Source organism: Sceloporus occidentalis, unplaced genomic scaffold (assembly GCF_023333645.1).
Source record: "Sceloporus occidentalis isolate IW3139 unplaced genomic scaffold, rSceOcc1.0.p SCAF_260, whole genome shotgun sequence".
Classification (NCBI taxonomy): Eukaryota; Metazoa; Chordata; class Lepidosauria; order Squamata; family Phrynosomatidae; genus Sceloporus; species Sceloporus occidentalis.
Genome location: NW_028317240.1, coordinates 900,900 through 972,988, shown reverse-complemented (window position 1 = coordinate 972,988; position 72,089 = coordinate 900,900). Strand labels below are relative to the sequence as shown.

The window sequence follows — 72,089 nt, the reverse complement described above, 5'->3', positions numbered from 1 at the left end:
AAGCAGCATCTTCCCCATCCACGAGCAGCATGCAAGGTACCAAGCAGAGCCAAATTAGCAGCAAGACTCAGAGGGGTCCCAAACCAAAGCGATCTCATTCCTTTGTAGGGAAAACCACCACCACCACCCCCACCTCTACCGCCTCTACCACCACTAGTGCTGCGCCTACTGTTCCCACCGGTACCGCCATGCCATGTCCTCCTAGTACCTCTAGCAAGCCACCAAGTCCTTACAATATTTTTGTGAAGACAGCGAGAGGGCTACACATAGTGGAACTCCAGCTAGCGAGGAAGAAGAGGAGATGAGTGGTCAGGAATCAGATTCCTCAGGGAGCAGTGTCCAAATGACTAGTGCACAATTTTCCCCTGAGCCTCCACCTTCTCCGCTACGATCATCACCATCACCAGCAAAACCTAGCAAATCTAAAGTTAAAGCAATTAGCAGTCCCACTATGGCCAGTACTGTTACCACAAGTCCCACCACCACTAGTTCTGCCTCTGTTCATCCACCCCGAGCAGTAGGAGCAGCACCCAAGGCACACTCCAAGGCTATGCACACCCCAATTTGGGAGCACTTTGAAAATGTTGAAGAAGGGCGCTATGGAAAGTACAAACATTGTGGGAAGCTAATAAGCAGAGGGAAAGTGTCTGTCCATTTAACCAGTGCTAGCACGAAGCATCACCTCAGCACTCAACACAATGCTGTGCTATTGGGGAAAGATGCAGAAGTAAAACTTAGTGCAGGCAGCATAGCTGGTGGCCGTGGAAAAACCCCAAGAGCTGCTTCTGAGCCAATAGCAGCAGCAGCAGCTAGTGCTGGCAGCCAGAGACCAAGGCAGGTTGGAGCACTGCATGTCCAGCCCACCCTGGAACAATTTGTGGCATTCCAATCCAAAACGTCAATGCCCAAACAGCAGGCCAATAAAGTAACGCGACTTATTGGTCAGTTCATTGCTGTTGGAGGGGCATCCTTCTCTATGATCGAAGGGGAGCCTTTCAAACAATTGATGGCGGCTGTGGCTCCACAATATACAGTTCCGTCACGTTCCACTTTCAGCAGGAACATTGTCCCCTCATTGTATCGGTCCTGTGTTGCAGCAGTGAAAGAGGAGCTTTCCAAGGCTGCTGGTCAGTGTGTTCATTTCACTACAGATTTGTGGAGTGCGCCTAGCGGCCAGCATGCCTTTCTTTCTTTGACAGGACACTGGTGGCAGCCCGGTGTGCCCAAGGAAGCTGCTGCAGCAGGTTACCGAACATTCCATGGATGAAAAGCACACTTCCCAAAATATTATGCATGCGATGAGGAAAATGTTTAGCCTTTGAGTGGGAGCAGAGGCGGGCACCAATGTTGAAGTTGGTTTTGTGGTAACTGACGGAGGTGCCAATATGGTGAAAGCGCTGCGAGATGGTCATATTGTTGGTGTGCGCTGTGCAGCCCACATCATCCATCTTGTAGTAAAGGCAGCAATGTCAGAAGGAACTAACGTGGCAGCAGTAGTTCTGTCCCGCTGCAGAAAGATCGCTGGGCACTTTCACCATAGTGTTAAGGCTAGCCAACTTTTGAGGGAAGAGCAAGAGAGGTCAGGTCTTCCCGTACACTGCCTACGTCAGGATGTCAGTACACGGTGGAACTCTACATTAGACATGCTGGAGAGGATTTTGGAGCAGCAGATGGCAATCCATAATCTTGCCTCCGAGCACAATATTGGGATTATATCTCCATTGAATAGGGAGGATTGGACAGTGATCGCCCAGCTAGTGGCAGTCCTTAAACCATTCAGGGATGCCACAGAAAATTTAAGCTCAAACACTGCCAGTCTGGCCCAGGTAATCCCGGTGTTCTCCCATCTAGGCAGCAAGATGGATGTGTTTTTTGGAAACCGTGAGGCTGTTCAAGGTGGCACTCTACATCCTGACGTAGCAGCCATAGTCAGGAAGCTGAAGGATCTGCTAAAAGTACACCTTCGCAAATGCATGGAAGAGAGTCCCGAAATGATGCTAGCGTGCCTTTGCGATCCAAGAATTAATGGAAAGCTAGCTTTGAAATTCAATGTTCTCAGTAGCTACCGGGAGCAATTGGTCAACAAGGTGCGTGACTGGCAGCGTAAAATGGGAATGCTTATTATGAGATTATGTGGTCTGCTACTCCTAGCAGCAGCAGCAGCAGCAGCAGCAGTGCCACAAGCATCACAACACAGCTGAGTGGAGGAGCTGCGTTTTGGGAAGAGGCACTTGGGAGTATAGTTGGGAGTATAGCAGCAGAAAGGAGAGTAGTGCTGCTGAAATAGTCAAACTTTACCTCTGTGAAGTTCCTTCTGCACCTAATGTTGATCCTCTTAGCTACTGGGATGAAAAGAAGAGTGTGTGGCCTGCACTCTCATGGGTTGCGCAGCAGCTTCTATCATGTCCGCCAACCACTGTTCAAAGTGAGCGCGTGTTATCTATGACTGGAAACATACTGAGTCCACAGCGCTCACGCATGGCACCTCATCTGATGGAGTAGATTGCCTTTCTTAAATTCAATCTGCCCAAGTTGGGTTACCCAGCTCTTAGCTTGGAAAGTTAATTTTTTTTCCCTCTAATGTTTAAGGTAGTTTCTCCTCCTGGTTGCACGTGTTTGTGGTGTGGCAACGTCTGCTACCTCCGCCGGTGTAGCCAATTTACGCTAGGGCCTAGTGTCTGAGTTCTGGAAGTCCGCTCCCAAACGCCATGGACTGACAGACTTTCATGCTTTGCCCTGGGGTGAAACAGGTGAGTGGGTCGTCAATTGCCCACTCATTCGCCTTTCCAAATGCTGCTGCTGCTGGTTGTGGTGCCAGCGTCTCTTCTCTGCCAGTTCGCTTCCTGGCTAGTGTCATGCCTCAAATGTCCAAAATGTTTAAGGTAGTTTCTTCCCCTGGTTGCACGTGTTTGCAGTGTGGCAACGTCTGCTACCTCCGCCGGTGTAGCCAATTTACGCTAGGGCCTAGTGTCTGAGTTCTGGAAGTCCGCTCCCAAACGCCATGGACTGACAGACTTTCATGCTTTGCCCTGGGGTGAAACAGGTGAGTGGGTCGTCAATTGCCCACTCATTCGCCTTTCCCAATGCTGCTGCTGCTGGTTGTGGTGCCAGCGTCTCTTCTCTGCCAGTTCGCTTCCTGGCTAGTGTCATGCCTCAAATGTCCAAAATGTTTAAGGTAGTTTCTTCCCCTGGTTGCACGTGTTTGCAGTGTGGCAAAGTCTGCTACCTCCGCCGGTGTAGCCAATTTACGCTAGGGCCTAGTGTCTGAGTTCTGGAAGTCCGCTCCCAAACGCCATGGACTGACAGACTTTCATGCTTTGCCCTGGGGTGAAACAGGTGAGTGGGTCGTCAATTGCCCACTCATTCGCCTTTCCCAATGCTGCTGCTGCTGGTGGTGGTGGTGCCAGCGTCTCTTCTCTGCCAGTTCGCTTCCTGGCTAGTGTCATGCCTCTAATGTCCCTAATGGTAAGGGCAGTTTCTCCCCCCTGGCTGCGTCTGTTTGCGGTGTGGCAACGCCAGCTACCTCCGCCGGTGTAGCCAGCTTACGCTAGGGCCTTGTGTCTGAGCTCTGGAAGTCCGCTGCCAAACGTCTAGGACTGACAGTTGTTTGGATGCTTTGCCCTGGGGTGAAACAGGTGAGTGGGTCGCCAATTGCCCACTCATTCGCCTTTTCCATTTCCTTTTCCATTTCATTTTTTTCCGTCTGATACACAACCTACCAAACATAACACACACAATAACACATATAACACAGTGACATAACACACATAACACATATAACACAGTGACATAACACATAACACACATAACACATATAACACAGTGACATAACACATAACACACATGTACAATTCACAAATCACAAGGACCTTTCCTCCTGTTATTTGCCCTGGCCTTATTTGCACTTCTACACTCACTAGCATTAACGCTATAACTCACACTTCACCCTATAACAGTTTTTCATCCACATAGCTGCCAACAGACCCAACTTTTTCAGGGACAGTCCTGCTTTTTTCCTGTAGCATCAAATTTAGCTAAACTAGGTATGCTAGTGCACATAGGTATAGCTGGGTAGGGTAGCCCTACAACATTAAATAAATATAATAAAGTAAATAATAAATATAACTTTAAAATAAAATTCAATAAACCCATTAAAATTAAAATTAAATTATTATTTAGACATAATACATCTTTAACCAAAACTATAAAAAAAAAAAAATATTACCGTACATTAACCCTAAGCTATTTTTTAGTTCTTGTCCAACATTTTTCCATTCGCATACCTGCCAACACACCCAACATTTTTGTGGACAGTCCTGCTTTTTTCCAGTCCTGTCCAGTAAAAGTTGGGTTGTTGCAAAGTATGCCATTATAAATAGGTAGCAAATGTTAGGCATGTATTTCAATTTAAAAATGTAAAATAATCCCTATTCTTTTATTAAACATCTATGGATGTGTGATTGTGTATGATAAAAACAAAGGAGGCCAAGTTCCTTGGAGCATTTGTCTAGGTCATTTTGTGTACAGTACACCTCGGTACGTGTGTGCAACTCTATTGGTCGTTTCGGCAGGGGGCTCGCCTGCCATCAACGAATGAGGTGCATTCTGCAGTAGACCAATAGAGTCGCACACACGTACCTTAGTAACATAGTTCATAAGGTTGAAAAAAGACCAAAGTCCATCAAGTTCAACCTATATACATATTGTGTCCCTACTGTGTTGATCCAGAGGAAGGCAAAAAAAAACCCTTATGAAGCAGATGCCAATTGCCCCATACCAGGGGGAAAATTCCTTCCCGACTCCAAATATGGCAATCAGAATAAATCCCTGGATCAACGTTCTGTCCCTATTAATCTAATATCCATAACTTGTAATATTATTGCTTTCAAGAAACACGTCCAGGCTCCTTTTGAACTCTTTTATTGAGTTTACCATCACCACTTCCTCTGGCAGAGAGTTCCATAATCTCACCGCTCTTACTGTAAAGAACCCCCGTCTGTGCTGGGTTAGAAACCGTCTTTCCTCCAACCGTAGAGGATGTCCCCTTGTTATAGATACAGTCCTGGGTATAAATAGGTCCTGGGAGTGATCTCTGTACTGTCCCCTTATATATTTATACATAGTTATTAAATCCCCCCTAAGCCGTCTTTTTTCCAAACTAAATAACCCTAATTCTGATAATCTTTCTGGGTACTGTAGTTCTCCCATTCCCCTTATTACTCTGGTTGCCCGTCTTTGAACCCTCTCCAGCTCCACTATATCTTTCTTGTACACTGGTGCCCAGTACTGTACACAGTATTCCATGTGTGGTCTGACTAGTGACTTGTACAGTGGTAGAATTATTTCCTTGTCGTGGGCATCTATGCCCCTTTTGATGCACCCCATGATTTTATTTGCCTTAGCAGCAGCTGCCTGACACTGATCGCTACAGGTAAATTTACTGTTAACTAAAACTCCTAAGTCCTTTTCCATGTCAGTCGTCCCCAGTGTTTTCCCATTTAATACATATTCCCAGCCTGGATTTTTCTTCCCCATGTGCATAACCTTACATTTATCTGTGTTGAACCTCATCTGCCACATCCCAGCCCAAGCCTCCAACCTATGCAGATCCATTTGTAATCGTGCTCTGTCCTCTATTGTGTTAACCACGTTACAGAGCTTAGTATCGTCTGCAAAGATTGATACTTTACTATACAATCCCTCTACAAGGTCATTAATAAATATATTAAAAAGAATAGGACCCAAAACTGACCCCTGTGGTACCCCACTAGCAACAGTAACCCACTCAGAGTATGTACCATTAATAACCACCCTCTGTTTCCTATCACTGAGCCAGTTACTTACCCACATACACACATTCTCCCCCAGCCCAAGCATTCTCATTTTATGTACGAGCCTTTTATGTGGCACCGTATCAAATGCTTTGGAAAAATCAAGATATACGACATCCAGCGATTCACCCCGATCCAGTCTTGAGCTCACCTCCTCATAAAAGCTGATCAGGTTAGTTTGACAGGACCGATCCCTTGTAAACCCATGCTGATATGGAGTCATACACTTATTTTCATTGAGATACTCCAAAATAGCATCTCTTAGGAAACCCTCAAACAGTTTACACACAACAGAAGTTAAACTAACAGGCCTATAATTCCCCGGGTCACTTTTTGTCCCCTTTTTGAATATTGGCACAACATTTGCTATGCGCCAGTCCTGGGGAACAGACCCTGTCACTATAGAGTCCTTGAATATTAGAAATAGGGGTCTGTCTATTACATTACTTAACTCCCTTAGAACGCGGGGGTGAATGCCATCTGGACCTGGTGATTTGTCTATTTTGATTTTTTTTAGGCGGCACTGCACTTCTTCCTGGGTTAGACAGGCGACATGTACTGGGGCATTTATCTCATCCTGCTGTATATTACCTGGCATTTCATTTTCCTCTGTGAATACAGCAGAGAAGAATATATTTAATAGATTAGCTTTTTCCGGATCCCCGTCTATAACTTCTCCCTCATTACTTTTTAAGGGGCCAACGCTTTCATTTTTAACCTTTTTACTATTTATATAGTTAAAGAACATTTTGGGGTTTGTCTTACTCTCTTTGGCAATGAGTCTTTCTGTCTCCACTTTTGCTGCTTTTATCTGATTTTTACATATTTTATTTTTTTCCCGATAGCTTTTTAGTGCTTCCTCACTGCCTTCCTGTTTTAGTAGCTTAAATGCCTTTTTTTGCCATTTATTACCCCCTTTACATTTTTATTTATCCACATTGGTTTTCACGGCGCGAACGCATCTGCTGCTGCTGCTCCGATGTGTTCTTAACCCCATATTAACCCCTGCTACGCAGCCGGGAGAAAACGAAGATGAAACGAGCACGAAGAATGGCCACGAATATTCGCCCGAAAAGAAGACAGGAACGGGCGAATATTCGCGGAATACGAAGGTTTTTTCTCCGAAGACGAGTACAAAGACGAACACGAAGAGCCCCCTGGTGCCCAAGTCTAGTTTTAATAAATGAAGTTAGTTCTACTAAAGGATGAGACGTTAAACATTCCCCGGCCTGGGGTGACCAGATCGTCTCTTTAAAATGTGGGAAAGGGTTGTAATGGAAAAAGGGTTCTACAGTGCATTAAAATTCATAGGGTGTTATAACCCCTCCTCAGTTCAAAGAAAGGTCTGGTCACTGGACTGAAATTCCTAGTCTTGTCCTAAATGATGATGAATCCGTGGTACCTTTCCTGGTACTCCCACATCAAGCCGGCTTTATTCCCTTGTGATGTTTCTTGTTGTTCTTCCCATGACAAAGTCCCTTTGTGATTAAGCGTTAAGAACAATTAGAATATCACACAGCGCTCGGCTGAATATTTTGTGTCTTTGCACGTCTAATTAGTTCCCCTGTATTCGGCTCGCTAGATACATGCCAAATTATGTAAGCTTCAAAAAATATTTACAAAACCCAGGAGGCCCCCATCCGTGTCTGGCACCAGACAATATAGTTCTGACACTCGGTGCAGCAAGCGAATCCTCTGAGCAATGCATTTCATCACCTTTTTAAAATGATAAAACACAGAACTGCGTGATGTTCTCAGTGATCCGTACAAATCATCAAAAACAGACTCAGACCATCAACTGGCGGCTTGTAGCATTCTAAAAGCTACATATGTACAAGAACCCCTGTAAAACGCTGGCATTTTCCCCCAATTGCAAGCCCCCGACATGTAAAAGTAAAGTCATGTCCTCTCTGTACAAATCTGATGAGAAATAATCTTTAAAAAAGAGATCCTAACATTTCAGTGGTTATAGACAGTACTGGGGTCTTCAGTTTGCTTTTAAAAAAAAAAGAAGTTAACTAAAAACATACAAAATGACGTTAGTTAATAAAATATGTAGAAGAGAGCATGGCCCTGGCACTTTAAGGCCAGTGGCCGTCTGATGAAGTAGGTGCAGGCTTATCCAGCTGCACGCTGCAGCACCTGCTCTCCCACTAGAGTATCAGTGGTTGATGGCCACTCATCAACCATGTATGTATATATATATATATATATATATATATATTATAGGGGACAGCAATGACAGTTTCACACAGGTTTCCAACGTAAATGCGAGTTTATTTAGATGTTGTAATCACAGAGCACCTTGTAAACAAAACAAACTATAAGCCTGTCCGGCTCTAACTAAACAGCAGGATACCTCTCTAGCAGCCTAAGGTCTGACGCAAAGCAACGTAACCAGTTTTGTATGGGGTAAAGCTTCATACCTGGTGGGCTGCAGCGCTGGCTGTAGCTGCTCCTTCATTCAGTGTCTCCCTCCCTCTGAAAACCTAACAGCCCTTTCTTTTAAGGCCTCCTCCCCAGTAACGAGCTTAGGAAGCCTCACCTGAGAGCACCTGGGTTTGCTACCAGGCCTGGCTGAGGTAACCAGGTGAGACATATATCCCATCAACCACTCTCCCATACACTTTACCACAATATATATATATATATATATATATATATATATATATATATATATATATATATATATATATATATATATATATATATATAAGAGCCATGGTACTCATGGTTATTAGGACAGGGTCATATATTTTAATTACATTTTGATTGAGAGAAGAATAGAACATACAAACAATGTATGCTTTAGCATATCTCCCAAGTGCCCATGTGTATGAGGGGCAGTCCCTCTTTGGGACCAAAATCTTCTATTAGCGTATATAAACAACAGAAAATGTGTTTATGTATTAAATTGCAGAAATAAAATGTGTATATATATATATATATATATATATATATATATATATATATATATACTGATGCTAATTACTGAATGGAATTGTAATGACATAATTGTAATATCCACAACAAATGGTATTTTAAATCCCCCCGGTGCAGCTCTGGACAATATGTTGACACACAAACTGTTTTTCAGAGAATAACAGAACTATATATATTAGAACACAGTGCCTGCCTGAAATACAAATCAAGGAACATTTTCTGGAAGGCTATAGGACAAAAAAAACAACAAAATAATTAGAGCTTGATGGACTCTACATTGAAAGCTGGTCGCCGTATTTTATTATCTGCCTTTACACTGAGCACTTCTCATAAATAAGGGATATGGCAGCCAGGCAGAAGGTGTAGAAAATGGGTCATTTATATTTTATGTTTGATTCCAGGCTTCCCGCTGGCAGCAATACACGCACACTGGAAAGATAGTCTCCGTCAGCTGTGGTCACTTGTGTTAGGTAGCATAGTTTTTTAGTTGGAGACAGGAGAAGAAAAAAAACCCACTCATCCCAGAAACTCATTCATTGTGATTACAATTAGATATAAGTGAATTAAGTGAATGGTCTGAGTATTTCAGAAACTGCTTTTGGTGACATAACAAGCATTATTGTCAATGTTTTTGGCAGTTGAACTCTTCCTGCATCACATGTGTCTTTAGATACACCTCCAGTGATCTCGCAAGTAATTAAATATGTTGAATGCAAAATCTTAGTTCTCTCTCTCTGCCCACCATCCTGCATGGATGAGGCAATCTGTGGTGTGCTGGGTTATGTTGGGCCTTTTGGTTGCAGGTTAGTCTTGGAAAGTGTTGCATTGTTTGTTGGGCTGTCACTCTATTGTAGGTTACTGTGTTTTTGTCTCTTATTAAATATCCGTTAAAGTAGACAAACCTTGGTGATATATTTTTATATTTGGTTTAACACCACATTTGGCGACACTGCTGATCTACTGGGATTTTCACGCACAACCATCTCTAGGGTTTACAGAGAATGATCCGAAAAACAGAGAAATTATCCAGTGAGCGGCAGTTGTGTGACGAAAATGCCTTGTTGATGTCAGAGGTCAGAGGAGAATGGGCAGACTGGTTCGAGATGACAGAAAGGCAACGGTTACTCAAATAACCACTCGTTATAATCAATACAGCAGCAGAAGACTACACCGGGTGCCGCTCCTGTCAGCTAAGAATAGGAAACTGAGGCTACAATTCGCACAGGCTCCCCAAAATTGGACAATGGAAGACTGGAAGAACATTGCCTGGTCTGATGAGTCTCGATTCCAGCTGCGTCATTCAGATAGCAGGGTCAGACTTTGGCGTAAACAGCATGAAAGCATGGATCCATCCTCCCTTGTATCAACGGTTCACGCTGGTGGTGGGGTAATGGTGTGGGGGACTTTTTTCTTGGCACACTTTGGGCCCATTAGTACCAATTGAGCATTGTTTAAACGCAGCAGCCTACCTGAGTATTGTTGCTGACCATGTCCATCCCTTTATGACCACAGTGTACCCATCTTCTGATGGGTCATGTCATAAAGCTCACATCATCTCAAGAAAGCTCATATCATCTTTCTTAAACATGACAATGAGTTCACTGCACTCCAATGGCCTCCACAGTCACCAGATATGAATCCAATAGAGCACCTTTGGGATGTGGTGGAACAGGAGATTTGCATCATGGATGTGCAGCCAACAAATCTGCAGCAACTGCGTGACGCCATCATGTCCATATGGACCAAAATCTCTGAGGAATGTTTCCGGCACCTTGTAGAAAGAATGCCACGAAGAATGAAGGCAGTTCTGAAGGCAAAAGGGGGTCCAACCCGGTACCTAATAAAGTGACCAGTAAGTGTAAATGACATGTCAGAATAAGAACTCTGACACTATAAAGCAAAAAAAATAGTAAGTCCTGAGTTTAATTCATATCCCCCCAGCATTCAGGTGTCTACATCAGGATACCTGTGTTTGGGTTTGTGGCAAGAGGTGCGGAGGGGTAGAGCAGCCTCAGGGGATGGGGAGGGTCAGCCTGAGAAGTGGATGAGTTGGACATGTGGCCACCCCCCTGCCCTTTACGCTTGTACTGCAAGGTAGCCACATGGGAGGGAACAGCATTCATTTATTTGGCACCTCTATGCCATCACCACACACAATATGGAGCACAAGTGCAGCTGCAGATGGCGTTCCCAACCCTAAACATAAATAAATTATAATGAATGTATGAAACAGCACACCTTGTGCAATAATGCAAACAATCAGCAAAAGGAAATCCATAAAATCTTCAATCTTTATTTCTATGTTTAAGCCATGTACGAAACGCACGAGACTGTGGTCTCTCTATGCTATGCTCCTGTTCAAATGAAATAAAGATTCAGTAGATTTTCTTTGTGGGGTAGCTACCCAGGACGGTGGGGGCGGTAGCTGAAAATCAGGACTGTCCTGTGGACTGTTGGCAAGTATGTAAATTGGCTGCTCCCTTGATATACACATCATTTGGAAGATGTCAGTCCTCTTTATATACATACACATGTATTCTGGTTGTTTAAAGCTGCTGCGTATCCCATTGACTCTTTTTTTTGGAAATTGTGTTTGTTCCAATATAATTGAGTTTTTTAATTAATTATAATATGTAATTATTAAAATAATTGTTTTTTTTTAATGAAATTGTGCTGTTTCAAGTTAAACACTAACTTTCTTTTAAGATGAATTAATTAACAGGGCTTTGTTAGAGACTTGTTATTATGCAGTACAGAGGTTTCCTCTTACATAAAAATCCAATTTATTTTAACGTTATTTTTTTCTATTTAATTTAAAGAAGTCTTTCTTCTGGTTTTATTTGTGCAGAAATTGTTAATCTCCTTAGATTATTATTATTTATTTCAATAATATTAATATTATTTTACTGTTATTATTATTATTGAACACAAACTGCATATTTTATAGTAAAGATGTAATCTAAGGAAAGTTGTAATAATGTCACTTCCTTTATACATTAGGGAGCACCTTTTAACAGATAACGAAAGTAGGAATACGTAGTGGGAACAGTGCAGGACAGTGCTGTTTTGGGACATTTACCCCCTACTTCTCTGAAACACCAAATAAAAATTATGAAAAATAGTGCCTTGTGTATTTGTGAGCACCATGAATTGAATTTTGCATAGAGTTGCTCGTACGGACCTTTAACTCCTGGCACAGGAGCTCCCAGCTGGCGACCAATAGAGTCGCTCGCACATACCTTTAACTCCTGATTGCGAAACTCCGCCTCTCTCTGCTCCAGGAGTTTAAAGTCAGTACGAGCGACTCTTTAACTCCTGACGGCAAAACTCTGTCTGAGGAGACCATTGATCTCCGCCCGAAAGTTAAAGGTTGGTGCGAGCGTCTCTATTGGTCGCCGGCAGGGAGGTCCTTTGGCAGAGGAGCTCCCTGCTGGCGACCAATAGAGTCGCTCGTACGGACCTTTAACTCCTGACGGCGAAACTCCACCTGGGGAGACCATTGGTTTCCCTGCTCCAGGAGTTAAAGGTCCGTAGGAGCGACTCTATTGGTCGCCAGCAGGGACCTCCTTCATTGGTTGATGTCAGAGAAGCTCCCTGCCGGCGACCAATAGAGACGCTCGCACCAACCTTTAACTCCTGACACCGAAACTTGGCGTGTTCGTTTTCATGTTCCCCCGAATACGAATGCACAAGTCTAGTCAGAACACACAGTGCATCACAGTTTGTTGTGTATGGGGCTGCGTAGTCGCAGACCAGTCAGGGTGCATCCATGGAGTCCCCACCTTGCAACAGGACTTAAAGGATCTGTTGCTAAAGTTATGGTGCCAGATACCATAGCACACCTTCAGAGGTCTAGTGGAGTCCATGCCTCGACAGGTCAGGGCTGTTTTGGTGGCAAAAGGGGAACCTAAACAATATTAGCCAGGTGTTCATAATGTTATAGATGATTGGGGTATATACTTGAGATACTTTTTTTGGTTTGATTGAGCTCTTTCGCATACTTGCATGCACTGAAATTGCCACAGGGAAGCCAGGTCCCTGATGACTCAGCTTTTGGTGAGGGTGTGGGTTGACTTTTTGGCGCTCCCATCCACTTAAAAAAATTCAGTGGTCTCTCGCCATTGCAGGAGAGAGACCTAGAAGATCCAACCCTCCTTTATTTTTTTACCAAGGAGGGAAGAAAGAAGCTACTGTACATATCCTCTAGAGGCAGTGTAGCCTCAGAAGAGAAAACTTGGGACCTGCTGTCCTCCGGGGCCTTACAAACACTGGTAAACCTCTTCAAGTGGCAGCTTAGGCTTTAAAGTTTAAATCACATGTATGATGCCAGTCTGTGTGTTATTTTTTGTGTGTGTTAGTATTAGAGGGGTGTAGAAATGTGGAGGACGCTTTACTTGAACCCCCTGACTAGAAGATGCTAACTGTCCCCTGGACATTTCCTATTTAAGGCTGCAACACTGGATAACCATACCTGGGAACTTCTCGGCTCCGGCTACCCGGAGCCTTCCCTTGCGGGACTTGGCCAGGACTGCACACTGACTTTGGTGGGCGGTCCCGCTGACATTGGGGGAGTTCCCGTTGACGTCGGGGGCATTCCTGCTGACATCGGAGGCGTTCCCGCTGACGTCGGAGGCGTTCCCACTGTGGTTGGGAGGAACCCCCCCATGTAAAGGAGAAAATGGGCGGGGAGCGGGGCGTGTCAAGACGCTGCTCCCGTGACCCGGAGGATTCGGGTCTTGACCCGGAGAACCGGAGGAGCAGTGCTCACCCGGCAACCTCCGGGTCAAACCCGGAGAGTTCCCAGGTATGCCCATAACATAATCTAAAGCAATATGGGATGGTCATACAGTGCTTTACTGCCCGTGGAATCTCTGAGGATCTACCATCGGGGATTGCTTTTGATCTGCTGCCCATTGGGATAGGGAATAATTCTTCTTGACAGTAATTCATTATGTTGGGAGTAAATGTATTTTGTCATACTTAGCTGCCAGATATATAGTAAGAGTCTGATGTTTCAGACCAATAAGAAAAGACAGAGAGCTAAATTTAATGCTCGTCATGTAATTTTCTGCTAATTGCCAATGCCCTTGTATCCTGTAGCTGTGGCTGATCCTATCTGTTCAGGCAGCCCAGTTAATCAGCTAACTCATCTTCTTTAGATGGGTCACAGCTTTGCTTTGCTAATAAGGTTGTTCCCCAGAGCAGGAAACGCCATCCAGAATCGTAGTACAAAGTGAGCTCTGCAGATTCCCTTGGCGGTGAAATTAGGAAATATAAAAGAGTGAGAGGTTTTCAGTTTACTGTTAACGGGCTAATTAAAAGGATAATCCAATGTGTTTCCATACTTTTGTAAGAGACAAAAGGCAATCTATCACAATTTTATAATCTTTTTAAACACCTTTCTTTCAGCCTACCCACCTGGCTGGAGTAATCTTTGGAATCAGATCTTATTTACCCGAAACAAAGGCGTCTACGTCGAAACATTGGATAAAATCTCACAGGTACAGCCTATTCACATGGTACATTTATGCTGGTATGCTAATATATTGTGCTTATTTACCAGTAGTATCATATAATATAGTATAATAAGAATAGTTATATACAGAAGTAAGTGTCGGAGATGGTTTATGACGGATATTTCTATAGTTGCTGGTCTCAGCAAAGGATGCTATTTTCAATCTAAAGCAATACTTAATAGTGCCCATGGGTTCAAATGTGTTAAATCATTCTATACCCTTTAGGACCACAAACAGTAACAGCAATGGATAGACTGCCAAAATACACTCATAAATACTACCCTTACCAATGCTTGCTCATAAACACACAAGCCTGCCCATACACACGCACATTCATGCTTTCCCCTACACATAAACATCCTGGCTTACACTTGCTCTTGCTACTACACACTTGTTTGCCCTTACTTACTCTTTTATCCCCCCCCCCTTTTCTTTGATCCCAACTTTCTCATTATCTCTCCTCTTTTTCTTTATCTCATCTCTCCCATTTCTCGAATGATCATATACTTTATAAAATGTTATCTTATGGTCCCTGAAGACATACAAAGCCATAATGTTTTTTGAGGAGCAATATTGGATTTTCCCCTTTGAATTTACACATATTCTGCTGATTCTAGTGCAGGCAATCCCAGAATTGATAACTGGAATCCTGGTTGAGCGTCATGGAAGATACATTTGAACAAGAGATAGCCACTCTTCTACCTGTCCCCTTGACCCCATCCCTTCACACCTCACAAAGTCTCTATGTCCATCCCTTGGTCCATCACTTACCCACCTATTTAATCTTTCTCTATCATCTGGAACTGTACCATCTGCCTTCAAGCATGCGTTAATCACACCAATTCTAAAGAATCCTTCCTCAGATCCCGTCTGTTTCACTAACTACCGCCCTATATGTCTGCTTCCTTTTACCTCTAAGCTGCTTGAACGGATTGTGTACAATCGCCTCACTAACTTCCTCTCCTCTAATTCCCTCCTTGACCCTCTACAGTCTGGTTTCAAACCCCTTCACTCTACTGAAACAGCTCTAATAAAAGTCTCCAATGACTTGCTGTCTGCCAAAGCAAAAGGTCACTACTCTATTCTAATTCTACTGGATCTCTCTGCTGCTTTCGATACTGTTGATCACCACCTTCTTCTAGACTCACTTGTTTCTGTAGGCATTCGAGATACAGCTCTCTCCTGGATCTCCTCATAGCTGTCTAACCGTTCCTTCTCTGTCAACTTCTCTGGCAAGACATCATCGCCCCTTCCACTTTCGGTTGGTGTCCCCCAAGGTTCGGTCCTTGGCCCTCTGCTGTTCTCTCTTTATACTTCCTCTCTTGGCAAACTAATCAACTCATTTGGCCTCCAGTATCATCTATATGCATATGATACCCAAATCTACCTGTCTTCTCCTGATCTCTCTCCATCTCTCATGTCCCGTATTACCAATTGCTTGTCTGCTCCTTCTTCATGGATGTCACAACACTACCTGAAACTTAATCTTTCTAAAACTGAACTCATTATCTTCCCTCCCTCCCTCTCCACTCCACTCCCTGAATTCTCTATCACTATTAACAACACGACTATCTCTCCTACTAACCAGGCCCGATGCCTTGGGGTCATCCTTGACTCAAACCTCTCCTTCATCCCTCACATTCAGTCCCTCACCAGATCCTGCCGCTTGCACCTAAAAAACATGTCTCGTATCCGCCCATTCCTCACCCAAGAATCCACAAAAACTCTGGTTCATTCACTCATCATTTCCCGTCTTGACTACTGCAACACTCTTCTGGTTGGCATTCCACTGTCTCGACTCTCTCCTCTACAGTCTATCCTAAATGCCGCTGCTAGGCTCATCTTCCTTGCACGTCGCTCCTCTTCTGCTTCCTCCCTCTGTGAAACCCTCCACTGGCTCCCAATTACCTTTAGAATTAAATTAAAGATCCTGGTACTGACATATAAGGCCTCTCCTCCATACATTTCTGACCTCATTAGCAAATACTCTCCTACTCGATCCCTACGTTCTTCCCATGGGCTAAGGCTCTCCTCCTCACTTATCACCTCTTCCTTTTCCCGTCTACAAGATTTCACTCGAGCTGCCCCATATCTCTGGAATCTACTCCCACCGAGCCTTCAGCTTTCACCCTCCCTCCCAACATTCAAGAAACATCTAAAAACCCACTTCTTCAGAGAAGCCGCACCATCTTAGCTGCTAGAACTTCCTTGTCATCGATACAACCACCACACTATCTCTCACCCTTTCTCTGTGCCTTATGTTTGTCACCCCATTTCCCTCTAGATTGTAAGCTTGCGAGCCAGGCTCTCTCCACCAAATTATTATTATTATTTGTCACGGAGCTGGCTAGTCCGACCGACTGCCTCCGCTGTCCTGTGCTCCCTTAGCCTGGGACAACACACTTTCCCCGGTTCCCCAGTCACTAGCCGAGACTCAGTGTAGGGTAAAACCAAACGAAGACTGATTTATTTTAGACACACAGAGCTGGATATATCCAGCAAAACACACATTAACATAAAACAAGATATTGGGACACAAACCGCCCCCTTAATCTGCCTCTCAGAGACAACAGGGGCAGTAACGGGATTAACAATACAATAGGTGGGGGGAGACTGATTTATACAACATTAAACATCAAAGAATGGTGGTCACTCCCTGGTTGCAGATCCTGGCTGTCTGCTGGAGATAATCCCCTCAGCCAGTGATGAGATGATACTGCTGGGGGTAGCCACAGAAGCCTTTACAAACCCAGGGCCCATAGTCAATAGGGAGGAGGCTGGCAGTCAGGCTTCTCCAGTGGTCCCAGTGATGGAGGCTTCCGTCACATTATTATTATTATCCTTTATTTATATAGCGCCAACAGTTTACGCAGCGCTTAATACAATACATAAATTCATGATTATAACCAAATGTATCGGTTTGTCTTAGTCTGTCAATTCTCGTCTTGTCATACCCCTTGAATATATTTATTGTATTAAGAGCTGCGTAAACTGTTGGCGCTATATAAATAAAAGATAATAATAATAATAATAATAACAACATCCTTTCCAGCCCTCATAAGTATTCCTTACATGCAAAAGAGGTTACGCCTAGGCAATCTTCTTCACTTCAAGAAATGAATCTATAAATCATCACTCACTGTTTATGCGGTTGCACATAAAACCACCTAACTACCTAAATTGGTTACAAATCAGAGGATGATAGATGCATAATTCCTATCTGTATCTGTTGGGAAGATTTAACAACTGTCAGTGTCAAGGAACCCAGGATAAAGTCAGCTCTGTGAGACATTCACTAACTTTATATGAAGTCATTAGACAATCACTTGTCTTCTTCCAATGTAGACATTTGAAGATAAATAGAAATATGGCTGCTCCATGACTGGTAACGAGGATTTGTACTCTGCTGAGTTGCTTTTCCAATGCAAGGAAGTTGGAACCAGGAAACGTCCAAAGATCTGGGGAATATAAAGATAAATATGAAGCAATACTGGTGCAAAAGTTTTAAAAGACAATGTACTGCCATATAAACCAATAGATCTAAAATAACGAGGAACGATCTATTGGTTGTTATGGTGACAAGATATTTTGAAAAATGGTAGAAATATTGTTTAATGCACAACCTATTTGGGAACTAATGGTAGATCAGAGCCATACGGTATCTTTCTGCTTACTGTATGACGCTTGGCTCGTTTATTTGCAGTATAGTCTTATGCTTAACCTGTGAATGCTTATCAGTCTAACGGCCCAGGCAGCATCCTCAACAATTAATTCATATAATATACTTACTTTGTAAGTACTTTAATATGCATTCTTGGAAATTTTGAAAATGAAAACCTTAAAGAGAAGCTGCAGTGTAACACATCCTCCATGATTGCTTTCATGCTACTGTTATAAGACCCTCTTTCCCACCACTGCCTTATTCTGAATTCTTTAGGATGCTCCCCATGAGGGATCAGGGTACGATCACCCCCAGAGTTCCTTGGTTATCGCTGTAGGTCACATCAAGTGTCTCCAATTTTCAATCACTGAAATGGCATCAATGTTTCTGCATTATTCTATAACAAGAAGCCTGCACTCCTATTACTGGACAATACCTATAGGAATAAGTCATAAACTGAAATAATGAGATCATCATGTGGAGTTAGTTCACTAGTATCACACTAAGTGTCCTTTCCTTGTCTGACACTCAGGGGGAGCTTTCTGTATAGAGAAAGAGTGACCAACAATGAAGAGAGGAACATACAAAACCACATGCCACACACTGTGAGATGCAAACAGGTTCAGGTACTCATTCTGAGGCAACAGGATTTCAGTTGCTACATAAGTATTAAAAAGTGTAACCAAATGCAGCTTTAGGAACATCATTCCCAGTACAGAAAGCCCTTGAAGTCAGTTCACCACTGTTAATGTTACTCATTTTATACTAACATTGTTTGGATTGTTATGTTGGACATACAGCAGAAGATCCATCAGAGCAGGAATTCCTTTTTGGCAACTCTACAAATGTTGATTATGACTGGTAATTTATAGTTATTATATATATATTCCCTAGTAAACGTCGGCCAGTTTGTGGGTGACACCACTGGCAGCACATAAAAAAGTAAATAATGGTTGATACTTACCATTCTACAAAACTGTTCATACGTCAGTGGAGTGTTACCGTGTTGCTGCCTCGGGTGTGTGTGTGCACAGTGGTATTTGAATGTTTATAATGGCGGATTTAAATCACGTGTTGGTTCTGAGACATTATAGTGTAATACAACAACCATTTGTTTCATTGTAATGGAAATATCCACTCAGGTTCCACTTTGAAGCTGTAGTTTAATGTAATTTTCTTCATGGAAAGAAAAAATACTGTTAAGTGTAGTTTGGTCATAGGTTTGCTACAATGAAATATATGTTTCTTGGTGGGGTAGGAGTCCATTGTAGGTTTCCAATGGCCTACTTGTGGAGTTAGGTCCTTGCCAGAAAATGGGAAGAAGATTAGTGTAGCAGTTCAAGAAGGGAGACTTTCCATTGTGACAGGATGGATATTTAGTAACACAAATGTTATAGGGATGGTTTAATGTCCCTGGCACCCCCAACTATAGAAACACTGGCTTAGGGAGCGCTGTGGGCAGGAGTCTGTTTACCCCACGGTGAGCATGTGTGGAAAGTGCTTCTATTGATTTAAATTGAAGCAATTTCCTGCCACTGATTGGCTCCTTCAAGAATGGTCGGACCATAGAAGGGGGGGGGGTGCAACTGCGGCAGTAGAACTGCTACTGCTGTCAGGTAAAGTCCTTATTATTTTTTAGTTCTCTAAAAAAATGCATTGTGAGCCCGTACGGGCTTTGTCATGAAGGGGTTACATTTCTTTTTGCAAAGGACTTAAAAATGTGGAAGTTCTCATAGTTTTTTTTTACTTTGGTACAGTATAGTTTTCTGTGTTTATTCTCTGTATTTTTATACTGTTTTGTATGTCTTCTTTTACAATTGTTTTTGTGTAAAGCATTATGACCATTTTACTCAGATTAAATATAAATTAATTTGTTCTGTCTTTGTGCTGTAATTTTGAATTCATGGCTTTTGGAGGTTATCTCGTTACCATTTACATTAACAGTATACATTTTGGCTACATTCGGTTTTCCTACAATTGGACTAATGCAGGGGGCTACTGAAGCCTCCTTATGTATTTGTAAAACCTTATATAGTACTTGGTGGTGGCAGTAAGTAGTTCTTGAGGCTGTGAGGTGAACAGGTCTGGCTTAAGGTATAGATATTTGTAATAAGTGAGCCTAAGTCAGCCCTTCTTTGGCTGATGGCAGAGGAGGCCCCTGTCGGCAACCAATAGAGTTGCTCTTATGGACCTTTAACTCCTGGAACGACCAATGGTCTCCTCAGGCCAAGTTTCGGCGTAAGGAGTTAAAGGTCTGTATGAGCGGCTCTATTGGTCGCCGGCAGGGAGCTCCTCTGGCATCAATCAAAGAAGGGCAGCTGTGACAGACCCCCATCTTAAGTACAATTTATGAACATAGACCATTATACATAAAGGAATATAATGTACGATCACAGTATTGTTAAGGAACATTATAGTGGTATAAATGTAAGTTTAATTGATGCCTCACTACTACCACATCATCCAAGGTCTTCTTAGTCAACATTAGCCCTAAGAAGCTGCCTAATATTTTTATATTGTAGTTTTACCCTTGATCATTTTGGTGGAAGTCAGATCCATGTTATTTGATCTAAAATAAACAACCCTCTCCTGTATGCTACCTCCTAGTTACAAATGTATAGACACCAGCACATTTCCTGCTATAAGGACATAAAGCAGGTAGCTGGCAAAAAAAGAGATCATTTCTAATTGCAATATGTTAAGAACAAGCTAATGATTGTCCGGAGGTAATGTTATAAAATGAATCCTGTAAGTATATAGCGTAACTATTGGGATAATTAGTAAAGGTCAAGCATTCTAGAAAATGAATTTTCCATAATACCGTTGCCTGTGGTTACCAGCAGGGATCAGAACTGAATCGAGGGACCATTCAAGTCCAAGTGGCCTAAATAAGCGCGCCTGGAATTTACTGGTAGTTAAAAATATCACTTTTACAAACAGCAGATGAATTTATAAAAATTATTAAATTTATTTTTAATAATATTTATATTATTATTATACACCATGAAAAAAATAAATTCTTGTTAACCTGTTGCTTAAAATTCTCTATGACTCAAGCAAGAAGTTAGTTCTAACAACCTTCCGGGTCACTTTCCTCCTTGTTCTCCTCTACTTTTTGCCCGCTTACCCTCCTACTCCCAGCCCACTTTAAATTGTGTTGCTGGCTCCACATAATATGTACAGATAGTCCCCTCTCCGCATGTTAACCCCAACCTCTTACAACCCCACTTTCCCAGGTATAGTGAAACGCCATCCGAATTAGAGAAAGGGATAAATCACAATAATCATAAGGTGTATGAAATCAGCTCTCTACATGTCAAAGCTAGTGAGCTACAAGGCAGGACACACAACTTTGGTCGTCAGAAGGTTAAATGGGTAACAGCCCGACGTGACATCTGTTCTCTCATTATAAAAATTAACTTCACAGGTGTGGGATCCAAACAGGAGCTCGGCTGACCTCTGGTTATTCAAGCTGGAGCTCCATAATAGCTACTTGCAAATCAAGCAATGCTAATGGTTCATGCTAATGTATTCCAAGCATTAGCGCTCGCTCTGAATTAGCATTCTGACATCTAAGCAGAAACACCTGATGAGAGTCATTTTTCATGACATAATTTACATATTGCAAATGTGTCTAATGTGATACGCTATTTTGTTCAAAAGGTAGATTTGCATTTTTATATGGCTTTTTTTTATTATTATTCTAATTATCTGCCTTTGGTGCAATAATTTAAATTAGCCGAACCATTTATGAGTTGACGTTGCTGTTTAAAATAATTTATGTTTTAAGGAATAGCACCACAATAGGACTTGCATTGTGCTCATTAAATGAGAAGATACTTTAAATTAGTTTTTAGCTAGTTTTAATATATTTAAAGCAACCTCCTTGGGAGTGAACCCAGTCGCTGGCAAAAGCCACTGGAAATGCTTGATGTACAACCAGTGCTGGCAGATAAGCCTTGCCTGGGAACTATTCAGGTAACCCTGAGACTCTTGAGAAGCCAATCCATAAACAAGCCCAATTATAAGATTGGCTGACCACTTTGTTATACTCTCCCTAGCATTTCAGGTGTCCAAATTGGGGGGAAGGTGGTAACGGGCAGAGCTGCCCCCCAGAAGTGGGCAGGATAAGAGGTGGGGACATAACCACCTTACAATGCTAGGAGACAACAGCTTTGACCTCCATTGATTTCAAAGGTTCCTTGGACCAGTCAGGGGAAATCAGAGAATTTCTCCAACTAGCCCATGCTCCCAATTGCCCACAAAAGTAGTAAGGCAGCTGTCTATCAAAAACCAACACTGTTGGCAGGGAGGGCTGGCATCTTCTAGCCCTAGAGGCAAGTAAAGCCCATACACACTAGCACACATTTATTTACACACACTAACACGCACTCCTTCTCACACACATATATACTCACACACTTACACAAACACAGTCATGCTAACACACATACAGATTCATGCTCACATACACATACATACATACATACATCATCCCTCACTCCCTCTGCTTAACCCTTCACCTCATGCAAAGCTTTTACAGCAGGGTCCCATAACAATGCGTTACTTGATCCTGCTGCATGAAATTAAATAAAGATTACTCAGGAATATTTTGTGAAGTATTTGTTAATTCTCTGTTTGATCATTGACATGGTAAATTATCGGTTTGCAGAATATTCTCATTGGCATGCAGAATGGATCCTGTACACGCACCAGCGGGTACCATAAAGTCAGCTACATCTGTGCCCATTTGATTGAAAATTATAGTTTTTACTACACATTCACTCTACCGCCATAATTACACTTAAAAAATTAGCTTTTTGGTATTTAATGTTCCAACACAGAGCAGCAATAAATGCCAGACATGGTTTTGTTCTGATTTTCACCATGGCTTTGTCGTTCTGTGTACAACTAAATGTAATGGTCTAGGGCTGCAACAACTAATCGATAAAATCGATAATAATCGATAATGAAAATCGTTGCCAACGAATTTCATTATCGATTAGTTGAATCGATTTTTATCGATTATTAAATGAGGGTTTTTTCAGAGCAAACGCTCTGAAAAATACCCCTCATTATATAATCCGTTTCAGTGACTCACAGCAGCAGCTCCTACTTACCAGTCCCTCCCTGTAATCACTGTGACAACTGGCCCCGCCCCCTTCCTTCTCCCAGAAGGCCAGAACCACATGGCTGTGACACTCATCTAACTGTAAGTATAACATTAATATTTGGGCTACTGAAAGTTAGGGGAGGTGGGGTTTAATTTAGGGACAGTTATGGTTAATGGGGTGTTTAGGGTTAATTTAGGGGCAGTTATGGTTAATGGGGTGTTTAGGGTTAATTTAGGGGCAGCTATGGTTAATAGGGTGTTTAGGGTTAATTTAGGGGCAGCTATGGTTAATGGTGTGTTTAGGGTTAATTTAGGAGCAGCTGTGGTTAATGGGGTGTTTGGGGTTAATTTGAGGCAGTTTTGGTTAATGGTATGTTTAGGGTTAATTTAGGGGCTGTTGTGGTTAATGGGGTGTTTAGGGTTAATTTAATGATGAGGACTGAGGGTTAATTTTATTAATTTATTAAAGTTAACTTAAGGTGCAGTTAGAGATAAAGGGGGGCAAACTAAGGGGAATCTAAATCCTGGGGGCAGTGAAGATTAACCCAGTACTTATTTATAAAAGTATGGTCTGTGACTCTATGAGGGGACTATGAGATATCTGGGGGGTATAAGGGATATCTGGGGAGGACGGAGTGACATATCTGGGGGTATAAGGCATATAGGGTATATAAGGCATATGTGGGGAGCGCAGTGTGGCATGTCTGGGGAGGACAGAGTGGTGTATCAGGGTGTATAAGGCAGATCTGGGGCCACAGTGGCATATCTGGGGGTAGAGTGGAGTGGCTTATCTGGGGGTAGAGTGGAGTGGCATATGTGGGGAGGGCAGTGTGGCATGTCTGGGAGGCAGTGTGGCATGTCTGGGGAGGATGGAGTGGTGTATCGGGGTATAAGGTGTATCAGGCACAGTGGCATATGTGGGGGTAGAGTGGAGTGACATATGTGGGAGGCAGAGTGGAGTGGCATATGTGGGAGGCAGAGTGGAGTGGCATATGTGGGAGGCAGAGTGGAGTGGCGTATGTGGGAGGCAGAGTGGAGTGGCATATGTGGGAGGCAGAGTGGAGTGGCATATGCGGGAGGCAGCGTGGCATATGGGAGGCAGCGTGGAGTGGCATATGTGGGAGGCAGCGTGGAGTGGCATATGTGGGAGGCAGCGTGGCATATGTGGGGGGCAGCGTGGAGTGGCATATGTGGGAGGCAGCGTGGAGTGGTATATGTGGGAGGCAGCGTGGAGTGGTATATGTGGGAGGCAGCGTGGCAAGCCTGGGCAGAGTGGAGTGGCATATGTGGGAGGCAGCGTGGCATATGGGAGGCAGCGTGGAGTGGCATATGTGGGAGGCAGCGTGGAGTGGCATATGTGGGAGGCAGCGTGGAGTGGCATATGTGGGAGGCAGAGTGGAGTGGCATATGTGGGAGGCAGCGTGGCATATGTGGGGGGCAGCGTGGAGTGGCATATGTGGGAGGCAGCGTGGAGTGGCATATGTGGGAGGCAGCGTGGAGTGGCATATGTGGGAGGCAGCGTGGAGTGGCATATGTGGGAGGCAGAGTGGAGTGGCATATGTGGGAGGCAGAGTGGAGTGGCATATGTGGGGGGCAGCGTGGCATATGGGAGGCAGCGTGGAGTGGCATATGTGGGAGGCAGCGTGGAGTGGCATATGTGGGAGGCAGAGTGGAGTGGCATATGTGGGAGGCAGCGTGGCATATGTGGGGGGCAGCGTGGAGTGGCATATGTGGGAGGCAGCGTGGAGTGGTATATGTGGGAGGCAGCGTGGAGTGGTATATGTGAGAGGCAGCGTGGAGTGGTATATGTGGGAGGCAGCGTGGAGTGGTATATGTGGGAGGCAGCGTGGCAAGCCTGGGCTCAAACGTGCATAAATGGGGGGGGCTGGTTGCGAAATAAAGGCAAGAAATGCATTTTATCAAAGTTTTTTTATTATGCTGTTTGTATTTAATATAATTTGTTTATTACATTATTTTAAATAAATGAAAAATTTACATTCATTTTTTTTATCCGATTAATCGATTAATCGAAAAAATAAATCAGCCAACTAATCGATTATGAAAATAATCATTAGTTGCAGCCCTATAATGGTCCTATGCGTTTAAAGGAAAGATAAAGGAATTCAGACTTAATACAAATAACTCTTATAAATGATTCCTACAACTCACAGAATACAGATACATATGTCAGATGGCCATAGGCACAGAAGGGTCTATTCCAGGGGTAGGCAACCTTTTCCCTTGATGCTTTGCCAGCATTATGACTGTAAAAGCATTATGGGAGATGTAGTCCACAACATGAGTGCCGAAGGTTGCCTACCCCTGGTCTATTCAATAAAAGCATCTTGTAATTCATCATCAGTAAGGCTGGTCAAATTTACTGGTGGAATGTCATCAAGATGAAGGTCTTCTGCATAGCAGAAGGATTCAGCAAAACCGGATGAGGAACCTCTGTGCATTAGGGGCATTCTCAGGGGCGTAACTAAAAACTACAGGGCCCCGATGCAGCCCATAAAGCTTGTGAGTACCTCTTTTTCCCCTTATCAGTGCCATCTTAATCCCCAAACAATCTGCTTGTGCCATCTTTGCTCCAGCTTGTCAGTGCCTTCGAACCACTTTGCTGTGCCATCTTTTACCCCAAACAGCTTGTCTGTGCCATCAGTGCCCCCCCAACATACACTGTGGCACACATATGATGATGATTATTATTATTAAACAGACCATTTGTGAATCATGAACCTTCTTTGAATTGGGGGACCTCCTCTGAATCAAGCGGTGGCAGACACTCGATGAGTTGTTCAGAGCTGTTATTAAGGGAATCCATTTCAGGAAGCTGCAGATTCATTTACGTCAAAGTAAATGCATTTTACTATCAGGACAATATACATTCTATAATATGCATTACTATACCCACTGACTCCCTTCCTGGTGTACTTTGACCTAATCATAATACTAAGAAGTCTAATTTCTATTATATTTAAATGTAAATATCTTTCTCAACCATTATAACTACCAACGTCTTACTCTGATTCAAGTCCCATATATCCATTACTCATCTGTCCTCCACACAATATCTCCGTAATTCACCACAAAGTCATATCTAATAACAAATAAGCCCGATTTAACCATCCTGCCCAATTAAGCTCTAAATTAAAATCCAAAAAACATAAGCCCTAAGCTTTGGGTAAATCAGTTTTGCCACCCAAAATCCTACTAAACCGTGGCATCTATTTATCAAATCATTTGAAATTTTACAGGTTATAACGATTCACAGTCAGAATTATGCAGCTGAAATACTATGGTGGAGTGTCCTCCAGCTGTTATGGCGGAGCCCGCTCTGTCAATGCCGCCAGCCAGAACATAATGCCGCCATGATGGCTGCAATAACACTCCGCTGGAGCCCGCCCCATTAACATCGGCAGCCAGAATACTATGCGCACGGTGGGGCAAAGGTGATGGAAACCCCCCTCCCCGCTTAAAATTAGAGGGTAGCCGAGGGACAATTTTAACACAAGTCTACATCAACCAGCAAGCCAGAGGACTTGTTTTATCTTCAGAAATCTTGTAGTGCTGCCACAACTGCAAGGGATTCTGCCATTATGGAAGCCAGAAGACTATGCGCTATCCTTCTTGGTATGGAGAAGAGTCTGCCTAAAAGTTACTCTTTACATTAGTGCTCTTAATTCGAATACCGCCTAGAAGGTTTCTCTAGGACACACCCTGAGGGCCTTGCAACGGGAAAGGTTCTTTGCCCACTTTAAGCTGTCACATCTGCTCATGCTATTCTCATGTATATATAAAACCTAAAACACCATGTTCCTTTGTGAATTAATCTCCCTCGTAATTAGCCATTTTCCAGTAGGACGGCAGGAAACAGACTTTGTACAGAGTCAGTTCACCAGACACAGGTTAATTATGTTTTTCATACTTACAAGGTACGATCCGATCAGTGACCTGGAAAGGAAACAAACGACATGCATTTGAGTTTTTCTGATCCAAACTGAACCCCCCTCCCCAAATAAGCGAATGAGTTGTCTGAAATAATAAACTGCACATCAAACCTGAATTATGATCTCTGGTTTGAAGTTAAAGACCATTTTGCATTTTATTACACGTTGGGAGTCTATTTCGCACGGACACCGCCGCATTTTACTGCGTCCAAACGGGGGCATGCATTGTTTAGTCAATAGTCTCATTTCACTTCTCCCCAGCTGTCTTTACTGAAATCAGGAACCATTAGTACATACACTTTCTGCATGAACTTAATCAGTGGGTAAAGCAGAAGCCAACTGCATGCATGCTAGCAAAGTATTAGTGTTTCAAGAGCGTACATGAGATAGCTAAGCACCCGCGGGTGTAGCAGCATCCTTACATCGACTAGAATATAACTGTACGGAGGATGTGTGAGAACACCACTGCTTTCATTACTGGTAGCAACTGGTGGATGAGTCAAAAGACAGATGTCTCATTTTCTAATGTACCTTAAAAAGAAGCCCTAGGTCTGAAAAGCTTGCACTCTAATGCAAATAAGTTAAATCATCTTCACAAAATTTTCTTATTTTTCTTTCCATGACTAACGTGGTACAAATCCATACTATTTTCTGGTTTGCATGCAATAACATGCACTGAACGGGCTACATTTAACATGAAAATAGGGCTGACGATACAATGTTTAAGTAGTTTAAAAGAGAGAGTAAAAATGTACCTATATATTCCAGATCGTCTAATAATTTTGTAAATTGACATTTTGAGTCATTTTGCAGCATTGCTTTTATAGGATTGGATGTGCATTATTGGTGTAAATGCCTAATCTCTGACTCCCAGTTTATATATGTATAAAAATAAAATTGTAGTTATTAGCATTACATTTTCTGAGGTTTCATTGTGGAAATATGCACTTACAAACTGTCTCTTAATTGAAATCATGTCCTAATAGACATAAAATAATATACAAATGAATCACCTGAGAAATATAATACTTGAAAAACTCTGGACACCATGGAAAAATTTTGCAATACTGCACAAAAAAAAAGAGTGATTTTTTTTTTTAATTTAATTTAGAAAAACAACAGTTTCAACATGGCATCAATGTAAAATCTGCAAATGATTGCAAATTTAAATAAAGTCCGTTTCACAGCAATCTTCTGTGGTGTCTTACAAACAAAACATTTTATGGGTTATTATTATTGCTCCACGTCATTTTCGCTTTGTAAGGTCTTCATAGCCAATCCCCAGAGCGTCATACCGGAAAAAAAAGGACCTTCAGAAGTCCGGTACACGGTAGATGAAACACGGTTAGATAAAGGTTCGTTGCAGTTATTCTCCAAAGTGACTAAGGAGGGTCGAATCATAGATATGTCCGAGGCCAGAGCTTCATCTGCGACCGGCACCTCTACTTCAGAAAATGTGTAGCTATGAGAGGAGTCTGCCAGATGAGATTTTGAGGTTTTCACTTGGTCCACAGTCATTTTGTCTGGTCCAGTGAATTCATGAACAGTTGTTTGCAATTTACAGTAAGAATTTGATGTGTTTCCTGTAAATTCCATTCTTGTATTTCCTACCGAGTTGCTGGGCATAAAAGATGCAGATATGTCCTGCGGCAATGGAACTGCTTTGTGTGACTTGTCCGGGTCGGACGATTTTTCTACGTTTGAGAATTCTTCTGTTGTATTCTGCCTGTCTTCCCCGGCTCGGCAGTGCATGGTCTTATGGCGTCTAAGGACTGCAGAGCGAGAGAAACTTTTGTTGCAGACGTCACACGTGTAGGGCTTTTCTCCTGTATGACTTCGGATGTGTCTTCGCAAATCTCCCGAGTCGCCAAATTTTTTTCCTAACAAAGAGAAAATAAATAAGTAAATAAAAAGTAAAAAGCAAGGCAAAAAGTAATGTTAAATCTTATTTATAATAATGTGGAAACTATTTAAAGGGACACTCAAGACAACAGCACTTTAATGCAAACGAGAGCTGAGAGGTCTCTTTAAATATATGTACTGCCCCCTTTGCAAATGCACGGGGAGAAATTCTCAGAAGCCCCCGTATGCATTTGCCCCTTCCCCCCCTGCTAGTTGCCGATGTGTTTGGCTTGACACGTAGTATGCATTTAGCCATTGTGCGTAGTAAGGGGTCCCACTGATTTCAATGGGACAGCATTCCTGCCACTGATTGGTTACTTCAAGCAGCCAATCAGTGACATAAATCAAATGACCAGGGAGGAGACAGGGAGCTGCAGATTGTGGACGTGTGTCTGTATATAGAATGCAAAGGTTCCATATAAAGCTTCCATATAAAATATTACTGCCATAACACAGATCATATCTGCTAAGAAATAATATTTATATTCCATTACTGTGTAAGATTTGGGGAATGAATGCACTCTGCAGTTTTTGGGGGTCATTGGCAAACACCATATTCACAGGCCAGCTCCACGTTGCCCGATTCTCTATTAACTTGTGCATTAACGGAACAAAAACAAAATAATCGTCAGAATAAGACAATAAGCCAGAACATCTGATAAGAAGACACTCTAAGATTTCTAGTTGCTGAGAATATATTGTAATTTTCAGACTGCGCCACCTGCTGTGATACACAGTAACATATAGAATATATATATATATAGTATTCAAATAAACTCTGTTAACCCTTATGATCCTGGAACAGATGCACTTACCACATGTAAGGCAGGTGTAAGGTTTCTCCCCCGTGTGCCTGATTCTGTGCTTGATCAGTTTCCTATTCATGTTGAAGGATTTACCGCACTCGTCACACGTGTACATTTTATCGGCTGCATGAGTCTTTTCGTGCTCCTTCAAGTTGCTGACATTACTAAAACCTACCATCAGGCAAAAGAAAAAGGAAAAAAAATGATTAAAAAATATGCCACACATTTCTCTTTATGTACCTGGGTCCCACGAGAACGTAATCGTCTTTGTAGTTCAGTTCACTCCGTTCCGTGATTTTAAACATGCATCAGAAGTTTGGAATCAGAGGTCCGTACGAGGAAGCTGCTGATTAAAGAAGAACAGCTGTGGAGGAGGCCGCGTCTGGCAGGCGATGCCTTCAGAACAAGTACCTCTTCCGCAGATATCGCATAAGTGAGGCTTCTCTCCGGTGTGGATTACAATATGGCGCTGGACGTCCCCAGAGACTGCGAATCTGAAACACAGTAAAGGATTTAGTTCTAGCTACAGCTTCAATACAATGCGGATAGAGAGACAGAGTCAATATAGTGTATAATGCAGCTGATGTATGGGGCAGTATTTGTAATATATTATGTATTATAATTATTATTATATTATGCAAGTCTACTCTGCATTAAGAGTATTTATTGTGGTTAATCTCCATTTTAAGTAGCCAATACAAAAAAGAATGCAATGGTCACACCAGGCAGTCACCTGAACAAAAAATACTTATAAAAGTCAGAAGGAATACATTAAATACGCCAACTTTGTAGAACTACATTGCAAAGACTGCATCCATGCAGCTTACAACCCGTACACAGAGTGTTGTAATGCGAGATATGTTGTGTTTTAGATCACATTGCGGCAGCGGAGTATATATGATATAAACAAAGACACCATCAGTGAGACTTGCGCTGAGAATTAGTTTTACAAATATATTTTAGCTATAGTAAATATATAGTTACAGTTGGTTATTCTTATCTCATGACAGTTGTAGTATAGGAACACCATTAGAATATAACGGATTTAAAGGATCTACTTTATCTAAAAGCAGATAAAACATTTTGTGCTTACATTAAAACTTTAGGTATACCCTTTCCCAGTCTCCTGATGGACACTTGATATGTAGTGATCTATATTCTAAACTTTACCGACCCCTAAGCCGACTAATCCAGATAATGAAAACCCATACGCACCTTTTCCCACAAATCTCACAGATATACGGCTTCTCACCAGAGTGCCGGCGTAAATGAGTTTGAAGGTTTCCAGCCTGAAAAAATAAGAGATCCATATCACATACTCGGGGAGTGAAAACATTTCATGGACGCAAGCCTGGCCATGTCCAGATAGAAAACGACTAGCAAGCAATCAGCGCCCCCTAGTGGGGAGACATTGTACATGCACCATTCAAACACCATGTGAACAAGATGAAAAAGCAAATATACGTGAGGATATTCACTATAAAGTAAAAAGAAACATTTTTGTTTATTTAAGTGATTTAACAACCCTGTCCTTCAAGATATACCTTATCACTCCTATTTAGAGTTCATAAATTCCTTATCCAAACTCCTACCTCAGCACTAATCTCCTAGTCATGTCTGGCTTCCTCGGCATAAGATCCTATAGTTTCTTCAAAAAGACCCCTTCTTTTCTTCAAAAAGACCCCATCTCTCCTGCAGGGGTGGCTCCTATCTCATGGGTGGTAAGTGAAGGGACCAAGACCCCCCAAGGCAAAGATGTCAGTGTCTCCCTCACATAACGTGCCGTGTGCAGATGGAAAGAGTGTGGTTGGTGGCACACGGCATTGGTTCCTATTTTCATCGTTATTAAGATGTGACCCATCACCGCAGAGAAAATAGGTATGGTGAAGGCTCTTGGTGGGGGAGCCTTGAGGGAACAGGGACATCTGATGTTGGCAAGGAACAAGATGGGCTCTTTAAATGTTTAGGAATCCAAAGAGTGAAGCAGCACAAAGCAATGCATAAAAAAGAAATAAATGATTAAAAACAATGAACCCACCTGTGAAAAGTGTTTCCCACAAACGCTACATTCAAAGGGTTTCTCACCTGGATGGGAAAAGAGGATATTTAGAGATATATTATCCCCTTATCTGTAATTGCACTAAGCCATGTCAAGATTGTAAGCTTGCGAGCAGGACTCTCTCCGCCTAATGTATCGGTTTGTCTTAGTCTTTCAATTCTGGTCTTGTCATACCCCATAGACATATGTATTGTAAGAAGCGCTGTGAAAATTGTTTGCGCTATATAGATAAAAGATAATATGTGATCCATACATGAAACATTCACCTCTCTGTACCTGTGTGAGACCGTTTGTGTAACTCCAGGTTACTCGGGTGCTTGAAACTCTTTCCGCAAATATCGCACACACAGTGTCTGTTTGAGACATCTTGTTCTTCTACAGAAGAAGGACTTCCAGGTCGGTCCTCCAGCGCCTGACCCAGCTTCTCAAAGATCTCCACATCTGCTTCTTTCTCTAAATACGTGCCGCAGGCTTCGTCGGGTTCCTTCTCGCTGGCGAGCACAGCTTCCTCTGCCGTGTTCTGCAAGACGCCGACGGGTTCTGTGGACTCTTTGGCTGCCTTCTGAGACCTCAGGAAGTTTAGTTTTTTCGAGTGGATTGCTTTTTTAAGACGCATTTCGCTAGGGAACTGTAAAGGTGATCTTTCTGGATCCTGGCTCGAAACAAATGTGTGCGAGAACGCAGGCAAAGGCAAAGAATCAGACGGAGCAAGTATAGATACGGAATTATTTAATGCCCACGGCTGGGATTCAATCGTGTGAACGTCTGTACAGGGATTTAAAGTTGCCGATTGTTGCGCTGCTTTATCCGCGTTTTCCTTGTAAAACATTTTACTGTAAAAGTCCCGTAATTTGTAGGGTTGATTTAACTGTTTCAAGTGAGTTTCCTTATCGTTTAAAGGGGCCGAGGTAGATTTTGGCGCGTCATTTGAAGGGATGTTGATCTTATCGGGTGGAGGTGCCTGGGAGGGTCTCTCTTCCGTTACCGTTTCTGTTAATAATGGAACGCTCACTTGCTCGTTGAGAATGGACGTTGTGTATTCCGGGTAAGCGTTTGGAACAGAGTTGCTACATGGTATCGTAGCAACTTGGTCAACAGCAGAATTCAGCTTCAGAAAGCTGTAACACATGCCGAGGACATTCTGTACTTGGAGACATTGCGCAATGTCCAGCATAGCTTGTACGTTATCATTATTCAAGTCAAGATGCGAGGTATACATAAAGTCCAAAATCTGCCCTATTCCTCCAATATTTTTAATATCCAAATGAAAGACGTCGTTTTTCTGGCTTGAGGCATTCTGAAATAAAGACCTGTGGAAACAATCAAGATACAGAACAATGTACAATATGCCCATTCAAGAGACCTATAGACCTACATTTCATGGTTCATATTAGTGACATATTTTTATTAAAAAAAATACACAAGGTAGGTTGGCCTATATGATGGAGAGAATAAATTCCTCTTTATAATTATTTCTTGGAGAATGCTAAAGGATACTTATTACAAAAATACATGTCACTTTATAAGACATGGAATTTCACTTCCATGATATATACTAGCAAATGTACACATGGAGTATCTTTGAAGTGGAAAGTCAGCTATTGCCTCCTTGTCATTAGGTAGTTCTTTAAAATCACATTTGATCCTAAAGCGAGTGGCCTAGACATGACACGTGAGGGGCCACATACTACACATTCGTACGGTATGTTTATCTCGCCGGCGGCTGCTCACTAAAGGATGGGATCGGTGTGCCTGACCATTCCCTCTAATCTACAGTATGTGCTTTCAGATGTGTCGCGCTGCATATAATGCCACCAGAGAGCACTGTGATCCTCTAAAACTTTAGAGCTCACCAGAACTTTCATTCTTTGCACGTGAAACAAATGTTGGGACCTGATAGCAGAATAAGAACTGCCACCAGTTGGATTTTTGAGCATATCTAGTGCTTTTTTAATCAGTGTTATTGTTTTGGAGACACCAGGTATAAAAAAGTCAATTAACTTATGGATGCTGACACTGTTATCCAGCCCCTACCCACAACAAAGGAGAACAAATAACTTTTTATTAAATAATAATCATTAATATCCAGTCAACTGGCTGCTCCCTGAGCTATACACATAAAGTGGTTTTCTAATAAATAGACTTTTTAATCTGTAATCCCCATTATATACATTTTTTTAGGGCAATGAACTGTAAATATGTTTGCGAAAAGTCACGACATTCCCCAAAACAAATGGAGTGCTCTATAGTGTATCAATGTAAATACGTCTACAAGTCCTTCTAATTAATTCCTTCGACAACTCGTTAATAAGAAGAAACACTTCCCACCTTTACAGTAGAAAAAACATGAACCAGAGGTTTCCTTCAATAAGATCGGACTTCTCTTACTGAGTGTTTTGAGATATACACACACACACATATATATATATATATATATATATATATATATATATATATATATATATATATATACACACACACACACACACACACACATACAGAAATGGACAAATGTAACATTATTCCTTAAAATACATGGTGTCAGCAAGGAGGTGGATTTAAAAAAAACAAAAAAAAATTAAGGAATAAATCTGATTAGGTTACATTAAAGAATCACAAGATGTTCTTGGTTTATGGATTAAGTCTAATCAGATCTCACACCGGACAGCAGTCCATCTTTTTAGTCGCTGACCAAGACTCAGTATCTGGTCTGTATAGAAGAATTAAAGGTGTTCATTATCAGAATTAAAGCTGGTTGTCACTGTTTCGCTGGACTATTAAGGAAGGTCGTCCCCGCAGAAGTTCTTCTGCCCAAACTACCGCTACTGAGAGGGGAGTTCCCGGCAGCAGCAGTCCAGGACTTAGACGATCCCAACAGTGGACAACCTCCCACCAACTGGAGATAGGTTCTGAGTGGCAGCAGCCGCGGCAAGGCGCAGCACGAGACAGGAGCACAAAGCGGGTAGTCAGCAGAGCCAGGGGTCAGATACACAGAGTGGGTAGTCAGCCGAGCCAAGGGTCAGATTCACGGAGCGGGTAGTCAGCCAAGCCAGTGGTCAGATTCACGGAGCGGGTAGTCAGCCAAGCCAGTGGTCAGATGCACGGAGCGGATAGTCGGACGAGCCAGGGGTCAAAACCAGAAGTCACAAGCGAAGGTACCAAATCGTAGTGCAAGGGAGAATCAGGCAAGCCAAAGGTCAAAACAGGAAACTAGATAGCACGAGCCGTATACACAAAACTGTAAGACCACAACAGGGTGCTAGTGAAACGCACAGCCGGCTTTTAAAACTGGCGCCATTCCACAAGCCCCTCCCGGACCAGAACCAAAACCACGCCCCCCAGCCGTCCATCACTTCTCCTGCAACGTGCAGCGTGCCCAGGAGGCGGACCGACGACCGGAGGACGGGTAAGTACACAAGCTCCGGGAACTGCTGTTCCCGGAGCTGAATCTTCCCCGTGTCACAATACCTCGGGCGGAGGATCGTCCGCTGCCCGGGGAGATGTTCTCCCAGGACCCGCGGACAACCCTTCGCCCGCTACTAATCCCTGTGCCGCGAGCGGAGGACCGCCCGCCGTCCCGAACGGCCGGCGTTCGAGAACCGCGGCCAGTCCTCCTCCCGGCGGCGTCCGGAGCCGGGATGGTGACACTCCCGGCGGCGTCCGGAGCCGGGATGGTGACATTACCCCCCCTTTGAGGGCCGGCCATAGGCCGACACATACCAGGTTTATGCGGGAATTTCTTATGAAAAGCCCGGAGCAAAGTAGGAGCGTGTAGGTCCCGAGCAGGAACCCAGGACCTCTCTTCAGGACCATACCCCTTCCAGTGGACCAGGTAAGAGACAGAGTTCCTAATTTTTTGGGAATCTAAAATAGACTGCACCTCATATTCCACCTGGGAATCAATGACAACAGGACGAGGACGGTGAGTCAATCGGGTAAAGCGCTTACAGGTGAGGGGTTTGAGCAGAGAAACATGAAAAACCCTAGGTATCCTAAGGGAGGAGGGGAGAATTAATTCCTAAGCAACCGGGTTGATCTTGCGCCGAATTCAAAAAGGGCCGATATTACGGGGGGGGGGGTACATTTCATAGACAGAACTTTAAGCCTAAAGTTCTTAGTGGAGAGCCATACCCTATCGCCATTCATAAAGGAGGGACCCAATCGGCGACGCCGATCCGCATAACGCTTATACTTGTGAGCAGCATCAACCAGCGAACGGCGTACCCCGTCCCAAACTAACGGTAATTGTTTTAAATACAGGTCTACGGCCGGAATTTGAGAAGGAGCGAAAGAAGAAGGCAAGGAAGAAGGGTGAAAACCATAGTTACAGGAAAAAGGACTAATCTTGGAGGACTCGTGAACAGTATTATTCCTAGCAAACTCAGCCCAAGGTAGAAGGAAAGCCCAATCATCCTGGTGTTCATTAATAAAAAGGCGTAAAAATTGCTCAAGAGTCTGGTTGGTTCTTTCCGTGATACCGTTAGTTTGGGGGTGGTAGGCAGAAGAAAAGGCTAGGGAAATACCCAAAGAGGCACAGAAGGTCCTCCAAAACAGAGCTGTGAATTGCACCCCCCGATCAGACACAACCTGGAGTGGGAGACCATGCAGACGAACGACATGATTAACAAACAGAGGGAATAACTCCGGGGCCGAGGGCAACTTGGGGAGAAGAACAAAATGAGCCATTTTGGAAAAATCGGTCGACTACTAACCAAATGACGGTGAAGCCCTGGGAAGGGGGAAGAGCCAGGGGTCAAAACCAGAAGTCACAAGCGAAGGTACCAAATCGTAGTGCAAGGGAGAATCAGGCAAGCCAAAGGTCAAAACAGGAAACTAGATAGCACGAGCCGTATACACAAAACTGTAAGACCACAACAGGGTGCTAGTGAAACGCACAGCCGGCTTTTAAAACTGGCGCCATTCCACAAGCCCCTCCCGGACCAGAACCAAAACCACGCCCCCCAGCCGTCCATCACTTCTCCTGCAACGTGCAGCGTGCCCAGGAGGCGGACCGACGACCGGAGGACGGGTAAGTACACAAGCTCCGGGAACTGCTGTTCCCGGAGCTGAATCTTCCCCGTGTCACAATACCTCGGGCGGAGGATCGTCCGCTGCCCGGGGAGATGTTCTCCCAGGACCCGCGGACAACCCTTCGCCCGCTACTAATCCCTGTGCCGCGAGCGAAGGACCGCCCGCCGTCCCGAACGGCCGGCGTTCGAGAACCGCGGCCAGTCCTCCTCCCGGCGGCATCCGGAGCCGGGATGGTGACACTCCCGGCGGCGTCCGGAGCCGGGATGGTGACATTACCCCCCCTTTGAGGGCCGGCCATAGGCCGACACATGCCAGGTTTATGCGGGAATTTCTTATGAAAAGCCCGGAGCAAAGTAGGAGCGTGTAGGTCCCGAGCAGGAACCCAGGACCTCTCTTCAGGACCATACCCCTTCCAGTGGACCAGGTAAGAGACAGAGTTCCTAATTTTTTGGGAATCTAAAATAGACTGCACCTCATATTCCACCTGGGAATCAATGACAACAGGACGAGGACGGTGAGTCAATCGGGTAAAGCGCTTACAGGTGAGGGGGTTGAGCAGAGAAACATGAAAAACCCTAGGTATCCTAAGGGAGGAGGGGAGAATTAATTCCTAAGCAACCGGGTTGATCTTGCGCCGAATTCAAAAAGGGCCGATATTACGGGGGGGGGGGGGTACATTTCATAGACAGAACTTTAAGCCTAAAGTTCTTAGTGGAGAGCCATACCCTATCGCCATTCATAAAGGAGGGACCCAATCGGCGACGCCGATCCGCATAACGCTTATACTTGTGAGCAGCATCAACCAGCGAACGGCGTACCCCGTCCCAAACTAACGGTAATTGTTTTAAATACAGGTCTACGGCCGGAATTTGAGAAGGAGCGAAAGAAGAAGGCAAGGAAGAAGGGTGAAAACCATAGTTACAGGAAAAAGGACTAATCTTGGAGGACTCGTGAACAGTATTATTCCTAGCAAACTCAGCCCAAGGTAGAAGGAAAGCCCAATCATCCTGGTGTTCATTAATAAAAAGGCGTAAAAATTGCTCAAGAGTCTGGTTGGTTCTTTCCGTGATACCGTTAGTTTGGGGGTGGTAGGCAGAAGAAAAGGCTAGGGAAATACCCAAAGAGGCACAGAAGGTCCTCCAAAACAGAGCTGTGAATTGCACCCCCCGATCAGACACAACCTGGAGTGGGAGACCATGCAGACGAACGACATGATTAACAAACAGAGGGAATAACTCCGGGGCCGAGGGCAACTTGGGGAGAAGAACAAAATGAGCCATTTTGGAAAATCGGTCGACTACTAACCAAATGACGGTGAAGCCCTGGGAAGGGGGAAGATCCACAACAAAATCCATAGCTAAATGTGACCACGGGCGGGAGGGTACGGGCAAGGGTTGAAGTAACCCCGAGGGCTTGGTATGAGAGTTTTTAGCAGTAGCACACATAGTACACGCGGCGACAAAATCAAAGCAGTCAGTATGCATAGTAGGCCACCAGAACTGTCTACGAATGAACCGAAAGGTCCGCTAGGCATTAGGATGACCCGAGGTTAAGGACGCATGAGCCCAGGACATAACGTGTTCCCTGTCCCACTCCGGCACAAACAGGGTGTCCATGGGCCATTTACTGTGGACAGGAGCTTTAGATTGAGCTGAGAGAATACGGGAGACCAAAGGAGAAAATAGGTGAGTGGAGACGGAGGCAATAATCTGAGAAGAAGGAATGATAGGCTCAGGTTCAGACTTGGAGTCCTGGTCGGAGACAAACTGCCTGGATAAAGCATCCGCTTTGACATTTCTTGATCCAGGCCGGTATGAAATGACAAACAGAAATCTGGAGAGGAATAACGACCACCTGGCCTGCCTAGGGTTCAGTCTTTTAGCGTGACTAAGATATTCCAGGTTCTTGTGGTCAGTCAAAATTGTGATAGGGTTTCTCGCCCTTTCCAGAAGGTGTCTCCACTCCTGAAGAGCCATAACAATACCCAAAAGTTCGCGGTTACCCACATCATAATTCATCTCAGCAGGAGAAAATTTCTTCGAGAAAAAGGCGCACGGATGAACCCTATCGTTGAAGTCCTTCCTCTGAGAGAGGACTGCTCCAACTCACACTTCGGAGGCATCAACCTCCACAGTAAAAGGTTTAGAGGCATCTGGATGACGCAAAATCGGGGCAGAAGCAAAGGCTTTCTTAAGGTGGGCAAAGGCCTGAATAGCCTCCCTTGACCAATTCTTGCAGTCAGCACCTTTCTTAGTCATGTTGGTGAGAGGAACTACAATCTTAGAAAAGTTCTGGATGAATTTTCTGTAATAGTTCGCAAAACCTAAAAAACGTTGAAGCCTGAGGTTGAGGCCAATCCGAAATAGCTGCAAGTTTAGTAGGATCCATTTCAAAGCCCGATGCAGAAATGATGAAACCCAGGAAGGAGACTCGGGGGACTTCGAACTGGCACTTCTCAAGTTTGGCGTAGAGACGATGGTGGCGCAGGCGTTGCAGGACGATACGAACATGAAGGCGATGTGACTGAATATCAGAGGAATGAATAAGGATATCATCTAAATAGACGATAACAAACTGAAGGGAGATATCGCGGAAGATGTAATTCACAAACTCCTGGAACACAGCGGGAGCATTGCATAGCCCAAAGGGCATGACCGTATATTCGTAGTGACCCATACGGGTGTTGAAGGCCGTCTTCCATTCATCGCCTTTACGTATCCAAACTAAATTGTACGCCCCCCTGAGATCCAGTTTCGTGAAAACAGTGGAACCCCGCAACCGGTCAAACAATTCCGGAATGAGGGGCAATGGGTATTTGTTTTTGACCGTGATACGATTCAAGCTCCGGTAGTCGATACAAGGTCTTAAGCCCCCATCCTTTTTCTCCACAAAAGAAAAATCCGGCCCCGGCTGGAGAGGTAGATTTTCGGATGAATCCTCTTTCTAAATTATCTTTAATGTACTCCTCAAGCGCTTGAGACTCGGGCAATGACAAAGGATAAATACGACCTCGAGGTGGAAGTGTCCCGGGTAAAAGGATAGGACAATCGTAAGGTCTGTGGGGAGGTAAAACCTCAGCTTGCTTTTTATCGAACACGTCCTTAAATTCAGAATACGCCAAGGGTATCGGCAAGGCGGAAACAGAACAAATGGGGGTGGAGGAAAGGTTTCAGTCTCCGCTATGATTGACTCTGGGGCCGCTGGTTCATTTATTGATAAATCCTTTGCCCTCCTCCAGAAGATACCTCTCGTCCAAGTACACCCTCCTATTGCCGTCTCGGCCATAGACGGCCGACCCCTACAACCCTCCTTCATCACGCACCAGACGTCTCCGTTGCTTCTGTCTGTGGGCCTGTTCCATCGTGAAACCATAACTTTCCATATCATTTCATCCCCCTCCTGCCCCATGGTTCTAGGACTTCCTTGGCTCCGCGTCCATAACCCGGCCATCAAGTGGTCCACTGGAGACATCCTAGGTTGGGGTTCGGACTGTTCTCAACGATGTTTTTCTACCACCACGCCCCCCAGCCATCCATCACTTCTCCTGCAACGTGCAGCGTGCCCGGGAGGCGGACCGACGACCGGAGGACGGGTAAGTACACAAGCTCCGGGAACTGCTGTTCCCGGAGCTGAATCTTCCCCGTGTCACAATACCTCGGGCGGAGGATCGTCCACTGCCCAGGGAGATGTTCTCCCGGGACCCGCGGACAACCCTTCGCCCGCTACTAATCCCTGTGCCGCGAGCGGAGGACCGCCCGCCGTCCCGAACGGCCGGCGTTCGAGAACCGCGGCCAGTCCTCCTCACGGCGGCGTCCGGAGCCGGGATGGTGACAGTGGTTTCATTATTCTCAAAACTGCTTGCTTTTGTTCCCAGAAAACTTGATCTAAAGATATATGAAAACTGAAGGCTCAAGACTTCAAACCAATTCCATGTAGAAATGTGAGTGACGAAGCAGGCAGAAGAAAGACGTATTACTGAATTACGATCTATAGCTTTCTTATAGTTTACAGTATATCCATTTTAATTCGACAGTTAATCACAGTTTTGGATGTTGCTTGATTTTTTTGTCTTTTAAATGTCATGCAATAAAACCTACAGTAAACATCAGACAAATAAGATTCATCAATTGACACTTAACAATAGACTATGTTGTGTGCCTCGTACCTAAAGTACTGGCTGAAAGCAGCCAACACGTTCTTGTGTGCTTTAAAGCAGACGCCCTTTACCACGAGCATGCAGTCACAGAGCAGTCCTTGGATCCGCTGCTCATGGAGCTGTTGTAGAAGGTGGCAGCTATGACTGGCGGCACGGTCCATACTCGATAAGCATTTCGGAACCCTGTACAAAAAGAGAGAACATGCTTACGACGATGGTAAGAAGCAGGTGAATAGTGTGCGGCAGAATGGGTTAGAAACATAGAATTTGAAATCGGAAAAGCCCATCTAAACTGTTTCAATCAAGTTTTTCCTGATGTAGTGACGCGGACCTTATTCGGTCCTTGGTATTGTCTCTTACTATATTAGCTTCTGCCACTTCCTTAGGTTACATCTAAGCCTTTGGCTCTTTAGTTTTTGATCACGACCTAACATTGTTCTCCTAAGCTTTTTCCTCTTTTGGAATAAACTTCCCTCCTGTTAAATCCCGTTAAGTATTTCTATCAAATCTCCATGTTCTCTTCTTTCCTACAGGTTTTACATATTGAGCTCCCTTAGTCTTACCTGATACTTTTTAATCACTCTCCTCTGAACTTTCTCCAAATTATCAATATTCTTCTGGAGAACACAATAGTCTACGTGAGGTTTGGCCAGAGAGAGCTGTAAGGATGCAGGACCACCTCTCTCTTTCTGCTGCTAACGTCCCCCATTATGAAACCCACCGCCCTGCATGCTTCTTTTGATGTTTTGTTGCATTTCTTCTGTTGTCGCTGTATCTCTGATGCCATATTTTGCTTTTGGATTTTTATGTCCCAAGCGGATTATTTTACATTTATCATTTCACTGTTGCAGACTTTTGTATCATCTGCAAGAAGACATACCATACCCCTGAGACCTTTTATAATATGACTAATAAAAATATTAAGTTTTGGGTCTTGGTATAGATCCATAAGGTTTCCCACTAGTGACAACACCTTCCTTTGAATAAACACCATTGACTACAACCTTAGGTCCCTCAACCATCGCCGTATCCATTCAACTAATTTACTGCAATTTATTTACGTCCTCCACGGGGAACTGTTTTGAACGCCTTACTGAAATCTAGATTGGCTAAAGTGTATCAACTGCTCCTTCCTAGTCTATTATTTTAGTCACTTCAAAAATCACACAACAGGATTTCAGACAAGGTAATGCATTTCAATATGGCGGCCGGATAAGGTAAATAAACAGAATATATTGAAATACCGTATTTGCTTGATTATAAGACAAGGTTTTTTTCCAGAGCAAACGCGTCTTATAATCGAGGTCGTCTTCTAATCAGACCTCAAATAGAGGTCCGACTATGAGACTAAGATCCAGATCCCCTGCAGCGCTGCAGGGGACCTGGATCTTCCTCTCTGGTAACCTCAGCTCCTGCCGGCACTTACACCGGGCGTCTATCACAGGTTATGTGACGCCGGTGCTCTATCATAGAAGTCCCGAGGGAAGTGCCAGTAGCAGCGGGGGTTGTCTGCGTCCATCACGCATACCTTCCCCCGCTGCCAGAGAGGAGAATTCCCTGCAGTGCTGCAGGGAATTCTCTTCTCTGGCAGCCGGGAACGTCTGCTCGATGGACGCAGACAACCCCCACTGCTACTGGCACTTCCCCCGGGACTTCTATGATGGAGCACCGGCGTCACATAAACTTCCGGTGCTCAGTCATAGAAGCCCCGGCAGAACTAACACCGGCTGCCCCCACCAGACAGCAGGGAGTCAGAAGCACTGGTAAGTCAGAGGGGGGAGTGTTATATGGGGGGGGCGCATGAGGCTTTTCTCCTCCAGAAATGCCTTTTAAAATAAAAGTGTCATGTTTGTTTGCTAACCTTAAATCTTCGTTCACGACAGATATCATTTATAGTTTTATATGGTGCCATATTCCGCAGCGCTGTATCTTTGATTTCTAGAACGTCAGCAATTTACACAGAGCTTTGTTCATTATACAACATGCAGCGCATCACAAAATAATTAGGACATACAGAAAAAGGTGATTCTAGGTATAATAACGGGAAATTATACATGCAGTACACGAAATACAAACATCTTATTTGTTAAACTCTCTATTAAATGGGAGCCAAACAGAGGCTTTTAGTGATTACAAGACAAACCTTATATTATAACAAAATGTTTCCGAATATAAAATAGGCGGTACGGGATGTATAGTACGCTTGTGTATTCACGTAAATGCAACTAGGACATGGAAAGTCCAGTGGGATTAAAAAAGTTATTGTGTCCCAAATATAATAAAGTAGAACTGATGAAAAGGTATATGGGGAAGAGAACAAGTCACGCTGAACCAGAAAATAACAATGGTATGTATTTTTTTTATCTGTGTATTAGAGGCTGATTCACGTCATCTAATTAGAGATCTTCCTACGCCGAACAAAGTGTACAGAGACGTTCCTTTCATAGAAACCTACCCGGCATAAGTACAGACCCCGAGATTTCCACGACTGGCCGCGGAACAAACGTAATGTAAAAAGAAAATAAAAAAAATGGTAATTATCAAGCGCTACAGAACCGAGAGAAGAGCAGCAATAACAGACATTATATATTTACCTATATATATGTGATCTCTCTCATTTATATATATATATATATATATATATATATATATATATATATATATATATATATATATATATATATAATGTCCAAAATTAACAATTGCACACCAATCACCACCTTTTTAGCCCGGTGCCAAGTAGCTGCAACAGCAAATCATAAAACATCCAAAAATAGTTACCGGCACTCCAGGGACTTCTTTAAATAATCACTCCAGAAACTGCAGTTTTCCAATCAACGTTTCAGTCTATTTATTAGACTTTCATCAGGACATGAAAGTCTAATAAGTAGACTGAAACGTTGATTGGAAAACTGCAGTTTCTGGAGTGATTATTTAAAGAAGTCCCTGGAGTGCCGGTAACTATTTTTGGAAGTTTTATATATATATATCTCTATAACTACATATATGTGATCTCTCTCTATATATTTCTACATATATGCGATCTCTCTCTCTCTCTCTATACGGTATATATATCTATATATATGTGATCTCTCTGTGTGTGTGTATATATATATATATATATATATATATATATATATATATATATATATATATATAATGTGTGATCTCTCTCTCTCTATATATATATATATATATACACGATATAGCGCTTGCGCACGCACTCTCTCTCTCTTTCTGTATATATATATATATATATATATATATATATATATATATATATATATATAAGAGAGCAAGATCATATATATATATATATATATATATATCTATATATCACACACTTCGCTATTAGAACCCACCATCGCTTCATAAAGAGGCTCCTGGAATTTGCTGTCTGTACCCCACTTCACAGGAGATATAACACAAGGTACAATTCACTATAATGAATGGCTTTAGCTTACCGGCGGCCGGCTATGAACAATAGACAGTATAAGTATGGTACCGACAGACAGTGATTTAGGGAAGTGCATCGGGTTCCACCTGCCTCCTGATACAGAATAAAGCAAGAAACCCGCGTTATAAATTAACAATTGTGCCTCAAAAACGGGGGGAATTCCTTTTCGACTCCAAACGGCATCTCATTGTATCCATGAGCCTTAACTAACCCTGTCCTTATAATTATATCGCCGTATATTGTTATTTACTAAAAAGCCACCAAGCCCCCAGTTAAAGGCATCTATCGAATTTAATAGCGCAACGTCTACAGTAGTGAATTCCACATCTTTATTGTTGTTGCTGCTGCTGTAACGAACACGTTATCCCGCGTGTTTCTGACAAGCTCTCAAACCTATTACGCCTTACCCCAAATTATCCTGCTGTCACCGGCATTCACTGACGTCACTAGCATTGGCCGCGGGAAACGCTGCGTCCCATAGCTCGTGACATCACTTCCATCGTCTCCATCGTACGCAGAGCACTGGAGCCTAGAAGCTTACGGCAAGTAGAGCGTTAAGGAGGTGCACCCGGAAGTGACGTAGACTCGGTAAATAGATACCGGTGTGCCGGAGAACACGTGGGTTTAGGGGGTAAGTGTCTGCGGTGGTCTTCCTGGTTGGTTTTGCAGGGCTGTGTCAGGTAGTGTCTCGGTAGGTTAACACGCTGAGGGGGGTTGGGTGCACGGTTCGGCCGCTAGTGTCTTAACAGCAGCTCCAGGTGTGGACCGGTGCTCGGCTCCGGAGTAAGACTCGTCAGACTGTCCGCCGCAGGCTACTGGCAGGGACTCGACGTCTGGTATTATAATTAGGCGGGAAAGCTTTTTTTTTTAGTATCACCTTCTGTTTGATAGCGGTGTCTTTCTGGCGCATTTAAATGACCAACACGTGTCCGGTGGGAATGTTCAAATATTGTTTTAATGCGCAATTTCCCGGGACGCTGTCAGCATGCGGTGCTTTTCAAGATCGCGCCTTAAAGAACAGCCATTGCCCCCCACGCGTGTCAGTCATCCACGACTTGTACTCTTAATATGGTGGGCGAGTTAAAAGTAGTCAAGGAAACTGTCTTTGCCTCAAATCTACGTTTTTAGTGGTTTATGGTCCTCTGAAATACACGACGTGTAAATCCATTAAATGAAATAAAATGTATCATTCTAACATGTCAGCAAACGGTGTTTTTCTTTGGGAATTCAATTAAAAGTGGCAGCTGGGACATTGTATGACATCATTGGATCTAGCTGGTATCTTACCACAGACTATATTAAAAAGTCATAAATCTCCACTATTTTTCCCATTATTGATCCTGAAACGGCCAAAAGTGTAGGTTAAATAGGCCTTCTGGTCAAGGCATGACATCATGTATGTGTTATGCTGCACAATGGAAGTCGTTCACAATCCGCTCCAATATGCATTGAGAATGGGAAACTACGTACAGGAATGCCCCTTGAATGCAGGGCTTGGCCATCGCAGGTAGCCACGGCTCCTAGATGTTTAGAGCCGACTCCTAACATTGGATGTTTTCTAGAGATCTATGGATATTCCGGCTCATACTATATAGCATCATAGTAATGACTTCATCTTGTTAGATCTCTATAGTTATGGGACAGATTCCAGAGCTGTACATGCTATCCGATCGTATGATGTGTATTTACAAACATAATATACGTGTAGGATTTGACCATCATTAGAAAGAAAATAGAGATGGTGCCGGAGTGACACGTTTCATTAAGCCAGCGTACCTCTTTACGATTGTAGTGTGGCCCTTATGCGTTCTTGTTGGGTTACTATATGTGAACAACCGTCGTCAGCCTGGTTTCTGCATGGCTGAAAGGTATAATCATAGAGCGATCATGTGACTGCGTCACTCTGGAGCCCCTGCTTTTATCGTTTTTGATGTAACATACCGCACTAAAGGTTGTTATAATATTGGGGCGAGTTATTAAATGTTGCAGTTTATTTTAAAAAGCAATGCATAAGAAAATGGTAAATTTTTGTTAAAGGGGCGGTTTACTGTCTCTAGCAGACCTGCTAAAGAATAATTCATATGAAAGGACTTTTAATATGCATCCTTAAAAAAATAAAGATGTGTAAGTTGCAGCAGTAGCTACGCTTCTCATCGCTCTCACGATTCTGGTTACTGATTGGCTACCTTAAGCATGTTTCTTTGCCCCAAACTGCGTTCCTGCGCATGTTGTTCCCTCGCCCTTCCTTACTTATGCTTTAGGCATCATTTGTGGAAAATTCCATGATGTTTTTTATGTCTATGGATTATCATTTTGTCCAATGCTTTTCCTTAGAACATTATTTGCCGCTGCATCGCTCGTCATGGTATTTTTCACTTGCAATGCGTGTGGGGAATCTTTGAAGAAAGCGCAAGTGGAGAAACACGTTACAATCTGCCGAAACTGCGAATGTCTTTCCTGCATAGACTGTGGTAAAGATTTTTGGTATGTAACATTTCCTAATACTACTAAATTCTCAAATCCCGAATTTTTTTATTTTTTGGATTTTATTTTTTTTTTCCCCCTTGTTAAATGTGATTTGTTATGTTTGCTAGACCATAGTGACAGATAAAAGTGCAGAGAAAGCATCTGTAGCAAAGAATATATTGTATCCTTCCTAGGGTACAAATTTGGGATAGCATATTATTGCTTTGGTCCTCCTGTACAGTCATCTATGAAGTATAGCCCACCCCAAAATGTTTTGCATCTGTTACTCTAGCTTGTCGAGTCTATTAAAAAAACACACAAAAAACTTTTAAATCATGTATAAAATATAATACAGAAAAAAACAATAGAAATAATTGATAAAAAAGTTGAAATTGTTGGAACATGTACCTTTTTTTTTTTTTTTTTTTTTTAACTTTATTAGTGAATGATTTATCCGTTCTAAGCTTGCATATTTTTTAATATGTTGCAAAAATACTAAAATCTGATATAAAATTGTGATATATAAATACATAAACACACACACGCACAAATTCCCCTTATAACTAATGGTTTTAGTGAATAAATGCCCTTAAGAACTATTTTTGTATTTGTCTTTTCTGCACCTATTTTGTAGAAACCAATAATAGTTTTAAACAGAATATCAATAAATACATGACGTATGACTGAAGAGTAAAGAAAGAGGTCCCATACTTTATAGATGTGTCATTCTTCATTTTCCTCTTATTATAACACAGGGGGGAGGACTACAGAACTCATCTGAAATGTATTAGCGAAGACCAGAAATATGGTGGCAAAGGCTTTGAAGCCAAGTCAAACAAAGGTGACGTGAAGCAACAAATGTGGATACAAGTAAGTGCTTCGTTTTACCCTTCATAAAGTCCATTACCAGTTAGAACCAAAATAAAATGAATTGAGTAGAATGGACTGGAATAATTGAATAGCTATTCTTGCATGTTATGGAGTAAAAAAAAAATAAATGAGATAAAACCGGTTATTGTTTCATGTCTAGAAAATCCAAGAAGTAATGAAGAAGCCAAGCATCACTCCAAATATACGGAACATTTTGAACCAAATTAGCGGGTATGATAATATTCCAAGGAAAAAAGCCAAGTTCCAGGTAAGTTAGTAATTTTCATTTAGTTACCTGAACAAATTTAAGACAAACTAAAACTGGCTTAGAAGTGTTAACGAGGGAGAAATACTTTATATGCTTAAAATCGTTTATCACAACAATTTCCATGATAATAAGATAATAAAAGCCCAAATGGCTATTAAGAATAATTGTAGAATAATTACTGTGGGAAAACTTATGGAGGGAACGAGAGAGAGAGAGAAAAAAATCTGACCGTATTAGGTAACATTATTTGATAACAAAAATACATTTCCACACTTATTCTACTCTGTGGTTTTAGAACTGGATGAAGAACAGTTTAAAAATTTATAACCAAGCTGTGCAGGACCAGGTTTGGGAGATTTTCTCTGAAGCTACAAGCACTGTAAGTATTGTTTAGCGTTACATAATTCCCAAACATTTTGTGTTATAGCTAAAATGAAACACAAGTAATCCTTTTTTTTCTTCCTCAAGGGCACAGGTAGTCAAGAGAAGCCAAACCAGGTGGATAATTCCCCATCTGAAACCCAGTCTGAACCTTCAGAGCAGGTAGAGGAAAACAAGAAAAAGAAAAACAAAAGGGAACGCAAGGAAGAGCGACAGAAGAAGAATAAAAAAGAAAAAAAAGAGTCATTAGTAGACAACCAGATAGAAGATGGTAAAAAGAAAAAAGGCAAAAAGCGCAAGATGGAAGATCAGGAGACCAACGAAGACGAGGAATCAGAAGCCATAGATGAGGAACCAGAAGGAAAGAAGAAAAAAAAGAAAAAAGGGGCAGAAACTGCAGAGGTGTGTGCGCCACAGAATGGTCACCATGATGAAGATGCTCCCAACTCTAAGAAAAAGAAGAGAAAACAAGAAGGTATGCAGTTTCGATGTTGTAGTAAATCTGAGTTTTCCTACGTTAGTGAACATGCAGATTGCCTGCAAAACAGGGAAAGGACATTAAGTCTCAGCATGTGAAACTCTGCCAAGATGAGTAGAACAATCATTAGACTTTGTATTTATGAGCCACACTCTTCACCGCTGTGTGTGACTCTGGTGAAAGGTTTTATTCACTGATGTGCTCAACAAATCCCAGGCGCCAGGTCGCCATGGCGACTCAGAATTTTGTCCTGGCACCTAGGTGTTTGTCAGCCTGTGATCGCGGGGGCGCTGCTGCTGTCTGCCAGGAGTCTGGGCAGACAGCACAGCCACTCAGAGCCCGTCCGCGAGCCTGAGATCCCTCCCACGGAGTGATTCTGTAGGCTGAAACCGCGATTGCAGGAAAACCTGCAGCTTCAGGGAAGGGGGTTGTGTGTTGATTGGGTCCCCACACAAGTGTGGGGACCTGACACAACACCCCCCCTGCTGCCTGATCGCTCCACGAGAGCGAAAGTGCAGCGTTAACCCCTTCAATGCCACGACCGCGGCATTTTAGGGGTTAATTCCCATTTTGTACGGGGCTCTGCTGCTGGTGGTCTGCCTGGAAGCCCAGGCAGAACAGCAAAAATGAGCCCTCACAAGCCCTGTGATGACTCCTGTAGGCATGGAAGCCTACAGCAGTCATCAGAGACCCCCACCCCCCGCAATGGCTGGTCTATAGACCAGCAATTGCATCCCAGCTGCCAGAGGCAGCTTCAGGGACAGGGGAAAGGGTTCTTCGGTCTCCACATGAGTGTGGACACCAGCCCCAACCCTCCCCTGCTGCCCGATTGCTCCCTGAGAGCGACAGTGCAGCGTTAACCCCTTCAATTCCACAATTGTGACACATTCGTGACATTGCAGGGGTTAACATTTGTCCCCACAAGCTTGTGAGGACTAAATATCAGTCAATGCTGTGCTCCAATGGAACATCAGCATTGAAAGCATTAAAAAAAAAAAAAAAAAAAAAAACCAGCATTGACCTGAAAGTCCAGGGTGCTTCCACGTCAAATGCTGTGAGTTTAGTAAGTGGGCTGATGATGATCAAGCCCTGTGCTAATGGATTAACTGCACTGGCGCATTACTCCTAAATTCATTACCTTTCTGGGGAAAATAAAAAAAGGAACCATTATTAAAGACTTCTCCCCAAAATGGTGTTATTTTTAATGCATGCTCAGTCCATTTTCCATGGACTTAAATGTGTCTTTAGTGAATGCAGTTCCGGGAAGCTGAGCTGAAGCTGAAGAGCACTCCCATTGAAGTCTGGAGCTTGACTCCGTAAAATAGATGTGCTACTGAGCATATGCAATAAGTGTTCGTACAAATGTTCTGCTTTCAGTAAAGATGGCTTGAGGGAGACTGGAGTCTCACTTTCTAGCTCCCTATAACTAGAGTGTCTGTAAATCCATGGAAAGTACATGGCTAGGTACAGGCCAGCAGGGATACACTTTCTAGTGTTGTCATGATTAGTGTTATGATTTAAACTAGGCCTCTGTAGGGTAAAGATTACATGCATGAAACGTAACAGATGTATGTTCAGTATCTCAATATAAACCTGATAAAATAACTCAAATTCCTCCTAATGTTAAAGGCGAGCCACGTGAAAAGCAGCTGGAAGAGAATTCTATGGATGAAAACCATGAGAATAACGAGGCAAATCAAGGTATAAATTATTTTACAGTTTCTTTGGAGCACAACTTAATCTGCTTAGTTTTAGATGATATACTGATTCGTGAGATATATTTCAGGTAAATTCAACTGGAAGGGAACTATAAAAGCGCTGCTGAAAGATGCTCCGGATAATGAACTGCCGGTTAAAAGACTAAGGAAAAAGGTACAGTCCTCAAGAATTTTTATTTCTCAATCTTTCTGAACCGTTTATCAATAAATCACATACACAGACACGTATTGGATTGTGAAATAGTTTCAATTTTTAGCCCCTGATGATACTGGGTTTTTTTTTTTCTCGAGTTTAAGGATTATGTTTCCTTTTCTACTAGGACTAGCCATGTTTAGACAGACCTAGGTATAGAATAGGTCCTTGCTTTTATCAGAGATGGCATAGAGGTAGCTAAAACATGGGAGTTTGGGTGCACAATTAAGGTGTATTTTTAGTTTTTAGGAACAATATAGCATAATTGTGCATTGCTGAGGTTACTACATATATATTTTTGAGGGTGTGGATGGATTGGAAAAATAATTGTTGCCCAAACACTGGAGAGAATAGTTTTCCTAAATAAAATATTTTGTAGTAATGATGTATTTCTTTCTGTTTGTAGGTTCTTGCCCAATACTATGCAGTATCTTCGGAACAGCACAGATCTGAAGAGGATCTCCTTGTAATATTCAACAAAAAAATACACAGTAACCCAAAATTTAAAGTTTTAAAAGAAAAAGTAAAACTCTTAAAATAATGTGCAATAGTAATAATGTTTGTTTTTTTTTTTAACCCTGCACCCCAATTATATATAACATTTTCTACAAATGTAATGTATGACCGTTTTAAATTCTTTTCTCGGGAAGAATGTCTTATTTAGAATTAAAGTATATTATCTGAACCGGCATATGACACATATTAGGAGAAACTCTTCTGATGTCTGCATATTATCAGTTCATCACATGTCCTGCCTCCCTTAGTGTGCGTTTGGAACGGCATCTCCTGGTTTCATGTATGTCTCTGTGTTTAGGATGTACCAATTGCAGCTACGTTTTACACGGTTCAATGTTCTGGAGAAAGTTATTTATCAGGTTCTACTGAATAAAACGATGTTGCATGCAAACTAAAGAAATGCATAATGACCAGACTACATTGGTCTTCACAGAGTTTTTATTAGTAAATACATTTTTGTGGTGTTTAACAAGTGGGGGAATTAAGCAACCCTTTGCCCCCACGGCCTCTTCATTACCAACTTTGGACCAGACCTTATGAGAGCGTGATGGAAATTGTAATACATGACTGCCACTATTGCCGCAGCTTGCCTGCCCTGTGGATTGGTTAATATACGGATTAGATCTGGCTTGAGGCCCCGTTTTCAATGTTGAAATACCGTATGTTACCTTTTTATTGTTTAATCCGGAAAGATCTCTTCCTCTTTGTGAATGTACTTTGCTTGAATCTTTTAAAACATCACACCCAAACTCTGCAAATGTATATTATGATGCAATGTTTTTCTACATGTATAGATTGTAAACTGCGTTTTATAATTTGCCAATTGGTAATTCTTATAAATGAACTGCAATGCTAGTCTGTCAATAGCTCAATAAACATGAGTTTTTGACCACATTGGGACTTGCTAATGACTCTTAAAATTCAACAACTTCAACATGTTACATAACATAAATGCACACTAAATCTACGGTATTTCATTGTAATTGGCATAAGTGCCTCTTGTACACCATGTACTGAAAAGGAAAGTGTTCGAGTTAGAGGATCTTCCTTTCATAACTTCAATCTCCTCCAAGCTTGTCACGGCCACAGCTGGGGGAATCATCTGATTCAACAGATATCACCCCAGTAGTGGATGTCAGGCAGGACTCCAGTGTGGGCACGGGTCCAGTCGGGCTTCGCTCTCACTAAGAGAGTGGAGGTCTGTCTCCCCTCTGTGCTTACTCTTGCTTTGCTTGCCTCTCCCTATGCTTGTGACTACTTCTGCGGGAAACTACTCCTGGATTCTCTACATTTGTCTTGTATCCTCTCTTTTGTTCTAAAGTGTATTCTTACAGAGCTAAATCATCCATTAATTAAATTAGTTAATGGTTATTGCATGTGTATTATTTGTTAAGCATGGATTATTATTCTGGAGGATGTAATTGTTAGAGAGGACTAGACAAGAAGTTAGACCGGAGACAGCATGGAGATTTAATGTAAGATTCACAAACATATCATAATACATTAAAATCACACATTTCCTTTTTTACACAATTTGTAATTGTACCATTACTGTATTTTGGTGTGTGTGTGTATATAATATATATATATATATATAATTTTAAAGGTTAGTGACATGGGGGAAAAGCACAAGGCATCTTCTGGATTATTTAACACTAGCTACATTATTCAAATGTTAGGCAGCACTGTGTTATAAAGCAGACTATTGTCCGATGATTTCATTATATCAAGCTATTCTTCCAATTAAATTTGATATTGCAGTATCACATTTCATAATCTTTGTGCTATTATGTATCATAAACATCGTAAGCATCACTTAAGAAAGGATTACAGAAAATGCTATTTAGTTGCAAGGTTTAATACAAGTCAAACTATAATCCAAAAATAATCAGGAGTAATGTAATCTCAGTAACTGTTACATTTCTGGAACTCTAAAGCAATGTCCAGGTATTGTGCATGTGCTCTGATTTACCCTAATGTACCAGAAACAAACATCCCAGTTAATGATGTCATTGCAGCTCTCCCAATTATTGCAAGCTTGTTTACCTTGTTTGCATGTGCCTGCCCAGAATCCCTTGTGGTTGTGAAAGCACCATGAGATTTCTGAGGGAAAAGCAAGCCTTCTGGCTTGTCTGGTATGTGTAGATGGGTGTTTAATAATACTTCTATTTAAGCTTTAGAGGTAAACTGATTGTATCTAATTGCTGACTTTACCATGTGCAACAGTTCTTTACTATGCATAATGAAGTCGGTGAGATTAACTCATCTGCACACTTCGGGTTTAGTAAATTAGAGGACTGGTAGTTAATGGATTGGATATAAAAAATAATGGTTTAAAGATTACGGCTGGCAACAAATATTGAATCCAAAGGCAAGAGGTTATGTGCAGAAGTCTTGGGGACATGGTGCAAAATCAACCTGATGACATAATTTCAGTAAAACATTGTCAGAATATAATTATCTTCCCTGGCAGAGGCTGCATAAGAAACCTCTTATAGATAGAAAGTGTTAAAATTTGCATGTTGTACAGTAGAGCCGGCCTTAAGTGTTCTGGCTCCCCCATCCCCCAAAAAAAAGAAAGGAAAAAAATTTCCCCCTCTGCCCCTTCTCACTATCTACCCCCTCTCCCTATCCTTACTTACCTTGTTGCCGGAGTCCTGCGGTGGGAGTGGGAGGCGTCCGTCTTCCCGCTCTGCCGCGGTGCGTGCTTCACAGCTGAGCGCCAGAATAATTCTGGCGCCCGGCATGAAACGCCTGCACCGCGACGGAGTCACGGAGAGTTAGGGGCACCGAGCGGTTGTTGAAAATTTCACAAGTGACTACTCGGCACCTCTGCCCGGGACTTAAATTAAAACACCAGGTTTTGTTTTTTTTACTTTATTTAACATCCTCCGTGTTAAATAAAGTTAAAAAAAACTTTATTTAACATGGAGGATGTTAAATAAAGTTAAAAAAAACCCAGATGTTTTAGTTTAAGTCCCGGGCAGGCGCCCCTGTTGCCATGGCGCCCTGTGCGGCCGCACAGGTCGCACACTCCTAAGGCCGGCCCTGTTGTACAGTGTAAGGTACGCGTTAATCATAAGGTAAGAATTTGTTTGAAGGTTTGCCCTGTACAGGAAACATCCACGATCAGATAGAGACAGCATATATTATACCAAACACAGTGTCGTATAACTTCCAACATTAAAATGTATGCATCTGGAAATGCTCTTATGTGCTAGCACTGAGAGACTCTAATAGCAGATAACTCTCAGCAGCAGCATCTTTATTTACATTCACCAGGTACACACTATGGGAAAGTATTGGGACGCCTGACCATTAAACCAACAGCGACTTTTATGACATCGCATTCTAAATATATAGACATTAATATGAAGTTGGCCCCTCCTTTGTAGCTATAACAGCTTCCATTTTTCTGGGAAAGGGGTTCAACAAGATTTTGGAGGGTGAATTTTATCCAGTAGAGCATTTGTGAGGTCAGGCATTGATGTTGGACAAGAAGGCCTGGCTTGCAATCTGCATTCCAATTCATCCCAAATGATGGGGTTGAGGTCAGAGCTCTGGGTGGGCCAGTCAAGTTCTTCCGCATGAAACCAGCCATGTCTTTATGAACCTTGCTTTGTGAACACTATATGGACAAAAGTATTTGGACACACCTCTTAATCATTGAAATCAGAGTTTGGGATAGGCCCAGTGAAGGGAAATCTTAATGCTTCAGCATAACGAGACATTTTGGACAATCTTATACTTCTGGCTTCATGAGAACAGTTTCTCTTCTAGCATAACTGTGCTCCAGTGAAGTGCACAATGTAGGATTAGAGAGATTATTTTCATGATAGGAATGGTGAGCTGAAAACACGACAGAAAGAAAACGAGAAAGAAGTGTGACAAATGTCTACTACAAAGTAGTTTACAATTATCCAAAGACAAACAACTAACAACTACTACAAATTGTACATAAGACTTGCCATAGATCTAGCATGATAAATAATAACACATTGATCTACTTAAAATCAAAGAAAAACACAATAAAAAAGTAGAAAACAGAATCATACTGCTGCACCACAACTCTCAATGAAACCGTTGAGCAGCCACTAGCCTGATACATTTCGAGTGATGTTTAAACTTAACCCTGTCAGCAGGGGTGTGGACATTTTTTAAAAATCTACTTGTCCAAGGGACTAAAATGGTAGCCCAATCTACTTGTCCCTCATGACAATCTATTTGTCCTGATACAAAATTTTTTTTTAATAAAAGCTGTTCATACACATATGCCTGGTGCCACTAAATCATTTGATGAACAAACTGGGTGTGAAAAACAAACAGCAGAATAAAAATTTAAATTAACATGTGTCATTGTGCCTATTTATTTTACTGACATAATAAAAGCTATATTTTAAAGGAACAAGAACCGAAACACAATATTTCTCAAACTAGGTTTTAATACCTAAAAAAGCTTTTCTAGTACATTTTAATTCACATGTAAACTATTTTTTCATATTTAATAAAAACTGATTGAGATAAATGTATTTCTCGTTTTTATTTGCCAACCCAGTTATGCACATCTGACCCCAGGCTTGCCACTCCATATCTTGCCCCCCAGGTATGCCTCATACCCCCTATATGCCACTCTGACTCCCAGGTATGCCTTATACCCCCAAATATGCCACTCTGTCCTCCAGGTGTGCCTTATACCCCCCCCCAAATATGCCACTCTGCTCCACCAAAAATGCCTTATACCCCCAGAAATGCCTGAAGCAGCAGGGCTAAATGAAACAAAAAAACACTTGCCTGGCGCCCGGAACTGCATGTCCCGGGTGCCGGGTGATGCATTCTAAGCCAAAGCCATATACCATACCATGGCCTCCTATTCTCTCTCTCTTTAGTTGGGTTTTCTGCAGTTACATGTAATCTGTGTAAACAATCCTACTAAATGTTGTACATGGTATCAAAAGAAAGCTCTCAGACTTTTTCGTTAAACCAGAATGAATTTTATGGCAAAAATGTTGAATTATCCTCAAATTTCATTGTTCCATTCATTCATTCTGTCTGTGTGTCTACAGAACCTCTCTAATCCATACGGAAAGATGTACAAATGCTTAAATTGTGTTTTTGGACTCCTGAATTCCACAATTCCTCCCACAACCTTAATCTAACTCAAAGTTTTACACACTTTTTTAGGTCAGAACATAAATCTTTTTTTTTTTTTCCCCAGAATTTGATTTTACTTCTGAGAACTCTGTGAAAACGTTGTCACACTCTGCCTCTTTCTCTTAGAGGGAAAACGATCCTCTGACCTCGAGTTGTAGTCCCACAGCATCAAGACAATGAGTTTAAACCCCAACATGTATTGAGGACAGGATCTCATGACCACTGAATGGAAAGAGGCAATGCATCATTTCATTCAAACTCTAGTTGAGCTGAAACACTCTCCCCTACAAAGGAAATTAGAGATCAAATATTAAACTTAGTGCAAGATAACCAAAAAAAGGCATATTGTTCCATACGTTGAGCTGTACTCGTAGGTTACCAGATCTCACAATCAATATATTCAACATTTCTCCCTTTCTTCCCCCAATTAAGCATTCAAGAAATTACAAGAATAAGTCCTCTTAAGTTCTTTTTCTGCTCTGTCAGTCAAGAAAAGAGTATTGTGTTTCCCATTAGTAGTTACATGAAGGTTCACCTTATACGACATTCACCGGGGCTATGTGAAATGGTAGTATTCACAATTTCACCGGGCCTGTTTAAGTTGTTAAAATATCTTATCTTTAAATCATTTTACCATTTGAAATCAATGACATGTGTGTATTTCCTTAGAACATGTAATTGTTGATACAGGCAGACGGAAATCCCTGTTTTATGACTAAATAATGTGTCTGTTTACGATTAAAAGGTCACAGCTGCAAATGTATTTAACTGTGATATATGTCATTTTACTTATTTTTTATAGTAGGGTTATGATCGCCACGGTTATTTGAAATCACTGTGCCTAGTTTGGCTCAGTATATAGTTGTAGATTAATCATTACTAATATTTTTGAGATGAAATGCATCAGTTGAGATAAAAAAAGGGAGGGCTTTGTAAATTGCCGACAGATTTTGTTTTTGCATAAATGCTGAAATTGTCCATTGGGTTCCTAACAGACTTGCGCTTTAGTTTTTGTATGAATGTGTTTTCGTGCCGACTTTTACTATTTTGTCCGTTGGTCCGAATAACGAACTAATGTAACATTGGATGAAAGAAATGAAAAGCTAATACGAAAAAATCTTCATAAATTCCGTCGCCGTGGCCACTATTTTTACTTCACTTAGAGGAGGAGAATTTCGCCATTTTGCCTGCACTAAGAGGAGGGACATTGAGTGAGCTGATCATCGTTTGTCCAACCAGCTCACTTCTGTCACATAATGCTGAGGGCTTGTCCAATGACTGAGCTGCATAACGGGTAGTAATGACGACAGCCTATATAAGAGCAGAGCAGGCAGGGGATCCGTTCATTTCACTGAGACTGCTTTATGTGACACTGGTGTGCTGCATCTGAGCATTTTACAGAGTGAGATTCTTCTGTGTGAGACTTAGATGAAAACTTTAGAGAGTCTTGGCAGATGCTCACTAATTAAGATCATTAATTAATTTAAATAATTAAATTCATGTAATTAATTGAATTTAGACCATTTAACCACTCCACTACTATCCTTAACCCTATAACTCTAAGCTAATTTTGACCCTTTTCCTTCCATCCATTGGTCTCAAATTCCCTATTCAACGTCTTCTACGCGTTTATTTCTTGTTTCCATTGTAACCGGGCGAACAAAATGTTGGATGTTTTTCGTCAAATACAAAGAAGGAGATGCAATGTAAAAATTAACCTTAAACTGCATCTCTCAAACAAACTTCATATACTGACCTTGGAAAGTCCTGGGATAGGGAGTGGGCAAAGCTGTACCCATTTCATATACACTATACACATGCCACTCAAAAACCCTGTAGTAAAACGACATATGAGAATGCATTACAGAATTCATAAACACATATGATGTATAGGTTTGATTCTGTCATAACCATTATAAAATACCCGGTGGACGTCGACCTTTTGGACTTCCCGAAGTTCTCAATAGCTGGTTACCAAATCATCTGCTACATTACACACGTTTTATATTTTGTGTCCAGGGATAAGTACCAACACTGCTTATGATGGACATTTACTGGATTCTGTGGCGGACAATTTAATGATGTTCCGTTGACCTTGTACAGACACTTTGCTTTATTACTTTTGCAATATTACACTCTTAATATTCCAGTGTCAGATTATTTTAATGATAGCACCTTAAATGCATTCAATGTAATAAAGTGAAGCTGTCATGGAGGCAGTTTTGTTGTAGTCTGGTCTTTTGCTTGTATGGCAGGACCTTGTATTTAAGGGATGTGGGTAACTTAACAGATAGTTTTATTTTTTGTTCAACGTAACTAATTTTCAATCGCTAACGTGTGTCCTTCTGTTTGTATAAAAGCTCTCCAGAATCTTCCCATGTTAATTAAACAAAACTTCTTGGCCAACGGACAAATCCTTTGCTCATCTTCAGTCTCAATAATCCTGTGCAATTTTATTGGTATTATGTTTGAAAGTAATTAAAATAAAAGCTTATTATTAAATTATCTCCTTTTTGATCAAGGTATTTCAATTGGTATTATTAATTCTTAATAAAGGATTGAAGATTAATATTGTAAGATGCTTTGTCAGGTTTATGCATTCTTATAGGTCTGTTGAGTTCTTATACTACTCAGAAACCTTCTTAATCTGTCAAGCCCCAGGTGTATAAATCTTTTTTTTTTTTTAAATAATGATGCAAATCATCATTTATTTGTCTAGTGTTTTTTTATTTTATTTGTCCTAATACCATATACTTCCAGTTCAGCAGAGTATGGAAACATGCCCTTTCACAAGTGGAGCTTGTGACCCCCACCATGGTCATACCTGGGAATATCAGAGGGCAGGTCCAGATATTCAATGGCAAGGATAATCATTGGAAAGGGGAGCTAGCCGCTTGACAAGGGCAGGTATAACCCTAAATAACATGAGACTGATTAGAAGTGGGAGGAAAATTTAGTGGGCAGTTGGGCTGGCTAAATGCAGCTCCCCTGAGCACATAACGAGGAGAGTGACCTGGAGGCCTGGGGAAGCAGATCTTGACCCGGAGACTCTAGGTAAAAAACAGAAGATTCCTAGGTATGCATAAAATGTCCAGCGCCACATATTCACTAATAACAACTTGACTGTACACCCGTACACTCCATAGAACCTTTGCTGTTGAGTTGAAAATAAATAGCACGTTGAATTAATATTAACCTATGAGGTCTTGTTGAGTTGTAGCAAAGCAAAAATGTGTTTAATCTCACATATTTCAAATTGCATCCATAAGAGGAGGCATAGTTTCATCTTGCAAATTTTACCTAAATGTCACTTTAAAAATGTCTAGAACTAAAAGTTGTTCTTTAAAATGGTGTTTACAATAAAACAGGCAGGAACTTCACTGACAGTTAATTAATTGGGTTTAAAAATGAAAAAGGTTACTATAGAAAAGCTTTACATAGATCAATTTTACCCGATGCTACATTTGTCTCTATGTTACCACTTGTAGGAAATATTATAGTTCAGCATATGTGGATATTTCTAATTCCTACTTCCTATCACTTGTTATTCATACATACATTTACCTTTCAAAGTCAATGCTAGCTTTGAAAGGTAAACACCATGGCGGCACAAAAGAGAATAATGTGACCTGTTGCCAGAAATTATGAATAGGAAAGCACATTAGCTTCATTGTTAATGAGCCATAAAAACAACAAAACACATTTTGGATAACAAACAACGACTCAACTCTTATTTACAAAGTAAATACAAATCAGTAACATAATTCTAGAAGACTTAACCAGTGCATAAGTCTCACTACCGGCAGCTGTGTTTAGTTAGATAATAGCCAAATAAATTATAACATTATTAAAAACCTGGTTATGGTTGCCCTGCTTAATATATGGCTCAGTGAGTGAGGTGACATTTACACATATAATATGACCATCTAGGCCACATAGGACACCAATATGTTCTTCCCATGTTAGAAACAGGGCTATCATTAATTCTCATGTAGCCCTCCTCTGTTTTTGGGCCCATGTGATTACCTAAAATCTTGTTTATACATTTTGCTATGTATAAAGATGCATTCATGTACTCGTACTGTATACGTCTATCAGTATCTGTACGATAATTACATTTTCATAATCAGATATGGTATTTTTTGTTTACAAATAATAAAATAATGTATAAAACAGGAGAATCCTCACAAAGATGTATAATGTAGAGCAAAGCAGGATAACAATGGGTATTCAAACCCCGAAGCAGTTGTGGTACACTATGAGTAATAACATGAAAAAGAAAAGGCACATATCTTTCTCTACGCAAAGTATTGCTTTATCGGACACATAATTAATTTTATTTAAGGGTATGGAGCGCCAGCAGATTGTGTAGCGATGTTACAATAGGGAACAGTGAGATAATAAAAAATAAATAAAAAGAATAAATAAAAGAAGAAGCAATAGCGGGCTTTGCTTTTACAAGCATAAAATCTATTGAGATAGGTAATACATAATACAAACAGTGCAAACACTTTCTATATAACAGACTACCTTTAAGGCTTGTTTAAAAAATGTAAGAACGTTAATCAATTAAATGGCAGTCCAGGGGTTAATTTGACAGGGCTCTGTGAACACCGGGTCACATTCACATCCATTTTAGATTCTTCAGCCCCTCTGAAACACACACAGAGTATCAAATACTCGTCTTGAAAATTATTGTTTCCTTTCTAAAGGTTCAAAGTCAGGTTGCGCTGCGATTTGATATGCACCTGAGACCACTGACATGAAAAGTCTTCAGGTAGTATGTTACCATGCATCACATTCTTTAGTTATTGATAATGCAGCCATTTTACCGCTTACTGTTTAACCTGCAGCCTGTCTCTCCTGTTAAAACCTGTGGTTAATAGGTATGACATGAAAAGATTAGTAAATCATCTGATTTCATTATATCCTAAGTATATTCTATTTTTGAGAAAAAATACCGTATTTACTCGATTATAAGATCACCCCCCCCAAAAAAAAATTTAATATTAATTTAGGAAAAAAAGAAAAAGCCTGAATATAAGACTACCCTATAAGAAAAAAGTTTTATTAGTAAATATTAATGAATGTAAACATTTTTTCATATTTAATAAAAACTTTGAGAAAAATTGAGAATTTGCCAAACTGCCCCCCAGTTATGCACATCTGCCCCAGGCTTGCTACTCTGCCCCAGATACACCTTATACCCCCCTATATGCCACTCTGCCCCCCAGATATGCCTTATACCACCTATATGCCACTCTGCCCCCCCAGAAATGCCTAATACCCCCTATATGCCACTCCTCCCCCCAGAAATGCCTGATACACCCCTACATGCCACTCTGCCCCAGATATGCCTTATACCCCCCTATATGCCACTCTGCGATGCGCATAGACAACCTCTGCTGTCCGTTAGTTCCTCTTGAGCTTCTATGACGGAGCGCTGGAGTGACATGACCGGCTGCCAGAAAGGAAGATCCAGGTCCCCTCTCTGGCAGCCGGTGAATATCTGCGTAATGCACGCAGACAACCTCTGCTGCTGCCGGCACTTCCGCCTGGGCTTCTATGATAGAGCACTGGAAGGTCATGTCACGCCGGCTCCGTCATAGAAGCTCCAGAGGAAGTGCCGGAAGCAGCGGAGGTTACCAAAGAGGAGGCTCCAGGTCCTCTGCAGCACTGCGATGGATCTGGATCTTAGTCTTGTAGTCAGACCTCTATTTGACGACCTCGAATATAAGACAAGGGGTATTATAATTGAGCAAATATGGTATTTTTCTTGCAAAAATTAGTTATTAAATGTGCAATTTTTTTTACAGCTGGGAGCGAGGAAAATACTGTTATATAGCGTATGCCCTTTAGTTAGTGAAACCAGTTTAAAGTAGAAAGACAAACATATAATCTAATGACATATAAGAACCAGTGACCAGGCACATATTATGGCCATGGCCAACTAGGCTTACTGTGGCAAGGGGGGAAGCAGATACTCCTCTTGGGCATACCTGGAATCTCTCCTGATTCTCCAGGTCACTACAGGTAAACTCTGGGTCGTGGGAGCAACGTTGCGGCGTGCCCCACTCCCTGCCGACTTCCCCTCCAACAATGGCATGTGTAGTTAGCCCCGCGCATGAGGCCAGCAGGACCGCCCACTGACGTCAGTAGGACTGTCTACCCGATTGGGGGTTTCTGGGTAGCCAGAGCCAGAAAGTTCCCAGGTATGCTCTTGGGCGATCAGGCCCCTTCATGTGTCGCTGCTCAATACGCCAGGTACGCGTTAGATCTCCTATAGGCAGACACAGCCTCCATAGACTGCTCTAAAAGATTATTATTATGATTTATTGTTTTATATAGCACCATCATATTCTACAGTGCTGTACAAAGGGTAGACAGGACATAACAAGTAGTATATAACATTACAATTTGACTTACAGAAACAACAGGTGAGGACGGCCCTGGTCAAACAAGCATATAACCTAGAGGCTGCTCCATAGTAAGTATAGCGGCTAATGGAGGGATCAATTGGGGGCCCGGCCCTGGGTCAGCGCCAAACACAAATTCACCAGCGCCAGTCAGTCCATGTAATCAGTTCTTTCTGCTGTAAAGCAGCTTGTTAACTGTACGGCTGCTGTTGCCTCCTCCCTGGCAGGCAGGCATATTGGTCTCGACCACACCAACAGCACACCAGGTAACCGGCTAACATGCCATCAAGCCTAAAGTATTTCTAATCCTCAAACTATGGTTAAGCCACATTTGGTTTTGCGTCATGTATCTAGCCTGCTCAGATATTTTAGGGTAATTAACTAATTACAGTAAACCCACTTTGAAAAAATCAATTAGGAGGGACCTTTTAAACATGCAGTAGTATAAATAGTGTCTAATGTACACTGACACGTGTGACTTAGTAAACCTTCATACATGAACAAGAAACTAGCTGAAACACCATGACCTGAAGAAAACCATGAACTATTGTTGTGGCAAAACAACTGAAGCACATACAGAATTAAATTGTACAACGCTACGGAACATGATGATGCAATGTAAAACAATAAATAAGAATAATATAAAGGCTATTACATGTTATGTGTATTTCCTTATCTATTATGTAGACTGTTTAATAGGGAATGCCATGAGAGACCCTATACAATTTGTTGGTTCTAGCATAGTGAGCCAATACAGGAAAAACTAAATTAAGAAAGGATGAAAGATGGGCCGAAAACTTGTAAATCACATGACCCTTTTACATTTCTGTTTTAGATCCCACCTGAAGAAGGGACCTCAGAAGACCTGAAAGATTTACAACATGTTGGTGTTGGCAGAATAAAAGGTATCAACTTCCACTATAAATTCTATTTTCTCTTGGCCAGATCCATTTTTAATCTATATTATACAGACACAATGAATAAAGCATTATAAGGAAATGAGCTGAGACAGGTATATTGTATTGTGTGATTTACTGAAACAGGTATTAACCACAGAACAAAACCAATCAAATAATTTCCTCATGAGATCTGCTATCATATTCTGCATTTTGCAATCAATGGATTATAAAGTGGTTACATGTCTCCGTTGCGTCTAATTATTTATTATTTTTTTACATTTTTTTTTCTTTTCTACTAGGGAGAGCTATAGAGGTGAAGCATGTCTGCACTGAAATGTAATAGAATACGGGATCGGGAGCCTTAACCCTAAATCAACTCTACCAACAAGGCATGGTTAACTTAATAAAGCAATGATACACCAGCAGGTCAGTTGCATCCATGTATTTTCTCATGAATGAGTATCAATTTCTAACATCGTAGGTGGGCAATTAGATGTTGATTTATGAAAACGTAGCATAATGTGTAATACTTTTAGATATACCCCAATGTCTCCAGATATAGTAACTGCTTGTCAAAGATCTGGGGGGGACTTTTTATCCCTGATGTCTTGTACACAGGTAGCTACGGTATACCAACAAGTTGGCTTTCTCAGACAGGGATGTTAAGTGGAGATTTTTAGGACCAGTACATTTACTGAACCTCATTTCAGTATCATTTATGGAGCCAATATGGATCTCACATTTTTTTTCTTTTCATTCCAGATACAACCACACCTTCTCCTTGTACGTGGGAGACTTTCATTACAGACAGAAGCCACACATTTCTATTTAAACCAATTAAGCCAAAGAGATGGTTGCTAATTAGGTAGTAAAAATAATAAAATCTGTACATTTAGCAGGTAGCCTGATATCAGGGATAGGCAGTGTTCATACATGTACACCAGTGTCTGTGGAAATGTTTCTGAAGGTCCACAGAACATGATTAAATTAACCCCAGTAAATGTCCACCATGAGCAATGATGGTGCCTACCCCTGCCTGATGTGCCTGCCTCCTGGCACTGTAGCAAGTATCTGAACTCAGGCAACACAAATGGATCAGACGTTGCAGCATCAGTGTCCCCCACATGTCAAACCATATATACTGTATATATACACTCACTGTTCACTTTATTAGGTACACCTGTTCAATTGCTTGTTAACACACATAGCTAATCAGCCAATCACATGGCAGCAACTCAATGCATTTAGACGTGTAGACAACTTGCTGAAGTTCAAACTGAGCATCAGAATGGGGAAGAAAGGGGATTTAAGTGACTTTGAACATGGCATGGTTGTTGGTGCCAGACGGGCTGGTCTGAGTATCTCAGAAACTTCTGATCTACTGGGATTTTCACGCACAACCATCTCCAGGGTTTACAGGGAATGGTCCAAAAAAGAGAAAATATCCAGTGAGCGGCATTTGTGTGGACGAAAATGCCTTGCTGATGTCAGAGGAGAATGGTCACACCATTAAACCACTCGTTAAAACCAAGGTATGCAGAATACCATCTCTGAACGCACAACACGTCGAACCTTGAAGCAAACGGGCTACAGCAGCAGAAGACCCCACCGGGTGCCACTCCTGTCAGCTAAGGACAGGAAATCCAAGCTACAATTCGCACAGGTTCACCAAAATTGCACAATGGAAGGCTGGAAGAACATTGCCTGGTGTGAGTCTCGATTCCAGCTGTGACACTCAGATGGCAGGTCAGACTTTAGCATAAACAACATGAAAGCAGGGATCCAGGCACTTCCGCCGTGGGAAGTATCGGCAAGGAAGATTGTTAACGTACATCGTGCAGACGTTCATAAACAACCTCTGCTGCCGGCACGTCTGCACGATTCCCCCCGTGGGAATTCCCGGCAAGGGAGATTGTTAAAGCACATCGTGCAGACGTGCTGGCAGCGGAGGCTGTTTACCCGCATCACAGCTGCCAGTGAACGTCTGCACAATGCGCTTAGACAACCTCCCGTGCTGGCACTCCCCCCGTGTAAAGTGCTGGCAGGGGAGGCTGTCTGAGCGTATCAGAGAGTAGGATGCGGGTCCCCTGCACCGCTGCGGGGGATCTGTATCCTTACCCTGCTGCCTGCCCAGCACTGCATGTCCCGGGCGTCGGCCGCTAGACCCCGAATATAGGCTGCACTCCCACTTTAAAGACTTAAAGTGAGGGGGAAAAGTGCGGCCTATATTCGGGCAAATACGATATGTTGGATCCATTTTCCCAGCTTAGGTGTCACAGCACCAAGTGCTGTGAACACTTTGGCCTTCACTCTCCACATCTTCTTTAATTCTTCTTTCAGGCCCGGTACTTCTCCAGCTTTTCATACTCCTCCTTGATGTTGTGGTTACTTGGCACCGCTACATCCATCACCACCACTGTCTTCTGGTCTTTGTTTACCACCACAATGTCAGGTTAATTGGCCAGCTTGTCAAATTACCTGCTTGTCAGTATGGAAGTCCCACGAGATCTTAGCCCTGCTATTTTCCACAACCTTCTGTGGATTCTCCTATCTGGACTTTAGCCCATACTCTGTGTAGACGTTCCTGTACACAATGTAGCTATTTGGTTGTGTCATTCAGTGTACAAGCATCTTACCCCACCACTATATTTTGGACTGTCTCAGAAGCCTTTCTATATAGTCTGCACCCTGGATCCTGTCTGGTGCGCTAAATGCCTGCCTCTATTGATATGGTCCTTAGTACCTGCTCTTGTTCCGCCACTATCAGTGCATCAGTTCTGTCTTTGATTCCAGCCACTGGTAGGATTTCCCAGTGTTATTTCCTCTACTTGATGTTCCTACCATGTCCGTTTCTGTTCAGGCATTCTCTCTGCAGCTCATCTTTATGTGCAACTTTACTGATGTACTCCCAGATGCTCTGGGTTTCATCCAGGATTTGTGGCTTTGACACTTACCAGACTCTGCCAGCCTTCTTTCTGGCTGGTGTACAGCATCTGGGTTTATATATACCCATCAGTTCCAGACATACAGTGCCTTGAAAAAATATTTACCCCCTTGGCATTTTACCTATTTTGCTGCGTTACAACCTGAAATTAAAATGGATTTTTATTTGGATTTCATGTAATAGACATACACAAAATAGTCTAAATGGGTGAAGTGAAGAAAATAACTTTAAAAAAAAAAAAAAAAAATTAAAACAGAAAAATTGTGCGTGCATATGTAGTCACCCCTTTGGTTATGAAGATCCTTAATTAGATCTGGTGCAACCAATTACATAACATAATTAGTTAAATTAGGTTCACCTGTGTGCAATCTAAATGTCACATGATGTGTCACATGATCTCAGTATATATACACCTGTTCTGAAAGGCACCAGACTCTGCAACATCACTGAGCAAGGGGCACCATGAAGACCAAGGAGCTCTCCAAACAGGAAGTGTGGCCAGAAAAAATCCATTGCTTAAAGAAAAAAATAAGCACACGTTTGCTGTGCACCAAAAGGCACGTGGGATACCTCCCAAACATATGAAAGAAGGTACCCTGGTCAGATGAGACTAAAATGAAGCTTTTTGGCCATCAACGAAAATGCTATGTCTGGCACAAACACTTCTCGTCACCCCATGAACACCATCCCCGCAGTAAAGCATGGTGGTGGCAGCATCATGCTGTGGGGATGTTTTTCATAGGCAGGGAGTGGGAACTGGTCAAGATTGAAAGAATGATGGATGGTGCTAAATACAGGGAAATTCTCCAGGAAAACCTGTTTCAGTCTTCCAGAGATTTAAGACTGGGAAGGAGGTTCACCTTCCAGCAGGACAATGACCCCAAGCATACTGCTAATGCAACACTCCAGTGTTTAGGGGGAACATTTAAATGTCTTGGAATGGCCTAGTCAAAGCCCATACCGTAATCCAATTGATAATCTGTACACCAGCAGAACCCATCCAATTTGAAGGAGCGGGATTAAAGAATGGGCAAAAATCCCAGTGGCTAGATGTGCCAAATTTATATAGACATACCCCAAGAAACCTCCAGATGTAATTGCTGAAAAAGATGGCTCTGGTGAGGATAATTAACTATGCACGTATACAAGTTTTCAGTTGTTTTCTTTGTCTTATTTCTTGTTTGTTTCACAATAAAAATATTTTGCATCTTCAAAGTGGTAGGCCTGTTGTGTAAATCAAATGATACAAACCCCCAAGAAATCCATTTTAATTCCAGGTTGTAATGCAACAAAAAAGGAAAATGCCAAGGGGGATGGATACTTTTGCAAGGCACTGTATATATATATACATAAATCACACATAAATGTAAATACATTTATTATATTTTTAATAAAAATATCTGATAAACTTTTATGAACTACAGCCAGAGTGATTAGTTGTAACTCATAAAAGCGAGTGCAACAAAAATGCAAAACATTGTGTCATGCTAGGTTTTCCTAGTTAAAGTGTAAATGGTATATAAGGCTGTCACCTAAATGTATCATTTAAAAAATGTCCCTGGTCCTCTGGAACTCATAGTGTTGAACCTACCCAAATGTATCACAACAGTGAAGTAATCACCACAGAATTAGAATATGAGGAGTATTTTCAGAAGCAGTAATATAAATGGAATGGACAATGGAATAAGAATTGTTTCCGATTACACTGATGCAATATTAGTGACATGTCGCTACATGCACTAAAACCCCAAGACAAACTGTCCGTGACACACCTGGAGATACCTAGAGCTCGGTCTGAATGAAACCTACTTGCTTTCATACCATGCCTGCTTTTTGTATAGTCCTTTGTTGCATGGATAGGTACAATTTGTTTGGTTCCCCAAGCAACAGAAGCCAATACATTGTTTTCACTTCTTTTTTAAAGTTAGTATTGAATTGGAAATGCAGTATTGGCGAATCGTAGAATGCTTAGTGGAGAAATATCTAAGGGAAGGCAAGCATGGGCATTGTGAGAATGACCTCGTCCCAGAAAAATTATATTAACAATATGTTATTTGGAAACAGAACTCTGGTTACAAATAGTAAACAATAAACACACCCAGGACACAAAGGGTACTGCCCCAGACTTTGGATCACCTATTTAGAGCAATATTCAATATTAGGCATTTAAAGGTATACCCCCCTTTTTTGCTTTTAGGTTTGCACTATACAGTGCGTATCACTTAATCCTGCACATGAATGTAAGGAATGTACAGGTTAAAACTGGAAATGTACCCCTATTTCCCTTTTGTACGCCAATGTTTTGGCGTTTTCACCGGAAAAAAAAGATTATCCCAGAAACATAGAAAGACTATGCCATAAAAGTATATTCATTGCAACATGGAAGTTAGAATACTTATGTGACCTTTGGATCAGTGAAATTGCTTAACATACATATTTTGCTATGAAGTGTAGTATCTTGAACATGGTGTACATGTCCCGGAATTGAAACACTTTTTTTTTTTTTGACGCAGAGGAGAGAGAGGCCAAGCGGTGGCTCAAGAATAAGTTTTCAGCAACCGCTCGGCACCCCTCACTCTCCTCAGCGAGGCCTCTAGCTCGGTCGCAGTATAGCCTCGCGCTCCCACCGCAGGACCTCTACAAGGTAAGTGAACTGAACTACAAAGGGCGGAGAGGGTAGATAGTGAGAAGGAGAGGGGGTAGATAGTGAACAGGGGGAAGACGGTAGATAGTGAGAAGGGAGAGAGGGGGTAGATAGTGAGAAGGGGAGAGAGGGGGTAGATAGTGAGAAAGGGGGTGGTAAGATGTATGTTATTTATACCTGAGTGATTTTGATCTATACCTGCAATGCTGTTTCCATGCATTGGATTTGTGTGTCTGATTCTGATTCAGTGTGGCAAATATTTTTTTTTGCTGCGGGAGCGGAGGGAGTGATTGCATGCTAGGGAGTGTGGAGCGCGGCCCAAGGAAATGCTTGCGTAGGGTCCAATGTTTTTTAATATAAAATGTATTGGCAGCATGGTCTAATATTTATATATATCGGCAACTGGGTCTAATATTAATGTATATTGGCGGCAGGGTCTAATATTAATATATAATGGCAGCAGGGGCTAATATTAAAGAATGAAAACTAACTGCCAGTTCAGCTGATGTTTTAAAATCATATTTCAATCACGGTCTTTACTTCAAAGAGATAAGTACATATTATGTAGTTAAAAATGCATGTCTAACGAATATATATATATATATTTATAATAGACACACCTGTGTGTGTAATCTCATGCTCTGCTTAGTGTGTCCCTGAATGGCAGAAAAAAAATGTGGGGTCGCCCTACATGCACCTTGTGTGCCGTTGGATTCAACGGGAATCATTTTATCAAAGCTACCCATAGCGCGTGCTTTTTCTTTATCAAACGGAATGATTGTTTTAAAGGAAGTTTAAATGTTTACCAAGTGGAAGCTGAGATGTGGAGCTGGATGTCTAAACGTGAAACAACTACCGAATATTCCGGCGTATAAGACGACTGGGCGTATAAGATGACCCCCAACTTTTCCAGTTCAAATATAGAGTTTGGGCTATACTCGCCGTATAAGACTACCCAGCATACAACAACCAGCCAATCACGGCAAGCGATGTACCTTACCGGTGATTGGCTGGTTGTTATACAGACATATACATACATACACTGCCCTTACACACACATATATATATCTACACATACGCCTGACCATACATACACATTTATACACTGCCCTCACCACACACCCCTGCCTTTACACACACACACATACATATATATATATATATATATATATACACACACACACCAGCTTACAAACACACACCTGACCATACACTGACCATCTCACACCTACATACACTGCACTCACACCCCTTTCTCCCCATCTCTTACCTTTCTCATCTTCTATCTTCTTTCTTCCATCCAGTTGTGGGAGTGCGAGGTCTGTCATTTCAGACCTCTGATTTACTGCTCCCTCATCACTACGCACCGGCAATGGCCGAGCGCCAGGACATGACGTCATCCCCGCGCCCGGCATCAATAGCCGGCGCGTAGTGATTAGGGAGCAGGGAAGCCGAGGTCTGAAGTGCCAGACCTCGAGCTCCCTAATGGTGGGCTAGTTAGAGGGAGGTCATGATCTCTCCAACCAGCCCTGCTCATCGGGCGCCCGCTGATCAGGGCTAGTTGGGAGGATCACGATCTTGCACCTACCTCAGCGCGGCCCTGAAGACCGGCCTAGGGGAGGCGGCTTCTCTGCTCGCCCCTCCCCTAGAGATTCGTGGCTTCGTGGGAATCTCCGGCTCGGTAAGTACCCGGTGTATAAGACGACCCCCGACTTTTGAGAAGATTTTCTGGGGTTAAAAAGTCGTCTTATAAGCCGGAATATACGGTAGTATTATCTATTCAATTTGAAAATTCTGTCCTGAAACTACCTGGGGTCAGAACATAAAATTAAATGGGAACTTCTGTCATATTTTTATTACTAGTATCACATTAAAAACATTGTTTTTCTGTTTTAAGACAATACTAGTTTTTAGATAATGTTTTTTAGATATATCATTTGGATATATGCCTTAACTCGATAGACAAATATCATGACTCGTTATAACTATACCTGGGAACTCTCAGGGTTTGACATTTAGTCTCCGGGGTGAAGGGGCAGATTTTCGGGGTCACATAGTCTAGAACTAACTTGTTCCTATTCTACACTACTGTGATCATATACGACCAATTGGTCATATATGCCAATTGGTGATTTTGCTATCAGTATGTTATAGTTAATATCCCTATTTGAATGCAGGTGATTCAATTAAGTGTATATTTAAATTATGACAAGTCAAGGTTTCCACAGGGACTGGAATTAGAGACATTTAGCGAGTCACTACATAGAATCTTCAAGAGGGGCTCTTAAAGGGTTACTAGGTCATTGGGTCAACTTAATTAGACAATTATTGTCTTAACCACCCATTGGGCTCCCATGACTAGTAAAAATCTAAAGAGTAAGAGACTTACAAATTTTTTAACAGAAATCTGGGTACATTTTTAGAATCTTTTGTCCGGGGACATAATTTGTTCTGGGACAGCGCCCTTAATCTGCGAACTGTCCCCGGAAACATCTGGTCACCCTACTTTGTAGGATAATCAGGATCACATTAGCATTTTCATATGGATTCAGCTAAAAGTGGGATTTGAACAGGAAAAATCAGCCAAAATATCACAACAATGGCAGGCCCAGATCTGCAGATACAGGAAGTTTGTTTGAATAAAATGAAATAAAACCATGTTTTCTCCATTACCGTACATAGTGCTACCTTTACACATAAAATTCATCCTTTTCATGCAA

At 42.1% G+C, this 72,089-nt stretch overlaps 2 protein-coding genes across 2 annotated transcripts; one reads left to right on the top strand and one right to left on the bottom strand.

Annotated features, from left to right (window-relative positions):
• Positions 1 to 28,247: 28,247 nt before the first annotated feature.
• On the bottom strand, positions 28,248 to 41,129 carry LOC149275878 (zinc finger and BTB domain-containing protein 49-like). Its single transcript, XM_089504211.1, has 7 exons — positions 40,978 to 41,129; positions 32,058 to 33,091; positions 31,761 to 31,807; positions 30,938 to 31,011; positions 30,134 to 30,216; positions 29,732 to 29,893; positions 28,248 to 28,894 (listed from the first exon to the last, which is right to left on the bottom strand). Exons 1-7 carry the CDS (start codon positions 41,127 to 41,129, stop codon positions 28,248 to 28,250), a joined length of 2,199 nt encoding a protein of 732 aa, XP_089360337.1.
• A 5,658-nt stretch (positions 41,130 to 46,787) lies between these two features.
• Positions 46,788 to 51,340, top strand: LOC149275877 (cell growth-regulating nucleolar protein-like). The gene is made up of 8 exons (XM_089504218.1): positions 46,788 to 46,909; positions 47,647 to 47,761; positions 47,922 to 48,029; positions 48,325 to 48,408; positions 48,498 to 48,885; positions 50,518 to 50,589; positions 50,675 to 50,760; positions 51,206 to 51,340. Exons 1-8 carry the CDS (start codon positions 46,788 to 46,790, stop codon positions 51,338 to 51,340), a joined length of 1,110 nt encoding a protein of 369 aa, XP_089360344.1.
• The last annotated feature ends 20,749 nt before the right edge of the window (positions 51,341 to 72,089 follow it).

Excerpts from the sequence above, each read along its gene's own strand:
- LOC149275878 (XM_089504211.1), bottom strand. The coding sequence starts at position 41,129 with ATGGACCGTGCCGCCAGTCATAGCTGCCACCTTCTACAACAGCTCCAT. Across the intron at positions 31,012-31,760 it reads GTGGGAAACACTTTTCACAG|GCTGGAAACCTTCAAACTCA; the intron begins GTGGGTTCATTG and ends TTATTTTTTCAG. Across the intron at positions 29,894-30,133 it reads ATGCGATATCTGCGGAAGAG|GTTTTAGTAATGTCAGCAAC; the intron begins GTACTTGTTCTG and ends GCCTGATGGTAG.
- LOC149275877 (XM_089504218.1), top strand. The coding sequence starts at position 46,788 with ATGGTATTTTTCACTTGCAATGCGTGTGGGGAATCTTTGAAGAAAGCG. Across the intron at positions 48,030-48,324 it reads GGAAAAAAGCCAAGTTCCAG|AACTGGATGAAGAACAGTTT; the intron begins GTAAGTTAGTAA and ends CTGTGGTTTTAG. Across the intron at positions 48,409-48,497 it reads TCTCTGAAGCTACAAGCACT|GGCACAGGTAGTCAAGAGAA; the intron begins GTAAGTATTGTT and ends TTCTTCCTCAAG.